Below are 64,555 nucleotides of genomic sequence, written 5' to 3'. Positions count from 1 at the left end.
AACCTTCTATATTTGAGAATTTATTGATTTATAAAGTGCTTGTACTCTTTTTCTCTCTAAAATTTTAGCCTTTGCAATTAACAAAATGGGATTAACAAAGCAAAAAATTCAATAAAAAAACATTACATTATAGGATCTTACAAATGTTTGCTTTTCTATCTTGCTTTTCTTTAACTTTGATTTGAAGCAATTTGATAATTTTTAATTTGGGGCCTACAAACTCATCACAAATACTTCAAATATAATTAATATCACACTAATTATTTATTATTATCAAAATATGGGTTAAGATACTCCTGTCCAACAGTTTTTTTAAAGTATTGTAAGATTCTCTAGCCTCCAACTCACTAAGCTTTTTAAGGTTTTGCGAGATTCATCAACCTCCTTTAGGGTTGGTGAAGACCTTAGAGAATAAAATAAAAAGATAATATTTTTAACTTAATGTTTCCATTCCCCTCATTTTTTTTTAACTTTCCAAATAAGATAAAATAAAATTATTTTCATTTCTTTACTTTTTATTTTCCTTTCATACAAATAATAAAATGAAAGATAAATATAGAACTTTCTTCTTTATTTTCCTTCTTATTTTCTTTTCTCCCAACTACAGTTGGTAGAGTGTAGTATTTTACAACGTAATCAATTATGTAATACAATCAAAATTGTAATGTAATATAATTATCATTACATTCTTCTATTTAGTTGCCCAAAAAAATATAAAGTGATGTAATGTAATTATAATTTTTATTTTAATATTTAATTTATTTATAGTTTTAATAATAAGTGGTAATTATTGTAATGATTGGTAGTCGAGTGATAGTGGTAGTGATGGTGGCGACACCAGTGGTTAGGTGGTGGTGGTAGCAAGGTGAAGTAGTGGTTGTGGTAGAGGTGGTAGTAGCTAAGTAGTGATAGCAATAATCAAGTGATGATGGTGGTGATAGCGATGATAGTGGCAGTGGTTAGGTGGTGGTGGTAGCAAGGTGAAGTAGTGGTTGTGGTAGAGGTGGTAGTAGCTAAGTAGTGATAGCAATAATCAAGTGATGATGGTGGTGATAGCGATGATAGTGGCAGTGGTTAGGTGGTGGTTGTAGCAAGGTGAAGTAGTGATTGTGGTAGAGGTGGCAGTAGCTAATTAGTGATAGCGATAGTCAAGTGATGATGATGGTGATGGCGATAGCGATGGTAGTGGCAATGGTGGTGGTAGTGGTTGTGGTTATGATAGTGGTGGCAATGATGACAAGGTAGGGGTAGTGGTAGTAATAACAGTGATAGCTGAATAATGGTGATGATGATAGTGTTAATAATAAGTGAAAAAAAATATTAAAACAAGTAATCATGATTACATTCATTTTTGCATTTAATGATCATTATGTTATTTAAAATATAATTGATTACATTATTTAATTGTCATTCCATTACATCAAATTTTTTTGTGTTACCAAATAACATAATCAAATATGCAATATAATCATAATTATATTACAATTTTGATTACGTCATACCAAACATAACATGTTAATGAACATAGTATTGATATGTACCTAACAATATTCCACACATCTTATCTAATAATATAATCTCATTTACTGAATATTAATTATTATTTACATATCCTTAAAACAAAAATAAATTATTATTTAATCTTTATATTTTTAATAAAACTAATTATTTAGTCTTTCAATTTCAAAAAAATACGCTATTTAGTTACTCTATTGAACTGTTTTATCCCTCCATTAAACTTTTTATTAGTTAATATATTTTAATGTCAATATTTTTAGTCCATCTATTTTATTAAACTAATTAGTTGATTTATGTATTTTAAAAAATACTACTATTTAGTCCCTATAATTTAGTTCGTTAACTCTTTAGTCATATCATTTTTTTAACACCCACATTGTCTCGACCCTCTCTCCCTTATTTCTTTCTCTCCATATTTCTTCTCTCCTGCACCCATACCCTTTTTCCTCCTTATTATTTCTCTATTTTCATCTTTTGATAGAAAATAGTACAAGTAGTTTGTGCAGAAACATCAAATAATTTTCCTTTATTCAAGTGATTAAAGTGATAATTTAGAAAATTTGTTCCGAATAGAGAAAAGACTAAAAAGATACATAAGAAATTAAATGAAAATACTCGAACAATTAAAAAAATTGAAATTCATATTCAGTCTCCACATAACAAAATTTTCATTTTTATCGAGGAATGTGTTTTTCAAAATATTATTTTCAAGATACATGGATTAACTAATTAATTTCACTAAAATAGAGAAACTAAATAATAATATTTTTTAAAATACATAGACTAATTAATTATTTTCACTATAATAGAGAAATTAAATAGTAGTTTAACTGATATAATCCACTGACTAATAGAAATTTTGATGGAGGAAATAAAGAGTTTAATGTAAGCAAAATGCATGGAATCAATAGTGTATTTTCAAAATATATGAACCAAATTATTAGTTTCATTAAATGTATCAACTAAATAGTAATTTTATCAAAAAAATTGGTATTTGCATAATTCACTCTCTATATCTCAAATACTTCTTTCTAGTTAGCTTCAAGAATCCATTGCAAAAGCTACTGCTGCAAAATTTTCTCTCTTGAAATATGTATTATAAATGTCTAAATATTGGTTAGTCATTCACCCATTTAGAACCAAATTAATTTTTTTTTTGATACAAAGGAGGGGAGACCCACAACAAACAAACAAACTACTTAAGACATCAAAACAACTTTGGGAGAAGTCACTCCTTGCAAGTCCCAATGAAGAAGGTTCATGGCTTCCTTAGCAGAGAAAGAAGATGAAAACTAATGTCCGCTCCCACTGCTAGATTCGCAAATCTGTTAACCACTTACCCAGTCACACCTGTCATAGGCGATGAAGCAACTCCTTACATTGAGAGATAAGATTAACAAATTGAAGATTAGACAACGCTTCTCATCTAAAAGAATATCTAGAGTAGTCTTGGAGTCTAACTCCACTTCTAGCTTCTGAAATTCTAGCTCCCAAGCCATGTGAAGACCATTAAGAGGGGCATGGAGCTTAGCTTGGATAGAATTGCACACTCCGAGTCTTACTAATAAACCAGTAACCCATATACCTCGACAATCCCAAATAACCCCATCTCCACCTCCATGACTTGGATTCCTTTGGAAGAACCATTAGTGTTAAGATTAACACAACTTTCCTTAGCAGGCTGCCATGCCACTAAAATAATTGTTCTACTAGTATTCCTCATTTGAATGCCAAGCCAAGTGGTTAGTATGAACTTGGGATTGAAAGATCGCTTTCTTAACATTAATCAAAGGATTAGTGCCTCTAAAAACATACTCATTCCTCCATTTAGAGATCCACCGATAATAATACAGAGCATTTAGAGATAAGAAGAGGCAAACCAAAATTCGAGCAGAAGGTATTAGCATTATAAGACCAATCAACAATAGGCATACTATACAACCATCATAGAAATGAGAAATCTTAGTGGCCACACAAAATTAAACTTATTATATTGATTTTCTTTTGTTTGCTTTTTAGGTAATAGGGTTAAGGTCACGATAATATTAAACAAGGACATATATGAGAGATCAATCACCCAATAAATATCTTAAAATAAAATGTTTAAAATGTCTGAAAGAAGCATTTATCAAATGTTATGCATGTTTGGGAGTCACTTTCACCACATTATTAGCCAATATGCCACAAACTTCCTTCCTCTATATTGATCATTCGCAATGACAAACCATTACCACTCTATTAGGCATTTTGCCTTTTAAATTTTTTTTACCTATATCCAATCCATCATAGATCTACAACACATAATAGGATCCACATATTAAATATAAGAGTCTCACATGTTTGTGTTTTGAGTTTATGATAAACCGAATCTAGACTTTTAGCAAACTAAGACGAATTGTACTTAACTTTGAGATGAGCTCCTATGCTCCATCCTTGTTGTTACTATAGTATAGATCATCATTTTTGATAGAGGTAGACTTTGTAGATGACTTATACCTAATACACATGTAAAGTTAAAGCCTACAAACGGGTTGACAATTGTTTTAATCAATTCATCGTAGACATACAACACAGGAATCTTTAGTCTCTTATCTTTTTTCTTATTCCTAACTTCAAAAAGTTAGCAAAGGCCCTTATAGTGTTTTCAAAAATTTTGTAAGATCCTCTGACTCCTAAAGTCAATGAAGACTCTTGTTAAGCTTTTCAAGATTTTGCAAGATTCATCCACTTCTTCTAAGGCTGGTAAAGTCCCTTGTTGCACTTCCCAAGTGTTGCAAGCATTCCCGACTGCTATAAGGCTTCTAAAAGTTTGCAAGCCACTTTGTCTTCTGGTTACCCAGTGCCAAAGTGAATCATTCCTCTATTAAAATTGTTGTTATTTGTAAACAATCAATACAAACTTGCGACATGCTCACCTCATTGAATACGTCATTTGCACATGAGCAACATACATCACTAAGATCACCTTGGCGCCGAAAATATAATTCATCAGAAATAAAAAAAAAGGTTTCACATATAAACAAAAATCCATTTGGATTAAAGATTTGTTAAATTATATCTTGATTTAATAAATTTTCTTCAAAATCCTTACGTGACGCTCTAAATTTTCTCAATTCATCGAAAGAAAAGGAAAAGGCTAACGATAATGGTTTTTAATACAAACGACATGTATTGTTTTGTCTTCGCTCCTTCGAGGAATTGCCATTCAAGCTAAAATCCTACTCACTTGATACCTCTCGCCGTATGTAGCAACAACAACGCCTATATCAAAACCTTCAAAGCCCTCAAACGACAAAACCACGCAGAAAATGACATGGAGCTCTTGAAACTGAGGTGGCCTCTTTTGCTCCCTCACTGCCTCTCTTCTTTTCTCCCTTTTTCATCCTCTGGTTTCAATGATGCCGATTAAAATCGTGGCCTTTGAAGAAACCAAAGTCCTCAAAGAAAAAACCCAACTCGATAAAACCCTCATCAACACTAGTAACGATAAAGGAAAGCTCTCCCAAAACCCAATTAGATAAAAGCTCAAGAAGGCTGTGGATTTCAAAAACAAGGATAGCTACTCACAATAATGAGATAAGATCACATTTTGACCAAAAACCCAAGCAAAACTAGCACTAAAGCCTCCAGCTTTATCACTTGATGACAATAACAAAAGCAACAACAAGACAAGAGCATTTGACAAGTACAAGAACCTCCCAAAGCTCCCTTTAGTGAAGGCTAGTGCATTAGGTGTGTGGCATGAGGATGGAATGGAGTTTGAGAAGAAAGTGTTGGGTGAAGGGAAGAGCAAGTTGGAGTTGAAGATGGGTGTGGAGGAGTGGAAGGGTGTGGTGGAGAAGAAGAAAGAGTTAGGAGAAAGGCTTATGTGGCAATATGCGCAAGATTATGAGCAAAGTAGAGGGCAGAGTGCAGATATTAAGATGCCGTAACTACTGCAGGTCCGCACACCACGATAAGGTGTCTGCTTTTTCTGTGCTTATTGGGGATAATCCCATTGCAAACTTGAGGTCACTTGATGCACTTTTAGGTAAATGAATGTCATAGTTTTTGGTGCATTTAAGTTTGGATGTTTGTTTAACTAATTTTAATTTGAAATTGTTTGTATTGAATATTTTAGCTGATGCATTGTGTAGAAAACATAACCTATGGTTGATGGGTTGAAGCTTTAGTAATTATTTCATAATTGAAGATTAGTTTACTTAGCATTGATGGATTTTAGCCATTTAACTAATGAGTAAATGATCCTGTCAATCATAAATTATGTGTTTCGATTATGGTGGAAGTTGCTCCCTTCAGTTTGGCATCGAAACTACAGAAATGATGAATCAAGGCAATTGAGTGTTTTAAAATTTTGAGGTACCTTATTGGTTATATTGAAGATTTCCGAGAGAAAAAGAATAGGTGACATTGATGGATGAAAGATTCTTAGAAAAAATTAATAGCTCATGGATTCTCTATAGGCCTATTTGGCAAAAGAATGATGTTACTAAAGCTCTGGAACTGAGTTCTGCTTAGATTGTTGCTAAGTGATTGATAACCTTGTTTAGTACAACTACTATTCATATATCATCTCATACGAGGCCACATACAAGCTTCTTGAATATAAATATGGTAGCATATCCATCTTCTTTTGTGACAAAGAGGTTTGATTAAAACTTTTGTATCTTTTGCTCCTTGATATATATAATGATGCCAAAGGCGCTACAATGCTGATTCCCTGATTTTTAATCTGTCTATTATGGGCTAGTTTGCTCATTTTATTTTGCCTAAGCATGGATTTCCTACTTGTTAGCCTGTATGGCTAGCCTTCAGTGAATGCTTACCTGAAAAATTTGTAGGAGAAAGTGCTGTTAAACTACTATTCATATATCATCTTATATGAGGCCCCATACTTATGCTAGATGCTATTTTGTCCATGAATTTCTTGATTGGTCCTTAATAGTGTGAATGGATGGTATTGAGTAGGAAAAGACTAGAAGGGAGTGCAGTGCAACCTAGTTACCCTGTCTGGGAGATTTTTTTTTCTTAATGGAGGGGAAGTGGATTGGACACCTCCAATACATAAAAGGTGTTTACCCCCATTTTTTTTTTTTAATTTTGGGGCGGGGGTGGTGGTGGTGGTGGTTTTGGATTGGAAGGGATTGAATTTATTATTTTATTCTATGATCTCTCAAATATTACTTTTATGTTGAAGTTTTTATTGGTTGCCAGTATTGGTGAAAGATGAGGACATTAAAGAAAGATGAAGAAATTATTTTAATGATTTCTTTAATAATAGTCAAAATGGTAATAGCGTGAATATAGATTATAGACCAATAGAAAAGAATGTGAATTATACTAGAAGGATTAGATCTTTAGAAGTAAAGGAAGCACTTAAGAGAATGAAAGTGGGTAAAGCCTGTGGACCCGATGAAATACCAATTGAAGTGTGGAAGTGTTTGGGAGATATGGGAGTGGCTTGGTTAACTAAATTATTTAATAAGATTCTAAACTCAAAGAAAATGCCTGATGAATGGAGGAGGAGTGTTTTAGTACCTAGTTTTAAAAATAAGGAAGACATACAGAGTTGCTCAAACTATAGGGGAATTAAACTCATGAGCCATACTATGAAGTTGTGGGAGAGAGTTGTAGAGCATCGACTACGTCATGATACTTTTATCTCTCTCAATCAATTTGGCTTCATGCATGGTCATTCAACTATAGAAGCAATCTTTCTCATTAGAAGCACGATGGATAAATATAGAAATGTGAAGAAAGATCTACACATGATTTTTATTGATTTGGAGAAGGCTTATGATAGTATTCGAAGAGATGTCTTATGGAATGTTAGAATAAAAGAAGGTATCTATTAGGTACATACAAGTGTTGAAAGATATGTATGAAGGAGCAATTACTATTGTGCGCACAGTGGGAGGGGACACAAGAGATTTTCCGATCTCAATTGGATTACACCAAGAATCAACTATAAGCCCTTACCTTTTTACATTAGTTTTAGATGAATTGACGAAACATATACAAGAGAGTATTCCTTGGTAAATGATGTTTACGGATGATATTGTTCTAATAGATGAGACGCGAGAAGAAGTCAATAGAAAGCTAGAGCTTTGGAGAAGTACTCTAGAGTCAAAGGGTTTTAAGTTAAGTAGAACGAAAACAAAATACATGCATTGCAAGTTCAATGAAGGCCAAACTGGTGATAGGGAATGAGTTAGGTTGACTGGAGTGCTACAGTTACAAAGTAATCACGTTAAAAATCTAGGCTCAATCCTTGAAGTAGATGGGGATATGAGGAGGATGTTAGTCATATGATTAAAACATAATAGTTGAAGTGGATAAGTGTCATGGGAGTTTTATGTGATCGCAAGATTCCCAATAAATTAAACGGAAAATTTTACCGTACAGCCATACCATCGGCTATGTTATATGGTAATGTTATATGGTAGTGAGTGTTGGGCACTGAAAGAGTCGTATGCAGAGATGAGAATGTTAAGGTGGATGAGTGGCCATACTAGACTAGATAAAGTCCGTAACGAGAGTATTAGAAAAAAGGGAGGAGTGATGCCAATTGAAGATAAGTTGAGAGAAGGGAGATTGAGGTGATTTGGTCATGTGAAGCGAGACATACCTGAGGCTCTAGTTAGACAAGTAGAGCACATTAGGTTAGAGGATAGAAAAAGGGGTAGACTTAAATTGACTTGGAGGAGAGTAGACAACATGACATAAAGGCATTACACATTTATTAGGATTTAACCCAAAATCTTTTAGAGTGGAGGAAGTTAATCCATATAGCCACCCAAAATTTTTGAGATACAAGTTTAGATGAGTTGAGTTGAGTTATTATTGTTGACGAGGATAGTGTATTAAAAAATATTGATTAATGCAGGATACATATTCTTTAGTTTTATCCATGTCCTGATTGAAATGAATATTTGTTGCAGGAATGGTAACATCAAAAGTGGGAAAGCGCCATGCTCTTACGGGATTTGAAGCATTAAAAGAACTTTTTGTCTCAAGGTTGTCATCTATTCTACTACTCTTACCATCTTTTTCTTTCTCTTACTTCTATCTTATGTGTTTTGGATGCTAACCACTTAAATGCATGTGACCTCGTGAAATATCTTTGGATACTTTCAATAATTCAATCGCTGTTCTTCTTTGCACTATTGATGTTGTCTCTTGTGTTTCTCATGATTTAAAGGTCATTCTTTGAGTATGAGAAGTAGAAATGCCTTTTTCGTTTTGTATCTTGATATATGATCTGACATTGCTGCAAAATATAATAAGTGAAGTGTTCCTTCTTAGTTGGTGATTTTGTTGGATACAATGTTTTATCATAAATCATAATACTCATGGCTCTATGCTTGTAGTTATTTTACATTATATATTTATGGGTTATGTGATTTAATGGCATACCGATTATATCCTATGCCGCTTTATTGCCCGATCGCAGTCAAGACCCTTTTGCAAATGCCAAGAAATAGTCTTCCCGAGACAAAAGATGGTTATTCTCTTCTACTTTTCTCGGTATTGGGAGGATTGCTTGAAGCAGAGGTAGGCCTTTTCATTTTCTCCCATTGATTAATTGCTAATGGCATACATTATCTGTTCTTGTTCTGAATTTGACAAGAAGTTTGCATTACTTGGTTCATTTCATTTAAACATTTATATTCTGTTACATTTAGTTCAGAGTACATGATAATGATATATATACATCTGTGAGTGTACATCTGTGTCCCTTTCCTGCATTGTAACTAAAATTTTGAACTTTGAAGGTATTGTCGACACCATATTTTGGCCGATCCCCAAAATACTTTGAAACCGATCCTGCTAAGTTTCCTGAGTAGCTAATCACGCTTCCGATCCCTCTTTGGTAGGCGGTCACATTTCCGACCTCTCCTCGCAAAGACGTGAATCAATGATAAGTCCTACGATCCCTTGAAACTCACCGATCTCTCAAATCATTTACCGATCCTTCAAACTCCAGTTTGATTTCCGACCACAAGAATATTCCCGATCCTCGTTGATAAATGGAGTGAACTAGCACTAGATCTTTTCCTACCGCTTTATTGCCGACCTCCTTTCCGAAAGTTTAAGAGCTAAAGTTTTGGTTCGATTCCGATCTTAAGTGTTCGAAAGTTAAATTTTCTGGCCAAGTTCTGCTCAAAGATTTCTTCCTACCGATCTCATGTTCAAAGTGCTTTCCGATCTCTCATACTTAGATTAATAATCACATTTAGTTTTTGTTTTGTCCGTGCTCATACAATCAAATACTGCATAAATAATGGTTTAAAATTTTCCGATCACAATCATTCATCAACAAAAGGCATTTCATTTCATGTCATAATTTGTACAGTTATTCGGGGGATCACCCCACCGATCTACATTTGATCACTCCTCTCTCCTCTCACCCTGGCCATCCTCACTATCTTCACCATCGCCCGGTGCCAGTCGCCCATCCAAGAAAAGTCTTCTTCGGTAACGCCCCGGAGTGCGCCAAGAGATCCTTGTGAGCCTTCACATAGGCCTCGCCTATTCCCGCCACCATCTCCTCATCCTCTCCTTAAGCTCCTTATCCTTCGCCGAGTTCCTCTATAAGTTGAGCGACCGAGAGGATGCATTGGCGTGGAGCGCTCGACTTCCTTAAGAGCGGTCCTCTCGTCCAAATACGGCCTGCTCGCCAACCGGCCTTCATGGAGCTTTGCCCGCCCCTCGACTGAGATATATAATCCCGAGCCGATGAGAGTTCGGATCGGAGGGAATCCACTTCCGGTTCTTCTTCCCGATCTCCTTACCCAGCGCCAATCCTTTCCCGATCATGGTCCGGTTCACTGACACTCCACGCTTAAGCTCATGGTCCGAGTCAATATGTCATCAAGGCCATTCCGGGATAGCGCTCCGATCCTCCCGAAAGAAGATGGTAGACCCGTGACTTTGGCGAAATCGTAGTTCTCTCGACACCTGCTATTCCTCAAGCAATGACAAGATTTGAGCGCCCCGAGAAGAGGTCCTCCTGTGCTTGAGAAGGCCCCCTTCCTCGCTTGGAACAATCGCGAGAGTCTGAGGTCGCTCCTCCGATCTAGGAGGAGATCGGTAGCTTCAGTGGTCGGCGGACCAAGGTTGGGGAGGATCACTTTGTATCTCCCTGTGTTCGTGACCGGCGCTTGAGTCGCTCAACGCTTTATCTCCTTTATCTTCCGAGATCTCTCTCCTTCTTCCGCTTCCTTGAACCTCACCACCCGCCATACCGCACAAAGAAAAGGTTAGTGAGATCACTAAGGTCGTGAGAATTGAGATATAGAAAATACCGATGCCGAGGTTAGAGAGTCAAGTTCGCGGTCTTGGCCAAGTGAGCACCGAACATTAATGGTGCAATTTCTGAACACCGAATCCAAACAAGAATACTTTTTAGTGGCACCTCACTCTTCAGATCCATCACTATCAAACTTTCCTCTTCGCTGTGGTAATATGGTTCTAAGCAAGGGTCCCCGTACCACCACCATGGGAAGTCTCAAAGCGGCTCTGATCTTTGCTCCTCACAATGAAGAAACGATTCTTCCAGCCTTAAGAGACGAGGGCGATCGGAAAAGAGCTCGCAGCTAGGCTTCACCGAAAGAACCAAAGTGGTCATCGCCCTTTCTGAGTTAGCCTGCAGCTTGGCTAACACTTTAGCTGTAGGTCCGATTCCCTTAGCTCTGCATAGACCTCTGAAAGCAACCAAGATCCGCCACGAGTTGGGGTGGATTTGAACAATGGATATTCGTGAAATTTTAGGACCTCCTTATAGAAATCGGCCAGAGGGAACCTCGCATCGCCTTTTAATCGTTTCTTCAGACACCATGACCATGTCATCCTCTTCAAAAGAATGATCGACACGTAAGATCGCCATGGCACTTGATCACCATATGAATCAGACAAATGTTGTATTCTTGAACAAACGATTGCAGATCGGATTCCCAAGAACCGATGGAAGCTCGCCTATAGGAAGGGTCTCTCTCTTGAAGAAGGGCGATACGCCTTAATGGTACGAATTCGACCCCGACTGGAGCAGTGGACCCTAAGGGGTCCAGTTGCGCGCTATTCGATCGCTTCTTCTTCATCGACGATGACCAAGAGAACTCAATGGAAGGAGGGCTCGCGCTTCTCGACCTTCTGCACCGCCATTTTCAAGAAAAAACAAAGAACTTAAACTAAAAAGAAGATTAAAACCCTTACCAGAGTCTAATCTGCCTGAGAAACCGAGAAAATGAGAGAACTTCAAGTTGTGAGCAGGGATTGAAAATGGAATGAGAAAACAACCGCTAACCCTCCCTATTTATACTAGTCCGAGCATTTAATGCTCGCGAGGTTCTAGGCGCGCATCAATTGGTGAGACTCGACAAATGCTCGACACTTTTCTCAAATATCCGAATGATCGAGATCGCTTAATTGAGATCGCATAATAAGTTAAATATTTTGAATAAAGGATCGCTAAGTGTCATTCAGGTAAAGAACCAGATCGGATAAACACAGAAGAGATCGGAAAATAATCAATGCAAAATAAGATCATAACCCACACAATAAAGTCTTTATTCTCAAAAGATCTGATTACATCATTTGGGCGATCTCTAGGGATCTGACATAATAAAGGTCTAGCTACATCATGTGGCCGATCTCTAGAGATCCGATTACATTGAAAAATTACATCATTTGGACGATCTCTAGAGACCGTGAAAATCCTATCCAAGAGGTCGATCTAAGGATCGCTTATAACTTATCCCAAGGATACTCCTGTGAGATCTAAGGATCGCTTTATAACTTATCCCAAGGATACTCCTGTGTGTTCTAAGGATCGCTTTATAATCGATCCCAAGGATATTGCCGACGGATGCTTCATCCACGCTTTAACACTCAATGTGATGAGAAGCCAATGAACTCGCTTGAGCAACTCGAGATCGGTACATAACCAAGCCCGCAATACGGACGGCCAAATTCAGCTTCTCTCACCATCGCCAATTAGGACCATCCAATCACCGGATCGTAAATTTTCCGCCGAGGAAAAGGGAATTCCATCTAAGAGGATCAAAACCACGCCAGCTTAACTTTCCCTGAACACTAGAACCAAGAAACAAGGAGAAAGAGAGAAAATCGAATGAAGGAAATGCCACTATCAACAGGGTATATATAGGGGAAAATGGGCATTTAATGTCGAAGGAAACGGCTGACGCTTCAAAATCGAGATGTAATTAATGCTTGGACCGAATCCGCATCGATCAAGGGATAAAAGAGATCGAGATAGGAGATCAACATGAGAGATCTGAATGGGAGCTAGGGAGGGATCTAAGACAAAAAGAATAAGACAAATTCGATAACCGCTGCCGTAATCAGCCGAGGTAGTTAAAGCGCGGCGCACGAGATCCCCACCGCACGCCTAAGAATCGCCTCGCACGCCGACAGTGCTGTGGTATGTCATGACACCTGCACATCCCAATCCCCACCGTTGATCTCACTTGTAAGGATGAATCCGAACCCTTGGATCAAGAGAGAAGACGACAATATACAGGCCTTTCACTCAAATTTCGCATCGCTCCGACAAAGGATTCAAGACCGCTTGATTAAAAGAGGAAAAGGACAAATATTTTGAGAAGCGATCTCACCATTCGCTTTTGATTCTCTTTAATTCCCGAACATCCGATCATGTACTTCAAAATCCCGACCCTCCATCTCCTCAAAATGAATCCCGACCCTTCATGGGGAGCACCCGATTCCTATAAATACCGCATGAAAAACTGCTCAAGGGGGAGGACTGATAAAAAAAGAAAGGTCATATTATAGCGAAGAACTCAAAATTTCATTCATTTGTTATTCTCGCTACTTTGAAGTATTGATTGGAAAGACTTTTGAAACTAGTTTTCAAGTGTTTCTTGAAAAGGATTTTGAACATCGAACTCTACATTTCCAAATTTTGTTCATCACCCGATCACGCCTTCACTTTCAACTCTTTATCATCTCTATTTTCATCCCTTCGTTGGAGCTCAAATCCCACTCATTGTTATCTTGACCTAATCACATCATAGTTAAGCTCCCTCCAGCTCACGGTGAACATCAACTCTCAAAGCTAATCACCGCGGTCTTGTTTCTAGTGGCCACCCCATAATTATTCCTACAGCATTCAGCCTCCTCCTGTAAGAGCTCACGCTGCTTTATTAAGTGTTTATGCTCATTTCTTCCGTAGTCTCTCCGTCCTTTTACGTATGTGATTTTTCTCCAAGTTCATCTCGTGCAAAGAAACCTAAATGTTATTCTCGTGTCATCTCTTTAGTGATTAGTGTGCCTTTATTAATCTTCGCCATTTCAATACAAGCTTTTCTCGGTTCCTAGTAGAGTGTAAATGGTCGTAAGACGAGGTAATCGCAACCTAAAGATCTCTCTTAAAGGGAAAATCAATAATACATAAGGAAGATAGTCAAACTATTAGGTCGACGAAACGATAGGCTTCGCAAAGATGCCATAAAATGGAAGTAAAAGAAGCAGTAGATTGGTCATAAATAAATATTGGTAAAATAAATACATGAGAGGTCAGTAAATCAGTCTCATTTTCCTGCCTAGCCAAGGATATTGATAAGTCCTATCCCCAACCTCTTTAAACTTCGTGATCCTTATCTCTAGGTTCTTAGGGCACCAAAATTCTCGAGATCGGAAAAATACCTTTCGTGCACCTTTCTAATTTAAAAGAGATCTGAGGAGAGTTCTTATCCGGCCTCAACTCAAAATTTTATTAAATAGGATCTGAGGAGAATTCTATCCTGCTCCCATCTCGAAATTTTAATAAATACCTAAAAGAGATCTGAGGAGGACCTCACCCGACCTCCAATTAGAATTTTAATAAATAATCCAAAGAGAGATCGGAGGAGAGTTCTTATCCTGGTCTCTATTCAAATAAATATTAAAAAGAGATAGGAGGAGAGTTCTTATCCTATTCTCACACCAAATTTCAACCCGTATGCAAGATAATCCCAAAACCTGCACAATTGTAACGCCAACTCACTAAGGTCGTCTCATTTACTTATGTATCCGGGTAATCCTAATTAGTGAAAATCAAACATTCCTTTTACCAAAAGGATTAACATTCACACTATAGCCCTTCTAACTAATTTATAAATGACACAAAATTAAATCTACATACCCTTGTTAAGGGACGAGGTGGGGTGCCTAACACCTTCCCCACCCATTAATGGACCCCGAACCTAGAATCTCTGCTTTGAAGTGGTTTCATTTTTAATTTAACTCCCTAAATGGTTTTCTTTAGTTTCCTCAAAACTAAGGTGGCGACTCTCACTTTTCCCACTTCTGAGTGATCGTCCAAGCACCGCAAAATCCCGCTATGATACCATGACTACTGGGAGCATGTATCCTAACCCCAGTCTAGAGGTCCAAAAGTAGGCTTAATTTTTGTCTGATCAAATTATAGTTAGAGGGGCTCACTCGGCAATGTCTTATATGCTAATTATTATTGCTGCTATCTATTTTGTTTTGCCTGCTCTATCTCCTACAAAGGTTTTCATTTCAAAGAAAAAGGAAAAAAGGAAAAAATGGAAAATAAAATCCTCGAATCTGAAGAGGTAAAATGTCCTTCACACACGAACACTTACACAATGTCCTCACACACTATAGTCCTAACCCGGCTTTCTTACCCTTTTAGGAAAGTAGGAGGGGGTCATGTAGGTGCCCGTGGGTTTTACCCCGTTAGTATCCGTGAAGGCTCCTCGCCAAATTGAAACTGCTCTATCCATTGTGATACTCGTGGAATTTTCCGACAATATCATGGGGTAGAATGGGCTCTACACATAAGAGGGGCAATTTGGGAACTCGTGGCTATTAGAAAAATTAGATCCCGAGCTAAACTGTCACAATAGCCGAAAGTCGTAGTAAATCGCCTCATAAGATAGAACCATCCGTATAGGTAGCGCTACTCCTGCATCGTGAGTCTCCTATTATAGGACAAAAGGGGACATGTTTACTCTTACCTTACTCTCTTTCGATTTCTTTTCGCTCATTTTGTGAGGGTAATCTTGAATTTATCAAACACTTACACATTTTCCTACTTTGATAAATGTGTACGTGTCACTCACAACAAAGATGATTCAAAATTACCCTAATTTGTCTTACTAACGAATCTTCCCGCAGCATCACCAAACCGAGGGTCCGTAAAAAGGATAGGCATCATTTTTATCATGGCATCCTCGAGTCGCGTAAAAGGTTCGTAATGCTAAACTTTGGTCCGAATCGGCCATGTTCCTGCATTCTCCCAAAATGATGCTTTCAAGGCGCCCGCTAGCTCGCTACCTTCACCGGATTTGGATGAAATAGAGGTCAAAATGAACAACCTCGAGGGTCCGCCTAGTAAATGGAGGTCGCCCCGATCGTGTCAAGGTACGCTTTGAAGAAAAGTACTAAGGATTGCAACCTTAATGCAAGTCAAGGTCCAAATCCCGCATTAAAAGCCATGTTGTCGCTTGGAATCCTAAGGCACGAGTATTCTCTTTCAATGATATTGACACGGTCCCCACTATGGAAGAATATCGCATTGCTAGGGATCCCATACTCCTTGCGTAACCTGATCTACTTACACCTCGAGCATAGACAGACTGAAACGGTTGGCACACATGTTGGGTTTTCCCCGTAAGAAGTAAAGTCCAGAGAAACACCAAAGGGAACACGATGGATGGTATTGACGACCTTGAGAAGCGGTTAGATCATCGCCCAAGAGAAACGATGGATCGAAGCTTCCGTAGCACTCGCCTTTGGGAATCTATGGTCCGATCCTGCTCCCGGCCATTGGGGATCATCACTAGCAAGGCAAAGAGGTATTTTGGACAAGAGAAAGGCAGGGATCAACCCGACACCGGCAATCCTTGTCAAACCTTGTTAACCCTAACTTACCGCATAACAGGAAAGGGTCCATTAAGTGTTGCTCTCGCTATTACACTCCGACTATCACCACATGTGTCCCGAGGAGACAAAAGGATTGACTTGGTACCTTGACCAGCCTCCCATTGAGAAGATGATCCGTTAGTGATAAGCCCAAGAATGAAAAACAAAGGCGGAACGGATTCGAGTTTCAATAGCCATGATTATCGTTGGAGGAAGTCAGTGGACGCCAAGCCAACCCGCCTTGATTGGTACAGAGGTATTCACTGTCCCTAATTGGAATAACCGGCATACAAATTACACTCCAATACGGTAACAAGGCGCTTTGGCTCAACACAACTGTGATCAACATTGAAGAATACCATCAAGGACACTTCTACCATGAACTCAAGGAAGAAGAAGGGTTGAAAATGGCTCGCAAGTCTTGGGAAAGCATCGCTCGATAGAGAAATCACCCAAAGGCCCAAGTGCCTCTGACGATTATCTTAAATGGAGGATCGACAGGACCGAGAACACTCTCATCAGAGAATTCAAGGACGACAACCTCGCCAAGACGCCTTATTAGAGGAAATCGATAATCGCTCGTTGACTCGCTACAAAAGGCAAATACCGAGAACTCACAATTGCAGAATAAATAAAACACCAAGGACCAACAAAGGTAAAATTAAGAGGAGGATAAGAAAGCTCAGGAAGAGGCAAGGGCCAAAGAATAGGGTTCAAGAGCAAGAGGTACAAAGTGGGAAAAGGAAAGAGACTCTCTCCAAGCCGAGGTTAAAGAGATGAAAGGGCGTAATAGTAAGCTTCAGAAAGGATGAAGTACCAAGAGGTGCTCTGAAGAGTATAAACAGAAAACAAGAAGAAGAAGCTTGAATTAAAAGAATGTGCACTACTCATCAACGATATCTTGAAAGAGTGTGCTAAAGAGAGAAAAGAAAAGAAAACAAGTCGCCCTCTATCAAGAACTAAAAGAGAATGTAGATCACCGAGAGAACAATAGCACAAGGAAAACAAGAATTATTACTAATCCGAGTACGCCCGAAGCATTCGATCCGCCAGCAAGAAGGAAGGTTATATGAGTATCTCGTAAAATGTCATCTCATTATAAAGAACCTCCTGCAGCTTAGGCCGATGTAAAAGATACGATGTACAAATTATTCAGCTTAATGAAGTGATTTTTGGACCATTGTTTAGCAAAATTTGTGAATGAATAGTATGACTCGTAGGAACTTCCTCGCTAGGGTTATGTGAAAAATTGAAATGCGTTGTATGGACCAAGATCATAAATGCGCACTCAATCTCGCCATTCACTCCGACTATCGAACGATGCCATGATAAAGCCGAGGCAATTATCCTTTTACAGATTTCAACTTGGCTCTCAAATGCCATCAGATCCTTCGCCCGCATCAGACTTTTTAGTTTCTCCGCAAAAATCCAAATTTTATTTCAGATTTTCTTTTACTCCTCCCAGAAATCAATATTGATTCAAACAAGGCAAGTCCGACCAAGCACACGCTTCAACCTAAGCGAGTGTACTTAACAAGATCTCGAACAAGAAAGATAATGGAAAATCAGGAGCAAGTACGTAACCTACAGGCAGGTGTCTCCGAATTGAAAGATCACTTTCAAATCATGAGACTAATGAAGGAAATGTCTCGTAACAAACCTACTTCGTAACCTAACCCACCATTACCTCCTCCGCCTCCTACAACAATAGATACTCATCAAGCTTCTACCTATTTTACCTTTCGCCTCCCATTCCGGACCGACCATCACTAATCCGGTGAGCATGAATAATGACCCACCTTTCTCCTATTACCCTACTGCCTCAAATGCCGAGCCTCACCCTTCAATCCCGATCCATCCAGCTTTACTTCCACCCTCGCCTCCCGCTGAGGAGCATATCACACAAGCTGGAAGGAGAACATAGGGCGAGAGATAACGAGAAACTATCTCGCCTAGAAGAAAGACTGAGGGCACAGAGGGGTCGAACATGTATGGTTCACTGATGTGTCGTCACTAAGATTGGTGCCTGATGTGTTGGTACAACCCAAATTCAAGGTTCCGGATTTCACAAGTACACCGGAAACTCTGATCCTCAGATCCACCGGCAACCTACATTGCCAAAATGTCCGCTTTAACTGAAGACGATAGACTTCTCATTCACTTCTTTCACGAGAGCCTCTCCGAGCAGCCTCCGAGATGGTGCATACAATTGACAGAGCAAGCTACACTCGGAAGGATTTAGCCGATACTTTTCTAAAGCAAGATAAATTCAATTGTGATGCGGCACCCACGAGGAGGGACCTCCGTAACTCGGCACAGAAAGACCGGAAGGTTTCAAGCAAGATGCCCAACGATGGAGGGAGAAGGCCGCGTAAGTATATCCTCCAAAGGATCGACAATGAACTTTGCTCCTATTCATCAAACGCTGAAGGCTCCTACTTCAACTTGATGATCGGAAATACTTCCAACAATTTCTCGATATCATCCAAGCCGTGAGAGAATCAAGCCAACTGAGAATAGGAAGGTTACAGGAGTTGGCCGAGAACCTCAGAAAGAAAATCGCCAATTTTGGCAAGAAAAGGAGGGTGATGTACACTCTATCACCCGTCGAATAATTACCCCCAATTTCCCAAAATAACTACCGCCATATTCTCTTATGGCCAAACCATCGCCAACATTCCACCTCCTTTCCCTAATTATCCACAAACACGCACACAATACGCCCCACCCACAAATTTCCAACCAAGACCACCTCCTCCACCAACTCAACCACGAGCACCACAAAATAACCCGAGACCTCCAAGAAATCCTGATCCACCCCTTCCCCTCTCGCTGAAATATACCGATACCTTGCTTCAGATAAACCAAATCGCATCAGCCCTTTAGACCCAATCCACCCGCCATATCCTGTGTGGTATGATGCCACACTGCTGTGAGTATCATGGAGGAGCACAAGGGCATTCAATCGACAATCATGGGCACTCAGAGGAGAGTGCACGCCTAATCCGAACGGTGGTTGAAAATCGAGGGGAATGGTTCCCTCCCCAATGTCACCTCAAATCCACTGCCCAACCATAATGCGGGTAGTGGGGTAAATATGATCGAATCTAAGGGAAAGGGATCAACACCTGAAGTGGATGAGCTGGTTCCATACGTTGAGGAGATTTTTGCTATATCAATGAGGGAAGGTTATCTTTCCCCTGTGCAACTGGATTAGAGGAGAATACGGGTGTCCTTACCATGGAGGAGCAAATGATCATGAGTCATGAGATTGTGAGGGGTCTGCAAGAGGTCCTAACTTATTGTCTTTAAGGGTTGAGATGTCAGAAGAGGTCAATAACGGAAGGGGAAGTGAACACCACAAGATTCAGCCAAACTGCTTCTACCTCCAAGCCAAGAATCACCTTCTCACCCCCAGTAGCCTCACCACTAGTAACAGTTATTCAGACTCCGCCACAGCTCCCCATCACCAACACTCATGCTGTCCCTTGGAACTATAATTTCCAAGTTTTTACTGTGGAGCGCTACAAAGACATCCGCCTCCTAGCCTCGCCACCTCCAGCACTACTAAAGCCATGTTTCGCTTCCTCACGAGCACTTCAGATGACTTATGCTGACTCGCCAAAGAACATCGCTCCCCAAACAAGTCCTCACTGTTATTGCAATAAAACCCTCTCCACTGAGCAAGAAGTCGAGTTTATAACCCAAGTGGGAGGTGTTATGAACGAGGAAAGAGAAAAGAGAAAAGGGAAAGTAAAGATGGGAGAGTCATCGAGAAACACTAAGAGGAGGTTGAGAAAGCAGGGAAGCAGAGTCATGAGCATAGAGAAGATGAAGAATCGTTGCTCCAAATAATGAAGCAGAGCGAGTATGACGTGGTGGAACAGCTTGAGAAAGACACCCGCCGGATTTCAAGTTATCGCCGATTTTGAGTTCTAAGTGCACCGACAAGCCTTGCAGAGAATCTCGGATCAGCCTTTGTCAACCCCGACATTACTCCGGGCGCTTTGAGAAGTTAGTGGACAAATCCAGCATCCACTGTAGCCTTTTCTCAAGAGGAGGTAGACCCCGCAGCTTAGGGCATAATAAAGCTCGCATATAACGGTAAAATGTAAAGGTCAGATAGTGGCCAAGGTCCTCATCGATAACGGATCACCCTCAATGTATTGCCTAGCGCTACCTTGGCTAGATTGCCGCTGACCAATCGATATACGCCAAAGTACTATGGTGGTGAGAGCTTTGACGAACAAGGAGAGAGGTGTCAGGGGACGTTGACTTGCCAATCCGTGTCGGTGCATGTACTTTCAATATCACGCTTCAAGTGATGAACATTGAGCCGCCTTACACCATGTCGTTAGGGAGGCCTTGATCCATTCTCGCGAACGTCGCTCCTTCTACTTTGCACCGTAAGATCAAATACATTAAGGACGGCAAAATCATCACTGAAGGGCGAAGAGGCCATACTAGTCACCAAGCCGCAATCACTCCCTTATGTGGAAGCAATGAGGAGTCATTGAAAGTTCTTTCCGTGCCCTTGAATTGCAAGATATCGGGAAGGAGGGGGCCATGGCTATGGTGGCCAAAGTAATGTCAAGAAGCGGTATGAAGAGGGTAAAGGCCTAGCGCCACATTACAAGGGATTGTCAGCCTATACCGCCATTCGTAAGATAGGCCGCTGTGGTTTGGGATATGAGGAGGATGCCTCGTGGATGGGCGATTCGATGAGAAGAATGCTTCGGATCGTAGATTTGACCGTAAGATAGGAAAGGTGAAAGTAGTCCCGAGAATCACGGAAATCTTCACTAAACCTGGCCATTCAACATCCGCAAGTACGTAAGAATCACCGATGATCCATCCATAGATGTCATCCAACCGATTCCTTGTATGAGGCCCTAATTTTGCCAATGGTCAAGAGCAGAGCTTGACAACCGACAACTGAGGATATCCTCGCACTCAATCTCGAGTAAAGTACCTCGTTATCTACACTTGATCACTTTGTCCATGGTGACAAGTGTAATCAGAATGGACCTTTTCTTATGGCATTAATATTAATGAATTAATAGCGCATTTTTAATTCAATACTCTTTTTCTTTCCATCCTTATAACATGTTCTATTCTATATTCCTTCAGGACAATTCATCAATTAACACCTAATAACCCAATAGACTCATAAATTCCTCTGGTTAATTTTGAAATCCCCATAATCGCCATTACTTCAAGTAATTCGAGGAAGACCTTATGTAAGAAAACAATGAAAAAGATGAACCCTCCCTCGTGCCTTGTGAAGACAAAACGTGCACAATAAACTTAGGCACGTAAGAAGTAAAAAGGGAACTTAAGATAGTGGAGAGTGAGGAGTTGGAAGATATGATCGGTCTGCTTAAGGAATTTCTCGACGTGTTCTCTTGGAGCTATGATGACATGGTCGGTTTGGACCTCGATAGTGACGCACAAGATTCTTTAATTCCGAACGATCCTGGAAGGTAAACTAAGGAGAATGAATCCCGATACACCGCCAAGGTTCGAGATGAAGTCAAGAAACAAAGATGACGCCGGTTCTTAGAAGTGGTCAAATATCCCCAATGGGTGGCTAACGTCGTCCCAGTTGATGAAGAAAGACGGAGAGTCGTGGTGTGTGTTGACTATGTGGATCTTAATAGAGCTAGTTTGAAAGACGATTTCCTCTCCCCACATTGATGTGTTAGTTGACAATGCCGCCGGTTTGGGCAGATGTTCGTGTATTGATGGGGCATCAGGGTACAATCAGATCCCAATGGACGAGGAAGACAAGGATAAAACTGCTTTTATCACCCAATGGGGGGTATTCTGCTATCGGGTCATGCCCTTCGGCTTGAAAAATGCCGGCTACTTACCAAATACAGAATGGTCACATTATTCCACGATATGATGCATAAAGAAGTGGAGGTGTATGTGGATGATATGATCATCAAATCCCGGGAGAGGAGAGCCACGCTCAGTGATAAGGAGGGTGTTTGAAAGACTCAGAAATACCGCTTGAAGTCGAACCCGCTAAGTGCATATTCGAGCTAGATCGGAAAACCGCTGGGATTCATAGTAAGTAGAAAGGGATAGAAGTAGATCCGCATAAGGTTCGAGCTATTCAAGAAATGCCGCCCCAAAAATGTAAAGGGAGGTGCGCAGCTTTCGGGAAAACTGAACTACATTTCGAGGTTTATTTCTAATCTCATCGCCAAAGCCGAGCCTATTTTCAGACATCTAAAAACAACTCTACTCAATGGGATTCACTTTGTCAAGAGGCTTTGAGAAAATCAAGCAAGATTCACAAACCCACCAAGATTGGTCCCACTCAGCGTGTAGGCTCTCGATCTCGCATACATGGCACCAACAGTAATTCCATGGGATGTGTTTTGGGACAAAGATGATGATACCTACTAAAAGAGAGGGCCATTTATTACCCGAGCAAGAAGTTCAATGATTGTGAGTCAAGGTACTCTTCCTTAGAAAAGACTTGTCGCGCATTGGCTCGACAAAGAAATCGCCTTAAGCACTACATGTTAAATCACAAAACATGGCTCATCTCCGTGATGGACCCTATCGATATGTATTTGAGAGCCCTTCGTGCTGTGAAGAATAGCCAAGTGGCAGGTTATACTCTCCCAATATGATATAGTCTACATGACCCGAAAGCGTGAAAGGTAGCGTGATTGCCGACCTCCCAGCGTAAAAACCCTATCCCGGATTATGAAGCTCAATTTTGAGTTCTCGATGAGCATATTAATGAAGTAGATCGCAAGAAGGGGAACCAGCCAATGTATGGGAAATGTATTTTGACGGAGCGGCCAATTTATCCGAACGGAATCGAGCCGCATTTAGTATCCCTGCATGAAAGCACTTCCCAATAGCCGCTAAGTTGGGATTTGATCGCACTAACAATGTCGCTAATATGAAGCTTGTGTGATGGGTCTACATGCCGCTATAAAGATGAAAATCGAAAGTTGGAGGTGTATGGAGACTCCTCGATAATTTATCGTTAAGGGAGAATGGCAAACCAAGGATCCCAAGCTAATCCCCATCAAGCACTTATCGGAGATGATCAAGGAATTCAAGAAATCTCTTTCACTCATCCGAGTAGAGACAGAATCAATTTGCATGCCTTAGCTACTCGGGCCGTTATGGCTCAAATCAAGAAGGACAGACGCTTCGCACGCTCAAGATTAAGGTAAGGGATGAGCCACCTATTGTCTCATGATTGAAGAAGAGCCCGACGGAAAGCCTTGGTATCATGACATCCTCGCTCATCAGAGAACCGAGAATTTCTTCGGGGCAAGCAAGAATGAAAAGAAGATGATTCGAGATTAGCATTAGGTACTTTCCTGGAGAGACCCTATACAAGAGGAGCGCCAACGGCGACCATCGAGATGCGAGATGCAAAAGAAGCTAAGAGAATCCTCTTGAGACGCATGAGGGAAATTGTGCCACTCACGCCAATGGTCACATGATGACGGCAAATCATGCGACGTGGGTATTTTTGGACCACAATGGAAAAGGATTGCATCGAGTATTTCCAAGTGCCACAAGTGTCGATTTACGCAGATCCGATAAATATGCCACCACAAGTCGCTCAATCTCGCCTCACCGTGGCCTTTTGCAATGTGGGGCATAGATGTGATTGGTCCCATCAATCCCAAGGCATCCAATGGGCACAGATTCATCCTTGTAGCCATCGACTATTTCTCCAAGTGGGTCGAGGCGACATCCTATGCTCACATCACGCAGAACACGCTTTCAAATTCTTCGTAAACAATATCATCCGCCGCATGGTCTCCCAATGAAATTGTCACCGATAACGCCAAGAACTCCGAACGGTCCAAGATTCGTGGTGATCAATACGTAATCCGACATCTCAATTCCTCCCCATACCGCCCTCAGATGAATGGAGCGTTGAAGCCGCGAACAAAACCTCAAGAGAATAATCCGAAAATGACAAATACATATAGGGATTGGCATGATATGCTTCCTACGCTCTCCACGCATACCGGACTCGTAAGAACCTCGACCGGCAACACCATACTCACCGTCTACTGGATGGAAGTCAGATTGCCTATTGAGGTTGAAATCCCGCCCCTAAGAATTTTGAAGGAATTAGGATCGATGAGTCGTAATGGATCCACCAAGGTTGGATCTTGAATTTGCCGGATGAGAAAAGGTTAACAGCAGCATGTCACTGATAATTATACCAGAGAAGAATGGCTGTGGCATTTGATAAAAACGCATGCCTACGGAATTTCAACTCGGGACTTAGTTCAAGAAAGTATCGCTAAACCAAAACGATCCCCGGGCAAATGGTCACCAACCTACGAGGGTCCTTATGTGATTAAAAAGGCGTCGAGGAGCTCGATCTTGACTCACATGGACGGTGAAGAATTCCCGAGACTCGTGAATGCCGACATCACAAGAGATACTATGCATGAAAAGGAGAAAGGATGAAACCCGAAAGGGCGCCTTAAACAAAATCTTGGGGTGAAAACCCAAAAGGGCGCCCCAAGAACCAAGTGGAGGAATAAGGAAGGGGGCATGAAACCACTGATAGAAAAGAGACCGCATGACATGCACTTTCAGAGAACTCAAATAATGGCGCTTAAAAGATTTCAAAATTAACCATAAGGAATATGTGAGATCTATCCCTATGGCCTTTCCCTTTGAAAGTTTATCTTCGCTTTTTCAAGACCATAATAAAGTTATACTTTATTCCTTCCGCCTTATTTTTCTCGCCCGCTTTTAATATCGCTCTTTCTTTGTTTAATGTGCTATTAATTAGTTAAATTTTTGCCATAAGATTTGAATTCGAGAATTGATAACCTCACGCATTTTGCTATGAGATTTGCAGGAATGACGGCCTTAACAAAACTAGAGGCGAAAACCCGAAAGGGCGCTTCTAGCCGAATGGACGAAGAGAAAGTGAAAACGCAAGGGCGCTTTCAGAGAATAAGAAGAAAGTCTGAATGAAAAGGGGCATCCGAAAGAATGAGATCATAGTCGCCCTTGCAACTCCTCCTCCATTAATCGTCCGCCTTCGTTATCTTGTTGAGTACACTCTTTCAGTGGAATAACTTCATATGCCAAAGTCGACTTGTTTTGTAAGTTGATTTTAATTTCCTGCAATTTAAATTTCCAATTATCAATCTATGGATCCTTGATCCAAGTTGATTTTATTTTCCGCAATTCCACCATCAATCTCTCGGATCCTTGATCCAAGTTGATTTTATTTTCCTCGCAATTCCACCATCAACCTCTCGATCCTTGATCCAAGTTGATTTTATTTTCCGCAATTCCACCATCAACCTCTGGATCCTCGATCCAAGTTGATTTTATTTTCCCGCAATTCCACCATCAATCTCTCGATCCCCGATCCAAGTTGATTTTATTTTCCGCAATTCCACCATCAACCTCTCGATCCTTGATCCAAGTTGATTTTATTTTCCCGCAATTCCACCATCAACCTCCGATCCTTGATCCAAGTTGATTTTATTTTCCCGCAATTCCACCATCAATCTGATCCCCGATCCAAGTTGATTTTATTTTCCGCAATTCCACCATCAATCTATGGATCCTTGATCCAAGTTGATTTTATTTTCCCGCAATTCCACCATCAACCTCCGGTTCCTTGATCTAAGTTGATTTTAATTTCATGCAATTTAAATTTCTGTTATCAACCTCTCGGTTCCTTGATCTAAGTTGATTTTAATTTCATGCAATTTAAATTTCTCGTTATCAACCTCTCGGTTCCTTGATCTAAGTTGATTTTAATTTCATGCAATTTACATTTCGTTATCAACCTCCGGTTCCTTGATCTAAGTTGATTTTAATTTCATGCAATTTAAATTTCTCGTTATCAACCTCCGTTTATAGATCTAAGTTGATTTTAATTTTCTAGGTCATTAACTTAGGTGTGCTTTAGTTCCCTAATTTCAAATACCTAATCGCCCAAAATATGAGTCGAATCTTTACATAATTCCTATACGGAAATTTTTCCTTTAATAGAAATTACGAAAGAGGGGCAAATGTCGACACCATATTTTGGCCGATCCCCAAAATACTTTGAAACCGATCCTGCTAAGTTTCCTGAGTAGCTAATCACGCTTCCGATCCTCTTTGGTAGGCGGTCACATTTCCGACCTCTCCTCGCAAAGACGTGAATCAATGATAAGTCCTACGATCCCTTGAAACTCACCGATCTCTCAAATCATTTACCGATCCTTCAAACCCGTTGATTGATTTCCGACTGCCAAGAATATTCCCGATCCTCGTTGATAAATGGAGTGAACTAGCACTAGATCTTTTCCTACCGCTTTATTGCCGACCTCCTTTCCGAAAGTTTAAGAGCTAAAGTTTTGGTTCGATTCCGATCTTAAGTGTTCGAGTTAAATTTTCGGTCAAGTTCTGATTTTTTTTCTTCCCTACCGATCTCATGTTCAAAGTGCTTTCCGATCTCTCATACTTAGATTAATAATCACATTTAGTTTTTGTTTTGTGCTCATACAATCAAATACTCGATAAATAATGGTTTAAAATTTTCCGATCACAATCATTCATTGAACAAAAGGCATTTCATTTCATGTCATAATTTGTACAGTTATTCGGTGGGGATCACCCCACCGATCTACATTTGATCACTCCTCTCTCCCTCTCACCCTGGGCCATCCTCACTATCTTCACCATCGCCCGGTGCCGTGTCGCCCATCCAAGAAAAGTCTTCTTCGGTAACGCCCCGGAGTGCGGCCAAGAGATCCTTGTGAGCCTTCACATAGGCCTCACTATTCCGCCACCATCTCCTCATCCCTCTCCTTAAGCTCCTTATCCTTCGCCTCGAGTTCCTCTATGTTGAGCGACTGAGAGGATGCATTGGCGTGGAGCGCTGGACTTCCTTAAGAGCGCGGTCCTCTCTCGTCCAAATACGGCTCTGTTCGCCAACCGGCCTTCATGGAGCTTTGCCCGCCCTCGACTGAGATATATAATCCCGAGCCGATGAGAGTTCGGATCGGAGGGAATCCACTTCCGGTTCTTCTTCCCGATCTCCTTACCCAGCGCTGAATCCTTTCCTGATCATGGTCTGGTTCACCAGACACTCCACGTTTAAGCTCATGGTCCGAGTCAATATGTCATCAAGGCCATTCTGGGATAGCCTGTCCCGATCCTCCTGAAAGAAGATGGTAGACCCCAGGACTTTGGCGAAATCAGAGTTCTCCTTGACACCGTTATTCCTCAAGCCGATCAAGATTGAGCGCCCGAGAAGAGGTCCTCCTGAAGCTTGAGAAGGCCCCCTTCCCCGCTTGGAACAATCATGAGAGTCTGAGGTCGCTCCTCCGATCTAGGAGGAGATCGGGTAGCTTCAGTGGTCGGCGGACCAAGGTTGGGGAGGATCACTTTGTATCTCCCTGTGTTCGTGATCGGGCGCTTGGAGTCGCTCAACGCTTTATCTCCTTTATCTTCCGAGATCTCTCTCCTTCTTCCGCTTCCTTGAACCTCACCACCCGCCATACCGCACAAAGAAAAGGTTAGTGAGATCACTAAGGTCGTGAGAATTGAGATATAGAAAATACCGATGCCGAGGTTAGAGAGTCAAGTTCGCGGTCTTGGCCAGTGAGCACCGAACAAATTAATGGTGCAAATTTCAGCCACCGAATCCAAACAAGAATACTTTTTAGTGGCAGCCTCACTCTTCGATCCATCACTATCAAACTTTCCTCTTCGCTCGTGGTAATATGGTTCGAAGCAAGGGTCCCCGGTACCACCACCATGGGGAAGTCTCAAAGCGCTCTGATCTTTGCTCCTCACAATGAAGAAACGATTCTTCCAGTTCTTAAGAGACGAGGGCAGATCGGAAAAGAGCTCGCAGCTAGGCTTCACCTGAAAGAACCAAAGGGTCATCGCCCTTTCTGAGTTAGCCGGCAGCTTGGCTAACACTTTAGTCAGAGGTCCGATTCCCTTAGCTCGGCATAGACCTCTGAAAGCAACCAAGATCCGCCACGAGTTGGGGTGGATTTGAACAATGGATATTCGTGAAATTTTAGGACCTCCTTATAGAAATCGGCTAGAGGGAACCTCGCATCGCCTTTAATCGTTTCTTCAGACACCATGACCATGTCATCCTCTTCAAAAGAATGATCGACACGAAGATCGCCATGGCACTTGATCACCATATGAATCAGACAAATGTTGTATTCTTGAACAACGATTGCGCATCGGATTCTCAAGAACCGATGGAAGCTCGCTCATAGGAAGGGTCTCTCTCCTTGAAGAAGGGCGATACGCTTTAATGGTACGACCCGACTCGACTGGAGCAGGACCCTAAGGGGTCCAGTTGCGCCTTGGTTCGATCGCTTCTTCTTCATCGACGATGACCAAGAGAACTCAATGGAAGGAGGGCTCACGCCTCCGACCTTCTGCACCGCCATTTTCAAGAAAAACAAAGAACTTAAACTAAAAAGAAGATTAAAACCCTTACTGTAGTCTAATCTGTCTGAGAAACCGAGAAAATGAGAGAACTTCAAGTTGTGAGCAGGGATTGAAAATGGAATGAGAAAACAACTGGCTAACCCTCCCCTATGTATACTAGTCCGAGCATTTAATGCTCGCGAGGTTCTAGGCGGCGCATCAATTGGTGAGACTCGACAGCTGTTCTGACACTTTTCTCAAATATCCGAATGATCGAGATCGCTTAATTGAGATCGCATAATAAGTTAAATATTTTGAATAAAGGATCGCTTAAGTGTCATTCGTAAAGAACCAGATCGGATAAACACAAGAGAGATCGGAAAATAATCAATGCAAAATAAGATGATAACCGACAAAATAAAGTCTTTATTCTCAAAAGATCGGATTACATCATTTGGGCGATCTCTAGGATCTGATTACAAAGGTCTAGCTACATCATGTGGCCGATCTCTAGAGATCCGATTACATTGAAAAATTACATCATTTGGACGATCTCTAGAGACCGTGAAAATCCTATCTCAAGAGGTCGATCTAAGGATCGCTTTATAACTTATCCCAAGGATACTCCTGTGAGATCTAAGGATCGCTTTATAACTTATCCCAAGGATACTCCTGTGTTCTAAGGATCGCTTTATAATCGATCCCATGATATTGCCGACGGATGCTTCATCCGCCGTCGAACACTCAATGTGATGAGAAGCCGAATGAACTCGGGCTTGAGCAACTCGAGATCGGTACAACCAAGCCCGCAATACGGATCGGTCAAATTCGCTTCTTCACCATCGCCAATTAGGACCATCCAATCACCGGATCGTAAATTTTCCGTCGAGGAAAAGGGAATTCCATCTAAGAGGATCAAAACCACGCTTGTAGCCTAACTTTCCCTAATAGCTAGAACCAAGAAACAAGGAGAAAGAGAGAAAATCGAATGAAGGAAATGCCACTATCAACAGGGGTATATATAGGGAAAATGGGCATTTAATGTCGAAGTGAAACGGCGACGCTCAAAATCGAGATGTAATTAATGCTTGGACCGAATCCAGATCGATCAAGGGATAAAAGAGATCGGAGATAGGAGATCAACATGAGAGATCGGAATGGGAGCTAGGAGGGATCAAGACAAAAAGAATAAGACAAATTCGATAACCGCCGCCGTAATCGTGAGCCGAGGTAGTTAAAGCGTGGCGACGAGATCCCCACCGCACGCCTAAGAATCGCCCGCAATGCCGACAGTGCTGTGGTATGTCATGACACCAGACATCCCAATCCCCACCGCTTGATCTCACTTGTAAGGATGAATCCGAACCCTTGGATCAAGAGAGAAGACGACAATACCAGCGTTTTCACTCACTCGCATCGCTCCGACAAAGGATTCAAGACCGCTTGATTAAAAGAGGAAAAGGACAAATATTTTGAGAAGCGATCTCACCATTCGCTTTGATTCTCTTTAATTCCCGAACATCCGATCATGTACTTCAAAATCCCGACCCTCCATCTCCTCAAAATGAATCCCGACTCTTCATGGGGAGCACCCGATTCCTATAAATACCGCATGAAAACTGCTCAAGGGGGAGGACTGATTTAAAAAAAGAAAGGTCATATTATAGCGGAAGAACTCAAAATTTCATTCAGCTTTGTTATTCGCTACTTTGAAGTATTGATTGGAAAGACTTTTGAAACTAGTTTTCAAGTGTTTCTTGAAAAGGATTTTGAACACTGAACTCTACATTTCCAGCTTGTTCATCACCCGATCACGCCTTCACTTTCAACTCTTTATCATCTCTATTTTCATCCCTTCCGTTGGAGCTCAAATCCCACTCGCTTGTTATCTTGACCTAATCACATCATAGTTAAGCTCCTCCACTTCACGGTGAACATCAACTCTCAAAGCTAATCACCCGCGGTCTTGTTTCTAGTGGCCACCCCATAATTATTCCTACAGATTCAGCCTCCTCCTGTAAGAGCTCACGTCGCTGCTTTATTAAGTGTTTATGCTCATTTCTTCCGTAGTCTCTCCGTCCCTTTTACGTATGTGATTTTTCTCCAAGTTCATCTCGTGCAAAGAAACCTAAATGTTATTCTCGTGTCATCTCTTTAGTGATTAGTGTGCCTTTATTAATCTTCGTCATTTCAATACAAGCTTTTCTCGGTTCCTAGTAGAGTGTAAATGGTCGTAAGACGAGGTAATCGCAACCTAAAGATCTCTCTTAAAGGGAAAATCAATAATACATAAGGAAGATAGTCAAACTATTAGGCCGACAAACGATAGCGCTTCGCAAAGATGCCATAAAATGGAAGTAAAAGAAGCAGAGTAGATTGGTCATAAATAAATATTGGTAAAATAAATACATGAGAGGTCAGTAAATCAGTCTCATTTTCCTGCCTAGCCAAGGATATTGATAAGTCCTATCCCCAACCTCTTTAAACTTCAGATCCTTATCTCTAGGTTCTTAGGGCACCAAAATTCTGAGATCTAAAAATACCTTTCAGTGCACCTTTCTAATTTAAAAGAGATCGGAGGAGAGTTCTTATCCTGGCCTCAACTCAAAATTTTATTAAATAGGATCTGAGGAGAATTCTTATCCTGGTTCCCATCTCGAAATTTTAATAAATACCTAAAAGAGATCTGAGGAGGACCTCACCCGACCTCCAATTAGAATTTTAATAAATAATCCAGTAGAGATCGGAGGAGAGTTCTTATCCGGCCTCTATTCAAATAAATATTAAAAAGAGATAGGAGGAGAGTTCTTATCCTATTCTCACACCAAATTTCAACCCGTATGCAAGATAATCCCAAAACCTAACAATTAACGCCAACTCACTAAGGTCGTCTCATTTACTTATGTATCCGGGTAATCCTAATTAGTGAAAATCAAACATTCCTTTTACCAAAAGGATTAACATTCCCACTATAGCCCTTCTAACTAATTTATAAATGACACAAAATTAAATCTACTTACCCTTGTTAAGGGACGAGGTGGGGTGCCTAACACCTTCCCCACCCGTTAATGGACCCCAACCTAGAATCTCTGCTTTGAAGTGGTTTCATTTTTAATTTAACTCCTAAATGGTTTTCTTTAGTTTCCTCAAAACTAAGGTGGCGACTCTCACTTTTCCCACTTCGTGAGTGATCGTCCAAGCATCGCAAAAATCCTGCATGCATGTATATCTATTACTTTTAAAGCATCACACAGACACAGATAGGGACACTTGTGCACTTCTTAGTCAAATTCTTTGGAGCATATTTTCTTGTTGATTGATTGTTTATTATGTTCGCAAATCAAATTCATCTTAAAGCAAACTTCACTGCTGCCTTCTTATGCTGCATCCACATTTGAATAATTTTTCCACTTCCATTCTGTGCATGGATATGTGCTGATTTTAGAGTGGAGCCGAACAATTGTTGGTGGCAGACACTCTTTGCAGAACATTGTTATCCTAGGATCAAACTATGGTAACATTATTATTATATCAAAGAAGAAAAAAATTCTGTTGGTGTTGGATCAAATTATAAATGACTTTTCATTGTCATGATTTCTATTTACTTAATTATATTTAATGAAAAATTTGGAAAATAGAATTATTATTGAAACTTCAAGCAGACCTCATGTATTACTCATTTTTAAGCTTTTCTATCAAAACAATATCTTTGATTATTTGTTAATGTATTTAATTTCAGACATTGACATCATCTTTTTCTTGTTTTCTGGGATGTAGATCTGGTAAGCTTAGGATTTCTGACTTAAATTATGAAATTGTGGGGCATTAAAGTGATTTTATGCTTTTGTTCCCTGATAAATTTTGGGTTATTTCTTTGAGAATATAATATAGTGTGCTTAATATGACAACTCCGTTTTTGAAATCCATCGTTCTAGTGAATATTTACTTAAGTGCGCTCTTGTATTTTAATTTCTCAGGTTAATTTCTATTGGACTAATATTGTCTTCTATGTTCTATCTTAAAATATATACCCTTGTTCTTATGTGAACTTACTTTACTATCTTTGGTATGAATGTTTTGTTTTTGCACTTGAAGAAGCATCAAGAGATATGCTACCCGTACTAAAAGATAAGGCATTGAAGGTTAGTCTGTTCTTAGTTTTCAATGTGTCACAGTCACTAATTTATGCATCTCGAGACAGATAAAGAGTTTTTCCATGGACTTCCATTTGTGTACCTCCATCCAAGTACTTTATACATGGATTGACGTGGCCAATCCATCTGAGTCACCACTTCCTCAACTCATCCTCAATGGTCCCATTTTCAACTTTTGAAAAAAAATATGCCTTGTGTGGCCCTTTACATGCCATCTTATACTTTAGCATCTTCATCACTACTGTGCTCACTTTGTGAAATTGTTGTTTCTTCATCGCCCAATATTGGTCATGATAGTTTTCTTTGTAATTTGTTAATTTTTTTTTTATTACATTTAGTTTGAGTGAGCATGATAATTTTATATTAAAACAAACTCATTTGATGATCGTGATTTCAGATCATGTATGCTCTGTTGAAAAGCAAATCAGAGCAGGAGCACAGATTGCTTTCTGCCCTAGTTAACAAAGTAAGTTAATGTTGGCTTTTAGCCTCCTTAAAAATTGAACCTGACACTGTTTTCCTTGGTACAGTTCTTGAAGCTAATATGCAGGCATGTTTCTATATTTTGATTACTTGCAGCTAGGTGATCCTCAAAATAGGGGTGCATCCAATGCTGACTTTCACTTGTCAAACCTTTTATCTGACCACCCAAATATGAAGGCACAACTTCTAATCTAGTCACTTAAAACTATAATTAATTTGTTTCCCAATTTTTCATTTAGTTGACTAGTTAGCCATATCTTTTTACAGGCTGTGGTGATTGATGAAGTGGACTCTTTTCTGTTTTGACCTCATTTAGGACTAAGAGCAAAATACCATGCTGTAAGTCTTCATTATTTTAGTCCCTTGTTTGGTTTCAGAGATTACTGCATGGTGTTATATATATATAGTTTCATTTGTATTAGCACTTTTGCCAATGTAATGGCATTGGGAAAATGCCTTCCTAGTTCATTGATAATGCAAACTCATTTACAACATTTGGATGCATTTACTTTTCTAGTCATCCTGTTACTCATTTGATCATTGTTTCTCTTCATAAAGAAAGGAACATGTCAACATGAGCAGCAGGTTTAGTGTTGACCATGAAGCCCTTGTTTTTTTGTAGTCTTCCCCTAGAATTTTGAACCTCTTTTCTCTTTAGGTATAGACATCTGGGACAAGATTTACTCGTAATGCATACACAATGATTTTTTATATTGCACAAGCAAATTGTGCACGTTTCTTATCATCCTGAATATTGTTCTTTAATTGTGCTTTTATGTGCCAAGCTTCTCTGGTCATGCGTGGACAATACTTTATTCCTATTTGATGCATGTTTTGAACTCAAACCACAGTGTACTACCAAAATTCAATTTGGTTAAGTTTTAACCTATGGCCCTTATCTAGCTTCCCTTATACATGTACATGTTAATTTTTTGAGCCAGATTCGCCTGAGTCATGAAGGAGATGGACCAAAGGTTGCAAAACATTTAATTGATGTGTACTTTGCTCTATTCAAGGTATCAATGACCTTCCACTTTTTTTTTTTTTTTGCTTTATTCAACTCAACTCAACTAAGCCTTTATCCCAAAAATTTGGGGTCGGCTATATGGATTCGCTTTCTCCACTCTAAACGATTTTGGGTTCAATCCTCAGAAATGTGTGATGCTTCTAGATCATGTTGTACTACTCTCCTCCAAGTCAATTTAGGTCTACCCCTTTTTATCTTTCTATCCTCTAACCTAATGTGCTCTACTTGTCTAACTGGAGCCTCCGTATGTCTACGCTTCACATGACCAAACCACCTCAATCTCCCTTCTCTCAACTTATCTTCAATTGGCACCACTCCTACCTTTTCTCTAATACTCTCATTACGGACTTTATCTAGTCTAGTATGGCTACTCATCCACCTTAACATTCTCATCTTTGCAACTCTTATCTTAGGTGCATACGACTCTTTCAGTGCCCAACACTCACTACCATATAACATAGCCGGTCGTATGGCTGTACGGTAAAATTTTCCTTTCAACTTATTGGGAATCTTACGATCACATAAAACTCTAGTGGAATGTCTTCACTTCAACCATCCGGCTTTAATCCTATGACTAACATTCTCCTCACATCCCCCTCTACTTGAAGGACTGAGCCTAAATATTTAAAGTGATTAATTTAAAACAATACCACTCCATTCAAACTAACTCATTCCCTATTAACGGTTTAGCCTTTACTGAACTTGTAATGCATGTATTCTGTCTTCGTTCTACTTAACTTAAAACCCTTTGACTCTAGAGTACTTCTCCAAATCTCGAGCTTTTTATTGACTCATTCTCGTGTCTCATCTATCAGAACAATATCATCCGCAAACATCATGCACCAAGGAATACTCTCTTGTATATGTTTCGTCAATTCATCTAAAACTAATGTAAAATGGTAAGGGCTTATGGCTGATCTTGGTGTAATTCAATTGAGATCGGAAAATCTCTTGTGTCCCCTCCCACTGTGCGCACAATGGGAGGGTACACAAGAGACTCTTTTTTGCTTTATTCAATGAGTTATTTATAGATGCAAAGTTCTGAATCTGCTCAACTTATTTTCTTAATTGAAGAGTCTATTTATTATTAAATGGGGAATATTACTGTCTAGTCCTTGTATTTTAACGAAACTAAAAATTACTGTCTAATCCTTGCATTTTAATGAAACTAACTATTTAGTCCCTCTATTTTTTACAAAATACACTATTGAGTTCCCCTTTTTTTTGTCCGTGAACTGTTTAGTCCCTACTGTTATCTTAAAGCAAAACTTTTTTCCCAACTCAACTATTCAGTCCTTATAATTTGAATAATACAATTATTTAATCCCTGTAATTTTAAAGCAATCAATATTCAGTCTTTGTAATTTGAATGATACAACTATTTTCTCTCATTTGACTGAGTTGACTAATAGAAAAATTGCTTTAAAATAATGGTAGGGACTAAATAGTTGAAGACTAAAAATAGGGGGACTAAATAGTATATTTTCAAAATAGAGGGACTAAATAGTTTTGTTAAAATGCAGTGACTAAATATTAATTTTCCATATTAAATAAAGATTTACTTCTGAGTAGACATGTGATTACATTGCTAAAACATTAAATCATGCTTGCAATTTGATAATATTGTTGGAAAACCAAAAACATTTACAAATAACAATTGCAGTTGCTGATTACTGAGGCTGAAAGCAGTCAAAAGATGTATAAAGTTGGCAAAGCAAAGGATAGAAATACTTCTAATCCTGTCAAGCAGAACAAAGGGGAAAGTTCACCAGAATCTCATGTTGAATTGGATTCACGAATTCTGTCAGCTCTTCTAACAGTCAGTATGAGAATCTCTTTTTCAAAATGAAAGTTATGGTATGTAGGAGAAGATTGAATTAAGTTCATGCTTTTTACCTAAATTTCTACCATTTTTAGCTTTGTTGTGTGTTTTTAAAGCGCTGCTCCGGGACTCTTGCTTACTTTCACTGGCCATTTTAGGGTGTTAATAGAGCATTTCCTTATGTTTCTAGCACTGAGGCTGATGACATTATTGAGGTCCAAACACCAATGCTCTTCCGATTGATAAGGTTACAGTTATTTGTTATTTTGGTTGAAAAATAATTTTGTGTTAGGCAGCTATTTATCGATGGGGCTTAACATGGTTATGGTGCGTTGCCGACAACATTTAAATTGACTGTACAGGTTCATTCAAAGAATTTTAATGTAGGAGTTCAGGCATTGATGCTTCTCGATAAAATCTCATCCAAGAACCAGATTGTTAGTGACCAGTTTTACCATGCTTTATACTCAAAACTTTTATTTCCAGCTGCCATGAATTCTTCCATGGCAAGTCTAACAGGTTACATGCTTTTAGCTTGGTGATAATGTGAATTTGCCCGTGCTTGACAATTGTTTATGTCTTTTGCAAATAACTAGTTTGTTTTCTTTTTCTAGAAATTGAATTATTCCAAAATTTTCTCTTTAACAGTGTAACTCTAATATCATGGTACATATGTTTTGAAGAGAAAAAGAAAAATCAGTTCACATCATTTTAGGGTTTTGCAACTCTTTTGCTAACATTTAAACTTTCAGATGGGCTTATTCTATACATATGGGTGAGATCATTTTTCCCCATTTATGTTTATGCAATTCAAGATATGCTAAGCTTTGTAGCATGCCAGAAAATTGGGTGATATTGAGGATGCTTTTTAATTTTTTTTTCTGCATTGATCTTTCGTCCTAGCATGGGATAGGACAGATTTCTGTCCCCTTTTGGCTTCTTTTTGTCCAAGACAGTTCATTTATTCAGAAATGTAGATGATCTGGGGATCAGTGAATTTGGTATCTGGCATGATTTCTTCCTGTTTTAAATTTCACTTCCAAACTTTTATTGCACTATATTATTTTTTTCTTGATTCCTTTAGAGGTATAAGGTGGCTTGAAGTGCAGCATTGCACTACATTGACATCCTCACTCTAACTTCCTTTTCTTGCTGTGAATTTTGATAAAATGTGCAGTTTCTTAGTGTATTGTCTACAATGATCTGTTGTAAAGGCATAATTTCAATTTTGCAATCATCTGAACAAAGTCTGTCATTTACTCACTTGACTACATCTCCCTTGTATATGGTTTATTTTTCAGGCGGAAATGTTTATTGGACTCCTCTTGAGGGCAATGAAAAATGATGTAAATTTGAAGTGTGCGTCTGCCTTCTCAAAGCGACTACTTCAGGTTAGTAACTTGTATGCTTGTTGTACTATGACATTTCTTTAGTAAATGATGTGAAATGAAAGCCTGTTTCTTTTTGGTTAGCTGAGAAATTTTTCTGTTTAAAACGAGTAGTAATGATGCCTGAATATGTCAGGGCAATACGCTTGAAATGTCAGCTATTTCTTTGATGTGGTTCCGTCTTCACCATGATAGTGCAATATATGGTTATTCACATTTTATATTTCAATTGATTGCCCAAACTCTTTTCTTCCCTATTGGAAAAGACATTCTAAATGAAAAAAAATCAGTCATTAGAATTTCATATTGGGTGTTTTTTTTTTTTTTTTAATTTTTTTATTTTTTATCTGTTTCAACTGCTAGTTTGAGAACTTTGAATGATGTTACAAAATTCCTTAAATGTCAGGCATTTTATGTTTCAGTATCAGTATAGGGACTTGTATTTTTTGATGGTTTACGCTTCAAAACAGAAAATGACTATGTATATACTTGAACAGGTTTCCCTCCAGCAGCCATCTCAATATGCATGGGGTTTTCTTATTTCTTCTTTCTGAAGTTCTTAAAGCAAGGCCTCCTTTATGGTAATTCTGGTTTCTTTTGATCAATGAACTATGTTCTCCTCTTTATGGGTAATTAGAGGATTATCTTACATTAGAATTAAAGCTCTCTCATCATTCAGGAACGTGGTAATGCAGAACGAGTCGGTTAATGAAGATCTTGAAAATTTTGAGGACATAGTGGAGGAAGCGGATAATGAATCTCACATGGCAGCCAAAGCAGAAAATGAACTTGAATTTGTTCATAGTGATGCTAAGGCTAATCCAGCAAGTGAATCTTTATAAGGCGAAGTTTCTCCTGCCCCTAGCTCTGACAATGATGATTCAGATGAAGTAGAAGAGCTACTTGCAGAAGAGGGCTCAAAAGAATTTGAAGAATCCCAACCACTATCCAATTGTAATGGTAACCAGTCTCAAGTATTCTCTACATGTTCTTCCCTGCCTGGAGGGTGTAATCCTCAGCATAGAGACCGTCTTACTAGTATGTTGGTGTTTTCAGCAATATTTTGCTTAGAATGGTTGCTTTATTTCTGTGAAAGATGCTAGTCATGGATTGAATGAGGAAAAAAGAATGAAAAGCAAATTGTCTTATCATTTCATTTTTAGAAGCATGGAATTACATGATAGTCTGGTAACTTAAGACTGCCAGTTTATTTTCTATGTTGGTTACCCAATAGAGTGTTGTTCTTTTATTTTACTAATTTTAGCATCTTCTGAATCAACAGCAATGCAGATCATGCAAGCTGGTGGGAACTGATGGTACTCGCTTCTCATTTGCACCCATCTGTTGCTACCATGGCAGGGACTCTTCCATCTGGAGCCAATATAGTTTATAATGGTAACCCATTAAATGATCTATCACTTACTGCTTTTCTAGACGAGTTCATGGAAAAGAAACCAAAGCAGACCACATGGCATGGTGGCTCCAAAATTGAACCGGCCAAGAAGATTAGTTTAAACCTATCTAGAAGTTAACTTTTGTTACCTTGGTTTTTCACATTTTTCTATGTTGAAGACTTTAAGCTGCAGATCTTTTGCCTCTTTCTTTACTTTTTGAAGGACCTTTAAATTATCAACGTCAAATTATGAACCCCTCTTAATATTGCTAACTCATTTCATGTTTCCTCAGCTTGACATGAACAATCATTTAATTGGATCAGAGATTGTGTCATTGGCTGAAGTGGATGTGCCTCCTGAAGATTTTGTTTTTCACAAGTTTTATATGAATAAAATGAACAGCACAAAGCCAAAGAAGAAGAAAAAGAAGCAGGCAGCTGAAGAAGAGGCAGCTGAAGAGCTTTCTGATGTGGGTGATGGCGATGAAGTTGGTGGTGCTGATGAGAGTGATAATGAAGAGATTGAGAATAAGTTGGATTCTGCTAATCTTTCTTTTGATGCTGATGGTGAATATGACTGATGATTTGGACCAAGTTGCCAAAGAAGACGATGACAATTTGATTGGTAATGCCAGTGATGTGGAAATGGATGTCCCCTCTGATTTTGCTATGGGGGCAGATTCTGATGGCATTGCTGAAGGTGGTAACACCGATGACGTTGTTGCAGCTGTCGACACATGGGATTTGGACGCTGGTAATTATAACGAGGACGAACTTGATAACAAGAAAAGAAAACGGAAATCTGGTGGGAAGGTTGCTGCGTCGCCTTTGCGAGTCTTGAAGATTATGAACACTTGATAAATGAAGAAAATCCTCAGAAAAGAAATCTATGAAAAAGAAAAACCGAAAACACAAAAGAAGAGGAGGTCATCAGACTGAGTGCCTCATTCACAATCTCATGAAAATCAGGTTACACCAATTTCTTCCTGGTTTAGTAGGAATGAGAATTGAATGAATTGCTCTAAACAGTTTGGTTTATGCAATATTAAGTTTTAAGTAAGCTATTAGGTTACTGAAGTGATGGCTGATGCTGGGTAATTTTGATTGAGCAGCCGGCGGGTCAATAGCGAGATAAGATGATATAATAAGGATGAATTTATACATAAATTAATTATTTTTTACTTGTGGATGTCTGTATTTTTTTTCTTGTTATTTAGGGTTGTAATCTTTGCTTTTAGTAAGTTTTACATAGGCTTTTAGCCCCCCAAGCAATTAAGTTAAAAGCTTTGGATATTAATTGTTAAAACTTTAAATGTTTGAATATTATTTTATTTTAGGCGGGTAATTCGCACTTACCGTCCTTGGACTTTAGGGTGTTTCATTTCAGTTCTTTATTCTTAATTTATTAAAAAAAATTCTTAAATTTTAATTTTCGTATCATAAAGTCTCTTATTACCTGTGTTGACCTGTTATAGCAAGTTTTTCGATTATTAAAAGTTAAAATTACCTTAATACTCATATGACATCCATCATTCTCTTTATTTTTTAATGAAATAATTAATACTCTATAAATATTGAGAATATAATTGTTTATTTATAGAAATATTTTTATTTTATTTATTAATTGAAAATATTAAAAATAGAAATAGTTAATAATAATATTTAAAATATGAATATTTTCACAAAATTTAAAAATACTATTAAAAATTTGAGATATGTATACAATATTGAAAGTTTGATTTTAAAAATTAAAATTTAATTGATTAAATTTATTTACATTATTAATTAATTAATTAATTAATAATATCTAATGCACTGACAAAAATTAGTTGCCCGTAGCCTCCATAGCCCCAACCCCACGCTAGTTCTAAAACTTTGGTATCGTTGCAGTTTTGGCAGCTCTAGGTTGATATGGGGATGGGCTGGCGAATGGAGGTGAGCTCTAACTTAACTACCATATGTGGTGATTGATCAAGGTAGGGAGACTCATGGCTTTCGTTTCTCTTTCTTCACTGTAGATATCATATTTTGGTCAATCTTCAAAATCATAGTTCGAATAATTGCAATTATGTCGATCTCCCTAGTAAGCGTTTGACCGATATCAACTAGTTATTCGACCCCAAGTCATTTTCTTTGAGCTAGTAACCTCCCAGATAAATAATAAACTTCAAAGTGCGCTCAAACAAAGTGTTTTCCAATCTCCCCGACTCGTTTTGATTAATTTTTAGACCATCTGATTTTGTATTTTGTTTTACGATCTCCTCACATTCAAGATTCCAAATTTCGGGACGTCTTGTGATTAGTTACCTTGCCCGAATTGTTCAAGTGTTTAACCAAGTTAATGTTTTAATCGATCTTTAATAAGCGGTCCCGAACTCATCAAACTCAAACTAAGACCTGTTTTCAAATCATTTTTATATATGCGTCCACGTTTTAATCGGTTCTCGGTCACAAGGCTTTCCAATCTTGCACTCGTGATTAAATTTATCTGATCCCTTTAAACAGTTATTTCACTATTAATAACCGATCTTAAGTTCCGTGTCCGAGCTTATCCGATCAAGTGGGAGTTGATTTAATACTCATCCATACTTAATTTAATATTTTTCGATGTTACTAAGAGTTAATCACAAATAAAAAAAAGAACTTTAAAATTCATCACAGGAAATAAAAAAACACAAGTCATTCGGCAGGAGGATCTTCCCTAGCCTACTTTTCAGTTACATCTTCAACATTTACTCCCTCTTCTCTCTCTTGTTCGCCCTCACTCTCAGCTTCAGCACCTAGAGCAAGTTCCTCGAGCTAGGTGAAGTCCTCGTCGGGATAATTTTTGACAAGCTCGGCAAGGAGATCACTATGAGCTTTCACATAACCCCCAGTTTGTCACACCTTACCCCTTTGTAAGGCATAACATGATCCCGTAGAATACCTAATGAACTATCGAACTTCATCTACTGATAACTCATTAAGTACCCTACAAGGGATTTTAAAACAATTTTCTTACTTTTATAAGTGGTGAGCATTTTCTACTAGGCATTAAAACATTTAATTAGAGTTTGAAAAACTAGTTAAAATTTTTGTCCCATTTTATTTTTTTTTCGCAAATTTTATAAAAATTTCGACAGAGTGCCGTCTGTATTTTGAGAAAACAGTTCTTCTAATATCTGTAAAAAGCACTTCCAATGATTTATCTCAACTTCATCAAATCAACATTCATCCCAATCAATTTCAACATCATTTCTCAATTTCCAAAATTCAACATCATCAAAAATACTATTAAGTAATTTCATTCAAATTAAAACAAAATACTTCCATTCATATTTCATTAAAGATAAAATAATTTACATACATCATTCCAAATTTTATATTAGGAAAAATTCAAACTAAAATTTATTACAAGCTTTATACAACTGCTCATGACCATTTTCTACATTTACATACATCAAAATAATATTTACAATCAGGGTATAAAATATACCCGATAAACTTCAGGGTAGGAGCTCCACAATCCTCAGCAGCTCACTCTGCTGCTCCTTTAGTCTCTATATCTGTGATAGTAATAACAACCATCGCTGAGTACTAGGACTCAGTGATGCACAACATACTAAAATAATCCTTATGCCGAATTTAAATCATATTTATTAAAAAATTAAACTGAACATGAAATATAAATTCAAAACATGATTTATAAGATTTTAATCCAAACAATTTTATTTCGAAAGCCTCAAAACAAATTTCATAAAAACACACAGTTATATCATGCCATTCGAAACAAATATCATCTCAATAGCCAGAGGCTTTTGAAAAGTCACATCACAAGGCTAGCTAGCTCAAATATATGAGAATCCATTCTTTTTCTTCTTCTACTGGCACACACCTCAACACTTTAGCCAGAGAAGGAATCAAAATTCGAAACTGATTTCTCCCACTAGTCATGCTAGTGAGGTATTCAAATATATGGTCATGACACTATGGTTTCAAAACTATCTTAAAAATTTACTAAACATTTAATGCCATTCTAAATATATACAAATAAACTTTCAACAATCTAAATCAAAAGCATAATAAATATTTCAATTCATTCAAAACAATGTGTAGAAGAAAATTTACAGAAATTCTATGTTGTGCACAAACCTTATACGAGTCACCTCTTGGCCTTGACTCGATCCCTCGGGTTCTTTCCTGGTATTCTTTTCCACTGAAACACACAGTTTCACAGTGTTTCAGTATCATAACTTATCATAAATCCAAAAATAATTTCAAATTTACTTTTACCTAGCTTTAATATGCTAAACTTGGCGTTCTTTAAAATTTTCATGTTGAGGTTACTATTCATAGTATTATTCAAGTCAAAATATTGACTTTCTTATGCTTAAAAGGTATGGGAACTCCAACCATACTCACATACCACATTTTGGTTACCTAATTTGTTGGTTTTGATTGTTTACTCGAAACTTGAGTCTTTTAGGTAAAATTTCAAATTTTCAGTTTTGGTGTCCTATGTTGCACTGTTCCATTAGTTATGTTGCTGTTAGAATTTAGCTAAGTTTTCTTCATAGAAATTGTTCCTTATTGTCTTAACTTTATTCTCCTTTTTGAATCACTCTAATTGGAGTTTTGTAGCTCAAGTTATAGCCATTTGAATCATGGCTGCCGGATTGGTCTAACCCAGATTTTCTGGGCACTAATTTGGTTCTGGTAGTTTTAGATCACTAACTTTGGGTGGCTAAATGACTTGGTTAAGGACATAATTTGGGTTTGTGTTCTTCATGAAAGTTATAGGTCTATATCTCAGCTTTTTACTGGTAAATTTTAGGTCACTTAGACCTGCCTAGCCCAAGTTATAGCTAAATGAACAGACTGTTCATTTGGTCATTTTTGTACAGGGCAGAACACTCACTTTCGGATTTGGCCAATTTGTTCACTATGCTATGGCCACTTTTTGGGTATGATTCCTAAATGAAAAATGTGCCATTTTGTGTCTAGTTTCACTCCTAATTGGCCTCACACCAATTGGATTGGTAAATTTTCAGTTTTGGTCCCTGAAAGAGACCTTGGTCCTGCTGCCTGCATAATGGCCCTAAGCAATCCGAATTTAAACCTAATTCTAACACTTCCAACGTACCACAATTGGTCACATATGACCATTTTTCAGCTTAAACAAGGTCAAACACACCATTTGACTAATTCTCCAATTTTTGTCTTCCAAAACCCTAGGTTCAAACCCTAATTCACTTGATTTGTTACATTTAATTGATTCCAAGCATACCAACACCATTTCTCAACTCACTCAAGCTTACATACACTTTTAATTCATTCAAAACACATCATATTCTCATACATCTATGGCTGGCCGAAATTCACATATAGTCCTCCAAAGTTGTTTTCATTTCATTTTAAGTATATTTCTAGGTTTATTCAAGTATAAACACAATTAATTCAACTAGAACTTCAAGTTTAGATTACTAACCTTTATGCAGAATTTTTTTCCTCTTCAAACTTCTTCCTTTCTTCATTCTTTCTCCTTGAACCTTCTTTTCTAGTTGCCCAAACAAAGTTTAGTTATGGTAATTGAATTTTCTATGGTGGGATTTGGTTGTCTTCAAGCTCAAAAATGAGCTTCCATGGAGGATTTGGTGAGGTAGGGATGAGAGAGAGAGAGAGGTCACGGCATGAAGATGAAGATGGACTTTTTGCTTTTTTTTCTTTCTTTCTTTTATGCATTTTTAACCTTTTAGGAAGACCAAAAATTATCCTAAATTTAAAATTTTAATTATAATGTTTATTGCATCATGCATGATGTCATGCATGATGTAATCACTTTTTCACTTTTTCTTTTTCCTCTTTTTTTTTCATTTATTTTTCTTTAATTCTTTAATTTAATTCTCGACTCCAAAATTTTCTTTTCTCCGATTTTATTTGACAGTTAGGTCAGGAGTCAGCTCTAGGGGTCAATTGACCAAATTGCCCCTCGCCGGTTTGACCTGGTTTGCAAATAATTCAATATTTCTTCTGGATCCCTGACCTAATTATTTGACCATCTTAACATTTTTTTTTTTTTTATGATTTTCTCTTTTCCACTGTGTTTGCAATAGTCCTAAGGACCGCGGCGTCACATTTTACGGTTCGAAATTTGAGTTTAAATCGACTTCGCAGTCCTTCCCGAGAAGGTCATCCATCATTGTGACTCTCGGCTCATTTAACTTTTTGTGTTATGTTTTTCTTATTTATACTTAACTAATTGACAATTACTAATTATTTGTGTTCAGGGCTTATCTAGTTGTCTTAGTTGTGGTTCTAATCCCCTTAATTATCCGGACCGACACCGATCACCGGAATAGTGAAATATACCAGGCTATGCAAATAGGGGTGTTACACGGCTTCTTTCATTAGAGCCTCCTCATCCTTCATTTGAATCTCTTTGGAGAAATTAACCCGGACATTGTCAAGCTCCTTTTCTAGCCGAGCTGCCTTCTCTTCGTAAGACTTTGTTTGTTCTTTTAGCTCGACGATCCGGGCATTCGCGGTAAAGAGTTGGTTCTGCATTGGCGCCATGTCTTGAGACAGCCTTGACATCTCCCTCTTCATAAGATAAACCTTCTCTCTGACTGCGTGCTGGTTCACCATTGCTTTCCAGCTCAAGCTTATTGAAAGGCTGAGAAGATCATCAATATTTTTAGGACCCATTCTGGTCCAATCCTCAGGGAAACAAATCATGGTGCTCACTACTTTAGCCAAATCAAGATTGCCCCGCACTGATTTGTTCTTCTCCAATGACTGCAGTGGCATTCTAGCGGCTTGTGAAAGAGGTCGTCTAGACGAAGCTCCCTGCCCTGAGGATCCGCCCTCTGAAGCCGAAGTGATTGGAGGTTGGGGAGGAGTTTCAGATCGGGCGGGAGGCTCCACGGCAAGGATTTGCCCCTCTGGGATAGGTTGATCTTGGATTAGAACTTTTGACCTCGTCTCTTTAGTTCGGGCTCTCTTCTGAGCTTCAGATCTCTTCATTTCTAATACATTCCTGCTGAGCTCTTTATTTTAGTTTCAAGCTTCCCTCGCTGCCTCATTTCCAGCCATACCTACATAGAAAAACGAGATTAGTGAGATCGACAGGGACTAAGAGATTAAAGATTCAGGTTTTACCCGTCCTGAGACCCAGATCAGAGAGTTGCAGCTTATAGTCCTCATGGATGATCAATCGCATCATCCACCATTTCAGCTCGGCCATAACCACATCTGAACATGAGTATTTATAAACGGTTGCTGGATTCTTTAATTCTTCCACCATGGCATCCTCGTCTTTGTTTAAATTGAGCTTCTTTGGCACTTTGGGGACCAAATAATTCTAGCTACGTGGAACACCCTTGAATCCATTCAGATCCTTATTCCAAAGTGTGAAGAACTGATCTTTCCTGTTCTTCAGCGAAGAAGGGAGATCGGTGAAGAGCCCACAGTTCGGTTTGGCTTGGAAAAACTAGTATTCATCGTCCTTTCACCGAGTAAGCCGATTTAATTCAGTAAAACCTTTGCCGTAGGGTCAAGTCCCTTAGCTCGGCAAAGACCTCTGAAGGCCACCATAGTTCGCCAAGAGTTCGAATGCACTTGGGCTATACAGACATGGTGAAACTTTAGAACAGCTTTGTAAAATTCATCCAAGGGAAATCGGAGCCCGACTTTTAATTGTTCTTCATACACCATGATCTGATCGGTCTCATCAAAGAAGTGATCAGCTCGCCGACTTGCATGGCATTTTGTTAGCTCGTAAGAGTCGATCCGAAGGTTGTATTCTTGGCTAATCAATTGGAGATCGGCTTCCTCCAAAACCGATGGCAGTTCATCCACAAGTAAATTTTCTTTTCTTGGGGCCGAAGTCCGAGCCTGTTTTGATTTAGCCGGTTAGCCAGAGACCAAAATAATGGATGTGGTGAGTACAGGCAGCCCACTTGGCCTGGCCGCATCGCCTTCGTCTGATGTCCATGAAATGTGGATGGAAGGAGGGTTTGCAACTCTCTGACCTTCAACGCTGTTCATTTTCAAACAACAAAGATAAATTTAATGGGAAAAAGATCAAAACCCTTACCAAAGTATAAGTCGTCACTGGAAAATACAAGAACTGAGAAAGAGCGTTGATGTTGTTCAGAGAATCAAAAAACAACATAAGTATGTAAATGGCTAACCCCCCCCCCCCTCCTCCTATTTATACTCGTCCGAGCATTAAATGCTCACGAGGTCCTAGGTGATGCATCAGTGAGTGGGATTTGATTGTTTCAATGATGCAACAAAGGAAAATTCTAGAAGCATGGCAAGAGATCGGACAAGTAAGATCAGCTAACAGGGATCGACCATATATCAGATAGAACAAGGTTTTGAACCAAAGGGATCAGTAGAATGGGGATTCGATGAGGGATCAGATCGGACGCAATTATTAGAGATCAGAAAAAAATAATCAATGTAATAATAAAAAGGAATACACTGCATCAATTTTGAATAAATAAGACTTCATTTCATTTCCAAAGGATCAGATTTGGGCGATCTCTCAAGATCAGTAATTACAAATGTCCCTACACTACATTCTACATATCTTGCTCTCATAGTTTGGATCACTACCGATCTCAAGAAGCCGTTTAAGAGATATGTGGAGATCGGGAGGGTAGCTCTCGTCAACTATGGTAAAGACTACGAAAAGCTCGGTGTCATCGTTGATGTCATCGACTAGAGACTTTAGAAATAAGGCCGAGAGAGAACTGTGAATTTAAATATTGCTGTTGCTTTCATTTTGGGGGAGCCCTTAAGTTTTCTAGAGACTTTAGAAATAAGTTTTCTAAAGGATCTTATCACCAGAGCTATAAAATATAACAATCTCATACATTCAGTATTCACACGCCAACTTCAAGGCCCAATCTCAGATCGTTGCCAAGACCCCGTTCTCATCATCTCCAACAGCTCAAGTCATCCTGGTTCTAATTCGACTTTATGAGCATTAGTACTGAATCTCCCATCACTTCAGCTCTCCACAGGTAAGCATTTTAACCCTTTATCGTCCAAATATAAATAGCTCGTGTTCATGATGTAAGAACTTTTAGGATGCCATGTCATACTGAACCTTCAAGATAGGATAGCATTAGTTTAATTTGTTTCACAAATGTCACCGTAGCTTTCTATTGTGACGTCTGCGTCATCTCAAAGAATTTTTTTATTTCCATCCTTATTTTTTAGTATTTGAATAAAGTTTGGGTGACATAAAAGTTACTGAGATTTCATAAGTATTGTAAGAAGTACGGGTGGGAGTGTTGACATTGAGAGTCCCGATTTGGTTAAAGGGGAAAATAATTAGTGTCACACCTTACCCCTCTGTAAGGTATAACATGATACCGTAGAATACCTAATGAACTACCGAACTTCACCTACCGATAACTCATTAAGTACCCTACAAGGGATTTTAAAACAATTTTCTTATTTTTGATAAGTGGTGAGCATTTTCTAATAGGTATTTAAAACATTTAATTGAAGTTAAAAACTAGTTAAAACTTTTAGCCCATTTTATTTTTCCGCAAATTTTATAAAAATTTTGCCAGAGTTCCATCTGTATTTTGAGAAAACAGTTCTTCAAATACCTGAAAAAAACACTTCCAAAAATTTTCTCAACCACTACTTCAATTTCACAATCAATCTCAACAAATTCTCAAACCTCAAAATTCAACAGTCAACATTTCTCAATTTTCAAAACTCAATCATCAGTAAAATAATATCTATCAATCTCATTCAAATTAAAATAAAACATTTCCATTCATTAAGGACAACAATCTATATATATACATCATACCAAAATCTACAGTATGAAAATTCAAACTAAATTTTATTACAACTTTATACAAACTTTGTACAAACTGCTCAAGACTGATTTACATGTCCATACATTTATGTGCAATACATACATCAAAATAAATATTTACAGGCAGGGTATAAATTATACCTGATAACTTCAAGCTGATATATCCTCAATCCTCAGCAGCTCAGTCTGCTACTCCTCTAGTCTCTACATCTGCGGCAGCAATAAAAGTTATCGCTGAGTACTAATACTCAGTGGTGCACAACATACTAAAATAATCTTTATGCAGAACTTAAATCACATTTATTTAAAAATTTAACTGAACATGAGAATTAAATACAAATCATGCATTATGAGATTTTAATCCCAAACAATTTCATTTTGAAGTATCAAATCATATTTCATAAAACCCACAGTTAGATCATGCCATTCGAAACAAATAGAATCTCAATAGCCAGAGGCTAAAGAGAAATCACATCACAAGGCTAGCTAGCTCAAATATATGGATATCCATTCACATCCTCTTCTACTGGCACACCTCAACACTTCTCCAGAGAAGGAATCAAAATTCAAAACTAATTACCCTCACTAGTCATGCTAGTGAGGTGTTCAAATATATGGTCATGACACTGTGGTTTCAAAACTTATCTTAACAATTTGCTAAACATTGTCATTTCAAATATACACAATAACTTTCAAAAATTTAAATTAAAACTTCATAAATAATATCACAAATAAACTTTCACAATTCAAAGCAAAAGTAAAATACATATTTCATTCACTTTATCAATGAATTTTAAAGCATAGTGATGTTGTGCACAAACCTAAAGAGAGTCGCCTCTTGGCCTTGACTCGGTTCCTCGGGTTCTTTCCCGGTATTCTTTTCAACTGAAACACACAATTTCACAGTGTTTCAGTACCATAACTTAGCATAAATCCAAAAATAAATTTAACCTCACTTTTACTTAGCTCTAACGTGCTAAACTCGATGTTCTTGAAATTTTGTGTTTCGGGGTTACTATTCACTACACTATTCAAGTCAAATTGTTGACTTTCTAAGGCTTAATAGGTATGGGAATTCCAACTTCACCCACATACCACATTTTGGTCACTAAATTTGTTGGTTTTGGTTATTTATTCAAATTCTAAGTCTTTTAGTTAAATTCGATAATTTTTAGTTTTGGAGTCTAAGATTGCACTGTTCCATTGGTCACTTTTCTATTAGAATTTGACAAAACTTTCTTCATAGAAAATGTTCCCTATTATCTTAAGTTTATTCTCCTTTTTGAATCACTCCAATTGGAGCTTTGTAGCTCAAGTTATAGCCATTTGAACTATGGCTACTGGATTGGACTCAACCCAGAATTCTGGGCAATTTTTTTGTGCTGGCAGTTTTAGGTCACCAACTTGGGGTGGCCAAATGACTTGGTTAATGGCATAATTTGGGTTTGTCTTCTTCATGAAAGTTTTAGGTCTATATCTCATCTAACCACTGGTAAAAGTTCAGGTCATTTTGACCTACCTAGCTCAAGTTATGACCAAATGAACAAACACTGTTCATTTGGTCAGTTTGTACAGAGTAGCCTGCAATTTTTCAAAATTTGGTCAATTGGTTCACTAGGTTTTGGTCACTTTTTGGGCATGCTTCCTAAATGAAAATTGTGTCATTTAGTGCCTATTTTCATTCCCAATTGGTCTCATACCAATTGGACTTGTAAATTTTTATTTTTGGTCCTTCAAAGTTGACTTGGTCCACACTCAATCCGAATTTGGCCTTAACTCCAACCATTCCTACACACTTCATTTGGTCACAAATGACCATTTCTCACTTCAAATTAGGTCAAAAACATCATTTACAAGTTTCTCACATTTTTGGTCTCTAAACCCTAATGTCAAAAACCCTAATTTACAAACTCTTGCATTTAGCTACTTTCAAAGCCTTTAATCATAACCATACAACTAATTAAAGTTCATATACCCATTCAAATAAATCAAACCATGCAAATCACCCTCCCCCACATGCTGGCTGAAATTTCAGTTTAGTCCCTCAACAAATTTTTCTTTTCATTTCAAGTTTATTTCTATGTTCTTGATGCTATACATACACTAATTAAACTAAAAATTTGAAGTTTGTATTACTAACTTAGGTGAAGTCTTTAATCTTCACTTCCTCTAAATTTTCTTCAATTATTTAATGAAAAATCTTCCTCTCAAGTGACTAAATCAAGTTTTTGTAAAGCAAGTATGGAAGAAGTTGAAATTTAGTGAGGGTTTCAAAGCTTGAGTGCAAGCTTTAATGGAGTTAGCAATGGTGAGGGAGAGAGAGAGATGGGAGGCGGCAAGGGATAAGAAGAAGAAGGCTTTTTGATTTTTTTTTCTTTTCTTTTCTTTTGTCTTTTTATGTCTTAGGAAGACCCAAAAATCTAATTAATTAAATTCACAAATTCTTATTTTTATGGCATCATGCATGATGTCATGCATGATGTCATCACCTTTTTAACATTTTCATTTTCTTTCTTTTTTTTTTCTATTAATTCTTTAATTTAATTCTCGATTCCAAAATTTTCTTTTCACCGATTTTATTTTACAGTTAGGTTAGGAGTCAGCTCTCGGGGTTAATTGACTAAATTGCCCCTCGCCGGTTCATCCCGGTTTGCAAATAATTCAATATTTCTTTCGGCTCTGTGACCTAATTATTTGACTGGCTTAACAGTTCTTTTTCGTGATTTTCTCTTTTCCACTGTGTTCGTAAGGGTCCTAAGGACCGCAGCGTCATATTTTACGGTTCGAAATTTGAGTTTAAAATGACTTCGTAGTCCTTCCCGAGAAGGTCACCCATTGCTGTGACTCTCGACTCGTTTAACTTCTTATGTTCTGTTTTTCTTGTTTATACTTAACTAATCGAACATTACTAATTATTTGTGTTTATGGCTTCTCTAGTTGTCTTAAGTATGGTTCTAATCCCCTTAATTGTCTGGACCGACACCGGTCACCGGAACAGTGAAATATACCAAGCTATGCAAATAGGGGTGTTACAATTCTCCCCCCCTTAAAATAAATTTCGTCTCGAAATTTTACCTGGTATTAATCTCTGAACAGCTGTGGGTGCTGTCTCCTCATGTCCTCCTCTCATTCCCAAGTAGCCTCCTGGCCCGAATGATGGTTCCACAACACTTTTACCAACGGTATCTGCTTGTTTCATAGCTGCTACACCTTATAAGCCAGAATCACTATGGGTTCTTCTTCATATGTGAGGTCTGGATTCACTTCAATTTCCTCTACTGGTAATACATGAGATGGGTCTGATCGATACCTCCTCAACATTGACACATGGAAGACATTATGTATCTTCTCCAACTCTGGAGGTAGTGCCAAACGATATGCCAAATGACCCACTCTTTCCAGAACCTCATATGGCCCAATGAAACGAGGACTCAATTTCCCCTTTCTGCTGAATCTCATAATTCTCTTCTAAGGAGAAACTTTAAGAAAAACTTTCTCACCCACTGCATACTCAATATCCCTTCTTTTCAGATTAATGTAGGACTTCTAACTTCTGACGGTCTGATGCAGTCTTAAGTCGATCTCTGATCACCCTGATCTTCTTTTCAGTTTGCTGAACAATTTCGGGTCCAATCATCTTTCTTTCACCCACATCATCCCAACACAACGGGGTTCTACATTTTCTGCCATACAAAGCTTCATATGGAGGCATCCCAATGCTTGATTGGTAGCTGTTGTTGTAAGCAAACTCAATCAAAGGCAAGTGTGTGTCCCAATTGCCCTCAAACTCAATCACACAAGCCCGTAGCATGTCCTCCAAGATCTGAATTACCCTCTCAGATTGGCCATCTGTCTGTGGGTGGAATGCAGTATTGAAGTTCAATCTAGTTCCAAGGGCTCTCTGAAGACTACCCCAGAATCTAGAAGTGAACCTAGGATCTCTGTTTGATACGATGGATACTGGCACTCCATGTAGTCTCACAATCTCATCAATGTATAACTTGGCCAATCTTTCTAAACTGTAGTCCATTTGGACTGGTAGAAAATGAGCAGACTTGGTTAGTCTGTCAATAATGACCCATATTGCATCATGATTCTTCTGTGTCCTCGGAAGTCCCATCACGAAATCCATCGTTATTCTCTCCCATTTCCATTTTGGTACTGGTAGTGGATGTAATAACCCAGCGGGTACTTGATGCCTCTGCCTTCACTTGTTGACAAGTTAGGCATTTGGATACAAACTCTGCTACATCTCTTTTCATACCCATCCACCGGTAATGCTCCTTTAGCCCTCTATACATTTTTGTGCCACCAGGGTGCATGGCAAAAGGAGACTCATGTGCTTCCTTCAAAATAATCTGCCTCAAATCGACATCATTAGGAACACATATTCTGCCCTGGTGTAGCAGTAAACCTTCATATCTGATTGAGAATTCTAGTTTCTTGCCCTGTCTGACTTCTTCCAACAGCTTTTGATATTTCTGATCATTCTGAGCAGCCATTCTAATCTGATCAATCAACACTGGCTGTACATGCCATGCAACTACTGTCTGCCCATCATCATTAATCTCTAAGCTGGCATGTAATGATCTTAACTCATGCACCAAAGACAAAGGAGTAACCTGTAGACTTGCCATAGTCTTGCGACTTAAGGCATCAGCCACAACATTAGCTTTCCCTGGCTAATAGTCTATCAGACAGTCATAGTCTTTTATCAACTCTAACCACCTGCTCTGTCTCAAATTCAACTCTTTCTGGGTGCCCAAATACTTCAAACTCTTATGATCTGTGCAGATATAACACTTTTCCCTATACAAATAGTGTCTCCAGATCTTAAGAGCAAACACTATAGCTGCAAGCTCCAAGTCATGTGTCGGATAATTCCTCTCATGAGGTTTTAGCTGGCATGATGCATAGGCAATGACATTTCGATCTTGCATCAATACACAGCCTAACCCATTGTGAGAAGCATCACTGTAAACAATATATTCTTTACCCGGGGTAGGTAAAGTCAGGACTGGAGCTTCAGTCAAACATCTCTTCAATTTATTAAAACTCTGTTGGCATTTATTCGTCCACTAGAATTTAACATCTTTCCTAAGCAGCTTGGTCAATGGAGATGCCAACATGGAGAATCCCTTCACAAATCGACAGTAGTATCCAGCTAAACCCAGAAAACTACGAATCTCTGTGACATTTCTGGATGGCCTCCAATTAAGGACAGCTTCAATCTTACTTGGATCTACCTTGATGCCCTCTTCTGATACTACATGCCCCAAGAAAGATATTTCCTTTAGCCAAAACTCACACTTCGACAATTTGGCGTATAGCTGTTTCTCCCTCAAAGTCTGCAGTACAATCCGCAGATGTCTATCATGCCCTTCTGCATTCCTCGAATAGACCAATATATCATCAATAAATACCACAACAAACTGGTCGAGGTATGGTCTGAAGATAGTATTCATCAGATCCATAAAAGTAGCCGGAGCATTAGTCAACCCGAATGGCATGACCAAGAATTCATAATGGCCATAGCGGGTTCTAAAGGTAGTTTTAGCAATACTTTGCTCTTGTACTTTTAGCTGATAATAACCTGATCTTAGGTCAATTTTGAAGAATACAGCTGTACCCCTCAACTGATCAAACAAGTCATCAATGCGGGGCAATGGATATCTATTCTTTATTGTCATCTTATTCAACTGTCGATAATCAATACACAAGCGGAGAGTGCCATCCTTATTCTTTACAAACAACACTGGCGCTCCCTAAGGTGACACACTAGGGCGGATAAAGCCCTTGTCAAGCAATTCTTGTAATTGCAATTTCAACTCTTTCAATTCTGCAGGTGCCATTCTATATGGTATTATAGAGATTGGGTCCACACCAGGCATAACATCAATTTCAAACTGCACCTCTCTTTCTGGAGGTAATCCTGGCAATTCATCAGGAAATACATCCGGAAAATCACAAACAGTAGGGATGTCCCTTAGTGCTGGACTCCCCACTTGGGTGTCTATCACATGTGCCAAGTATGCTTCACACCCCTTTCTAATCATCCTTTTGGCTAGTGCAGTCGAAATGATGTTTGATGGCAGTAAATGCCTCTGCCCATGTATTACCATATCACCGTACAGAGGGAGACCAAAAGTGACTGTCTTTAGTCTACAGTCAATTATAGCGTGCTGCCTGGCTAACCAATCCATGCCCAAGATAATATCATAATCTCTGAAGGGCATTTCAATCAAATTTGACAGGAAAACATGTCCTTGGATCACCAAAGGACAGCATCTATAGATTCTGTTGACCCGGACCTCTTGTCCTAATGGACTAGTTACTAGCACTTCAAAATCCATTTGTACACATGGAACAGCAAGTGAACTGACTATGCTAGCACTAACATATGAATGGGTTGAACCCGGATCAAACAATACAAATACTTCTTGATCAGAGATAGAGAATGTACCAGCTACCACATCAGAAGTCTCAGCCTTTTCTCGCTGTCTCATCGTGTAAACTCTGGCTAAAGCACTTCCTTGTGCTGATTGACCAATCGTGCTCTCGATCGCTCAAGCGGTGCCTCTACCTCGCTCTTCCTCCGCTAACCGATCGTGAACCTCTGGGAGCAGGACTCTGAATAGATCCCTCGGTAGTAGTAGGAGCTGGACCATATCTCGGAGCACTAGTGTAGTCTTTAGCTATATGGCCCTTGCCTCCATAGTTAAAGCAGGCTCCAATTGCCCAATAGCATTCCCCCCCCCCCCCCCCCCATGAATCTTGCCACAAGTCTCACAAGGCCGGGCATAATGTGAACTCGCCGATCACGACTGCACCTAGGGGTCTCTCGCCTGCAAAAATCTGCCCCTACCAAATCTTCCACCTCGACCCCTGCTGGGTCCACTAAATTTCTTCTTCTTCCCAAAAGTCACACCAGAACTCGGCTCTACTGACTTTTCCCCTTTATCTTTTTCTGATTTCTCAGCTTTCTCTGATTTTTCTTTCACTGGGGTTGCTTCTGATTCTATTCTTTCCAACTCAAGTGCTTGAGACATGAGTTCTGAGAAGTTGTTGTGTCGAAACCCCACAACTTGCATCCTTATGCTGGGCTTCAAACCAGTCTCAAATCTCTTGCATCTTGCCTTGCTGGTGGAAAGGAGACTCCCAGCATAATGACTTAAGCGGGATAACTCCCTCTCATACTCTGCCACTGTTCTGTTGCCTTGTTTTAGACTCAGAAACTCTTGTAACTTCTGATCAACATATGCATTTGGGATGTATTTGCCTCAACTCTCGATGAAGTCATCCTGTGTCAAGATCGTGGTTCAAAGGCCGTGGGGATGGTCTTCCACCAATCATACGCATCCCCTTGCAGTAGCAACACAGAATACTCAAACTTCAATTCATCTTGGTAGTGCAGCTTCTTAAATACTCTATCCATTCTTTCAAGCCATTGCTCTGCCTCTAAAGGGTCCACTGTACCCTTAAATTCTGTAGCCCCATACTTCAGTAATTTATCATACTGTCTGGCTAGAGGCAGTGGTTGTGCCACAGGTGTCTGGGGTGGAGCTTGAGCAGGCATACCCCCAGCCATTTGTTGAAACATCGCAGCCATCTGCTGTGCAAATTGTGCAGGAAACTGCGGCATTTGTGGGGCTGGTGCTACAGATCCACTAACATTCTGTAAAGCTAGGGCTTCCCCTTGTGCCTCAGCTTCAACAGATTGCTCGACTGAGCGATCCCCTTCTTCCATTTCAGGCTGAAGTTAGGGTATCTCCTGAACAAGTAACACATGGAGATTTCCCTACGTTAGTTCATATTTATGATGTAATGCACTATATGTAACAAATATGGACATTGAGCAGTTGTACTTAACAAGGAAAAGACACAAATTCTCAAGTTAAAACATACTTCAAAAATTTTGCTATGATACCACTAAAACATGTCACACCTTACCCCTCTGTAAGGCATAACATGATCCCGTAGAATACCTAATGAACTATCGAACTTCACCTACCAATAACTCATTAAGTACCCTACAAGGGATTTTAAAACAATTTTCTTATTTTTGATAAGTGGTGAGCATTTTCTAATAGGTATTTAAAACATTTAATTGAAGTTAAAAACTAGTTAAAACTTTTGGCCCATTTTATTTTTCCACAAATTTTATAAAAATTTTGCTAGAGTTCCGTCTATATTTTGAGAAAATAGTTCTTCAAATACCTGAAAAAAATACTTCCAAAAATTTTCTCAACCACTACTTCAATTTCACAATCAATCTCAACAATTTCTCAAACCTCAAAATTCAACAGTCAACATTTCTTAATTTTCAAAACTCAATCATCAGTAAAATAATATCTATCAATCTCATTCAAATTAAAATAAAACATTTCCATTCATTAAGGACAACAATCTATATATATACATCATACCAAAATCTACAGTATGAAAATTCAAACTAAATTTTATTACAACTTTATACAAACTTTGTACAAACTGCTCAAGACTGATTTACATGTCCATACATTTATGTGCAATACATACATCAAAATAAATATTTACAGGCAGGGTATAAATTATATACCCGATAACTTTAAGCTGATAAATCCTCAATCCTCAGTAGCTTAGTCTGTTGCTCCTCTAGTCTCTATATCTGCGGCAGCAATAAAAGCTATCGCTGAGTACTAAGACTCAGTGGTGCACAACATACTAAAATAATCTTTATGCAGAACTTAAATCACATTTATTAAAAAATTTAACTGAACATGAGAATTAAATACAAATCATGCATTATGAGATTTTAATTCCAAACAATTTCATTTTAAAGTATCAAATCACATTTCATAAAACCCACAGTTAGATCATGCCATTTGAAACAAATAGAATCTCAATAGCCAGAGGCTAAAGAGAAATCACATCACAAGGCTAGCTAGCTCAAATATATGGATATCCATTTACATCCTCTTCTACTGGCACACCTCAACACTTCTCCAGAGAAGGAATCAAAATTCGAAACTAATTACCCCCACTAGTCATGCTAGTGAGGTGTTCAAATATATGGTCATGATACTGTGGTTTCAAAACTTATCTTAACAATTTGCTAAACATTGTCATTTCAAATATACACAATAACTTTCAACAATTTAAATTAAAACTTCATAAATAATATCACAAATAAACTTTTACAATTCAAAGCAAAAGTAAAATACATATTTCATTCACTTTATCAATGAATTTTAAAGCATAGTGATGTTGTGCACAAACCTCAAGCCAGTCGCCTCTTGGCCTTGACTCGATTCCTCGGGTTTTTTCCCGGTATTCTTTTCAACTGAAACACACAATTTCACAGTGTTTCAGTACCATAACTTAGCATAAATCCAAAAATAAATTTAACTTCACTTTTACTTGGCTCTAACGTGCTAAACTCGATATTCTTGAAATTTTGTGTTTCGGGGTTACTATTCACTATACTATTCAAGTCAAATTGTTGACTTTCTAAGGCTTAATAGGTATGGGAATTCTAACTTCACCCACATACCACATTTTGGTCACTAAATTTGTTGGTTTTGGTTGTTTATTCAAATTCTAAGTCTTTTAGGTAAATTCGATAATTTTCAGTTTTGGAGTCTAAGGTTGCACTGTTCCATTGGTTACTTTTCTGTTAGAATTTGGCAAAACTTCCTTCATAGAAAATATTCCCTATTGTCTTAAGTTTATTCTCCTTTTTGAATCACTCCAATTGGAGTTTTGTAGCTCAAGTTATAGCCATTTGAACCATGGCTGCCGGATTAGACTCAACCCAGAATTCTGGGCAATTTTTTTGTGTTGGCAGTTTTAGGTCACCTACTTGGGGTGGCCAAATGTCTTGGTTAATGGCATAATTTTGGTTTGTATTCTTCATGAAAGTTTTAGGTCTATATATCATCTAACCACTGGTAAAAGTTTAGGTCATTTTGACCTACCTAGCTCAAGTTATGACTAAATGAACAAACACTGTTCATTTGGTCAGTTTGTACAGAGCAGCCTTGCCAACTTTGGTCAATTGGTTCACTAGGTTTTGGTCACTTTTTGGGCATGCTTCCTAAATGAAAATTGTGTCATTTAGTGCCTATTTTCATTCCCAATTGGTCTCATACCAATTGGACTTGTAAATTTTCATTTTTGGTCCTTCAAAGTTGACTTGGTCATGGTGCCAGCAGCATGACCACACTCAATCCGAATTTGGCCTTAACTCCAACACTTCCTACACACTTCATTTGGTCACAAATGACCATTGCTCACTTCAAATGAGGTCCAAAACATCATTTACAAGTTTCTCACATTTTTTGTCTCTAAACCCTAATGTCAAAAACCTTAATTCACAAACTCTTGCATTTAGCTACTTTCAAAGCCTTTAATCATAACCATACAACTAATTAAAGTTCATATACCCATTCAAATAAATCAAACCATGCAAATCACCCTCCCCCTCATGCTGGTCAAAATTTCAGTTTAGTCCCTCAACAAATTTTTCTTTTCATTTCAAGTTTATTTCTATGTTCTTGATGCTATACATACACTAATTAAACTAAAAATTTGAAGTTTGTATTACTAACCTTAGGTGAAGTCTTTAATCTTCACTTCCTCTAAATTTTCTTCAATTCTTTGATGACAAATCTTCCTCTCAAGTGACTAAATCAAGTTTTTGTAAAGCAAGTATGGAAGAAGTTGAAATTTAGTGAGGGTTTCAAAGCTTGAGTGCAAGCTTTAATGGAGTTAGCAATGGTGAGGGAGAGAGAGAGATGGGAGGCGGCAAGGGATAAGAAGAAGAAGGCTTTTTGATTTTTTTTTTCTTTTCTTTTCTTTTGTCATTTTATGTCTTAGGAAGCCCCAAAAATCCAATTAATTAAATTCACAAATTCTTATTTTTATGGCATCATGCATGATGTCATGCATGATGTCATCACCTTTTTAACATTTTCATTTTCTTTCTTTTTTTTCTATTAATTCTTTAATTTAATTCTCGATTCTGAAATTTTCTTTTCTCCGATTTTATTTGACAGTTAGGTCAGGAGTTAGCTCTCGAGGTCAATTGACCAAATTGCCCCTTTCCGGTTCATCTCGGTTTGTAAATAATTCAATATTTCTTCCGGCTCCCTAACCTAATTATTTGACTAGCTTAACAGTTCTTTTTCGTGATTTTCTCTTTTCCACTGTGTTCGTAAGGGTCCTAAGGACAGCAGCGTCACATTTTACGGTTCAAAATTTGAGTTTAAAACGACTTCGCAGTCCTTCTCGAGAAGGTCACCCATCGCTGTGACTCTTGGCTCGTTTAACTTCTTATGTTCTGTTTTTCTTGTTTATACTTAACTAATTGAACATTACTAATTATTTATGTTTATGGCTTCTCTAGTTGTCTTAAGTATGGTTCTAATTGCCTTAATTGTCCGGACCGACATCGGTCACCGGAACAGTGAAATATACCAAGCTATGCAAATAGGGGTGTTACAATTAGGGTAAGTAAAGGTAGTTTGGACAGATGTGAAAAGGGTTTGGGTAATTAGCAGGAGCTCAGAAATCGATACGAGCTCGCGCAAATAAGCTATGAGATCGGAAACTGAAACGAATACATAAATTACGATGTTAGAAGTCGATACAAGCTCGAATCATAAGTTTTGAGGTCAGAAATTAAAAGAGTTCGGATAGTAAAGAGACCAAGAAAATTACGCGTGTAATATACTACTTCGGTTCCCTTAAAAGGAGATCGAGAAGGAGTTCAGCTCGAAATACACAACATTCAAAATTCACTCTTCTAAATAGAGAGATCGGGAGAGAGTCCTTTCCTGAGATCCCTGTAGTTCTCAGATCAGCGGTATGAAGTCAGGGGATCAAAAGAGAATCTTTTCCTCGGGTTCTAATAGTTTTTATCTTGCCAAAAATTATTCGGTGTCAAGTTAGGGGGATCGAGAGAGAGTCCTTTCCTGAAACCCCTATAGTTTTATATTTTATGAAGTATTCGATGTCAAATCAGGGAATCAAGAGAGGGTCCTTTCCTGTAATTCCTATTGTTTTATATCTTGCAAAGTGTTTAAATGGCAGATCGGGAGAGAGTTCTTTCCTGAAGTCTCCTGTGTTTTTTTTTTTTTTTTGATATCAAAGTAAAAGGATTAGAAGAGTCATTTCCCTAAACCCCGCAATCTAGAATTCGAATAAAATTATTTTTGTATAAGGTTGGGAAAATAGGGAGAGAGTCCTTTCCTCGTCAGCCCCGGTAAATTTTTTACATGTTTTAATAAATGGTTCGCAGGAGAGCCCCTCCAAGAACCCCGAATCTTATATTAAGCCTCGGTGGAGAGTCCTTCTCAAGGTCCTCATACTTATATTATTAAAAGGGAACCCTCCCTTCAGTTTCGCTTAGTTAAATAAAATATCAAAAAATTTAATAAGAAACGTTATAAATAGAGATTTTATGGATAATTATTGCCGATGATGAGATCTCTCTCCATTAACTGAAAGTCCTCATTAAGGAAGGGAACTCTCTAGGTTTCAATTAACGCATCCCTTTTGAATTAGAGTCCTAATTAAGAGGGATGAAGATCTATACTCATATCAGTTCTTATACACCCATCACACACACTAAACCCTCAGTTATTTGAATGCCAATGATAAGGTACATAATGGGTAAGCCAAGAGTCCTCCTCACTCGTTATGAATCTTTAGGGATCAAATAACACATCTTCAGAATTAGAGTCCTAATTTGAGGAGGGAGGAACTTAACAAATACATAACAAATAGAATAAACACGATATCAATTCACTTCGGGGTCATCCCACTAACTCATGTGCTTGGGGTAACCCAAAATAGTGAAACATTGAATGTCCTTTTTATCAATGAAAGGGACTAAAATCATGATTCTAACCCCAAAATTATCAATTTTAAATTATAAAGAGCACATCGTTAAATCTGTTTACCCTCGTTGAGGGATGAGGTGGGGTGCCTAACACCTTCCCTGCCTGTATATGTACCCCGAACCTAGGATCTCTGTTTTAGAAGTGGTTTTCATAAATTTTACAAAAGGTTTTCTTTAATTTCCCTTAAAATTAAAGTGGCGACTCCTTACTTTTTTTCGCTTCGGTGAGGATCGTCCGGCGACAGCAAAACCCTTACGATAGCTTGGCGACTCCACTGGGGATTTTAAAATTAACCCCGGTTTAGAGGTCTAAAAGCAAATTTAATCTTGTGCTTTTGTAAGTTAAGATCTATAATTACGGGGGTTTAAACTACGAAACCGAAGGCCTTAACATTTAGATTATTACTATTCCTTTTGAATTTTGATTGTTTTAATTTTTTGACATGTTATTTGTTGCAGCGAGCTCCGTTCAAATAAGGGAGAGGTAAATATGTCCCTTCACACACTGGACACTTACACAACGTCCTCACACACTTTAGCCCCATACCCGGGCTTTCTTACCCTTTAGGAAATAGGAGGGAGTCGTGTAGCGGTACCAGTGGGTTCTACCCCGTTAGTATCCGTGAAGGCTTATACTCATATTGGAACTTGTTTCATTTATTGTGATACTCGTGGAATTTTCTCATTAGTATCATGATGATGGGATAAGGCTCTATTGTTTATAGTAGGGACAATTTGGGGACCTTTGAAACTATTAGAAGGTTAGAACTCAAGCTAAACTATCACATTAGTTGAAAAACATAGTAAGCTACCCTTTGAGCTAGAACCATCCTGTTAGATAGCACTCGCCCAATGTTAAGGTTTCCCTCATTCTAGGGCAAAAGGGACATAATTACTCTTACCTTACTCTTTTTGTTTTCCTTACATAATACGGGGGTAATTTTGAATTATACTATCAGGATAATCTAAATGCCTTCCTACTTTGATAGGTGTATAGATGTTATCATCCTAGCAATATAATTCAAAATTACTTGAATCATGCTTCTATTTTTCTAATTTGTTTTCTGCCAGGTATCGAGTGTTCGTTAGAGGGTGAGGAAAACTTTAAAATGACATCTTTGAGTCAGTCAGCCGAAGAGATTTCAAAACAAGAACAAAATGCTCAACAATGGTCCAGATTAATCCATGGCTCAAATATTAGTAGTATGCCCTAGAGCATATCATTTAGTATGTATCTTGTACATGTTTTACTAATAAAAGACATTTTCACTTTTCTGTTTACATAATATATTAATGTGTAATAGAAAAGGTCCATTGATATTTTGTTAGAAATTCTATTCTTAAGTTGTTAAGAATATAGGTGACAGTATTTATAGTATAAAGTATTATAAATTGGTTCACAATCGAGGGTACTTCACAATAAGGACATGACTTATCCAGAAAGATTGTATTCATGTTTGTTCACAATGTATTTATATGAGATATAAATAAGATGGAATGGTGAGTCTCATGCCATATAACAAACATGATAGGCACTTATATATGATAAGTAGGTCGAACCAATGATATTTATGACAAGCACATTGAGTTTACTCTTGTCAATGTATTGTCATAAATCATATCAGTACATATAATCTTTAGACCTGAGATAGCACAGTTATCTTGTATATAGGTGGTTTGAGTTTGATACTGCTTTCATACTTGTACTGTGTATGGGTATATGGGCATGTGTTGGCTCGTACTAATTATATATGGAGGTAGGAGTTGATCAAGATGGAATCTGTTACCCTAAGTAAATAGGGATAAAATCCTCTGTTCATTTAATTGTTCTTGATGTTTCAAGTTCCTGGCCAGGACAGATAGATTTAATCAGAAAAGAGTTTTTGATGAGAAAATCTTTTTAATCAAGAATTGGAATTAAAAGAAAACATAATATTCATAGCAAATGGGGTTTGACATAAACCATGACTCCAGCTAGAATTGGGATTTTGTAACAGAGAGATTCTAGTGCATGGTAACATATGATTATAGGTTCATTTAAGGAAAACCTTATTACTGATTGGGTGGCTATGGCATGCTATGCTAGGTGTTAACTATAGTCTATGAGCTGCCTAAAATAATTTAGAGAAATCATTTATGGTAAGAAAGAGTTCTGATGATATTAAGAGTTGATATCAAATCTCATTGCCAATTAGTGATGAGCCTAGTGAGTCACACACATACACAAGTAATCACCAAGTTAAATATGATTTAATTAATTAATTAAAGAGTTTAATTGATTAATTAAATAGGTTTGATTTGCAATTAGATAGCAAATCCCTAGCATGGCTTGAAACCAAATCTAGGTTATTGGATGTATAGTATAAGTTAAATTTATATTTAAAGTATTTAAATATGAATTTAATTATGAGAAATTAATTAATAGAGATTAATTAATTAATTTATATTTGATATAAATTGATTAGAAGAAGAGAAATAATTATTTTGGATTAAGAACTCAAAATTAAGACACCAGGGTATTTTGGTCATTTCACAAGGTGACATGTGGCACTACACATAAGCTTGCCATTTGTCTTTTAATCATGTAAGATGTCAAAGTCAACATTAAATCTAAGTTTGACACTTGGCATAATGTGATTGGGTCAATTAAACTAAGAGCCAATTAGAAGGTGACGTGTGGCAAGGGTTTTAAGTGATGACCTAGCTATAAAAGGGAAACGATGAAAAGAAA

At 38.4% G+C, this 64,555-nt stretch overlaps 1 pseudogene; it reads left to right on the top strand.

The window, feature by feature from the left end:
- Positions 1 to 4,199: 4,199 nt before the first annotated feature.
- LOC131180136 (protein SLOW WALKER 2-like) lies at positions 4,200 to 40,054 on the top strand (annotated as a pseudogene).
- Positions 40,055 to 64,555: the final 24,501 nt, after the last annotated feature.

Source organism: Hevea brasiliensis, chromosome 5 (assembly GCF_030052815.1).
Source record: "Hevea brasiliensis isolate MT/VB/25A 57/8 chromosome 5, ASM3005281v1, whole genome shotgun sequence".
Taxonomy (NCBI): domain Eukaryota; kingdom Viridiplantae; phylum Streptophyta; class Magnoliopsida; order Malpighiales; family Euphorbiaceae; genus Hevea; species Hevea brasiliensis.
The sequence above is the reverse complement of the archived record's forward strand: the minus strand, read 5'-3'. Positions and strand labels throughout refer to the sequence as shown.